The 72089-nt window shown below is 35.6% G+C and overlaps 1 long non-coding RNA gene across 1 annotated transcript; it reads left to right on the top strand.

The window, feature by feature from the left end:
* Window positions 1–3051: 3051 nt before the first annotated feature.
* On the top strand, window positions 3052–31157 carry LOC141564862 (uncharacterized). The gene is made up of 5 exons (XR_012488763.1): window positions 3052–3166; window positions 17573–17755; window positions 24005–24416; window positions 29193–29238; window positions 30862–31157. It is a non-coding gene; the product is annotated as an uncharacterized LOC141564862 (long non-coding RNA).
* Window positions 31158–72089: the final 40932 nt, after the last annotated feature.

Below are 72089 nucleotides of genomic sequence, written 5' to 3' on the forward strand. Positions count from 1 at the left end.
TAGAGTTACCATAATATAAGATGATGAAAAGTCAAGTGTCCTATTATTGAATTTGTTATATCATTAGGGAGGATTCAGACTTTCACTAAAAATTGGTAGGCATTACCTACTAGTTAATACATGAAATGAAAAAAATTACATAAAATATACATTCCTTGAGGACAGGAATATATTTCATTTTTGTTTTGATAGTCTCAGTCTAGACTCATGACCCTCATCATTGTCTCCGCAAATCATCTTCATGCAAAATTGAATAAATTCAGCCTCTTCTCAGCATGGATTGCCTCTGGAGACTCTCCCACCCTCTGATTTGAGGGGTGGAAAATAGACAGAGGAAATCTTCCTACATCCTCCACTTAAAAGAGTGCCCAGGACACAAGCCAGCTTATAAGACTCACAATGGAGTATGCTTCTCTTCCTCTACCCAACCTCAGGTTTTTTAACTTCCTTTATAGTATTGTCCTTCTTCTGTGAGCTCTTTGAGGATAAGAACTGTCTTTGCTTTTTATATCCAGGATATATTCAGCACAGTACCTAGTATATATAATCGATGTTTATTGACCAATTGACTACCCTGGGGACTTAGTTAAAGATAGCGAATTCATGCCTAGTGACTGTTACTTATTGTCCCAAAACATATTTTCTTCTTGCTAAAACAAACCTAGGAACTATATAAACAAAATTATCAAAAACATTTTATACAACTAAAATCAGATTTTAAAAATTGGAGAAATATAGGTAGACAGAGCCAATACAAAAAGAATCTCTTCCCTATGATATTCCCCAAATCACAAGTGTGCTTACAATCCAAATGATCATTTGAGCATTCTGAGATCTAACTCATATAAAAGAGAGAGTAAGAATATCTCCCTCCCAGAAGGGTCACTTTAGGAATCACTAAGTAGAAATCATTAGAGAATGTTGAAATTCTTTTTTTTTTTTTATTCATTTTTCCAAATTATCCCCTCCCTCCCTCCACTCCCTCCCCCCGATGGCAGGTAATCCCATACATTTTACATGTGTTACAATATAACCTAGATACAATATATGTGTGTAAAATACCATTTTCTTGTTGCACATTAATTATTAGCTTCCGAAGGTATAAGTAACCTGGGTAGATAGACAGTAGTTCTAACAATTTACATTCGCTTCCCAGTGTTCCTTCTCTGGGTATAGTTATTTCTGTCCATCATTGATCAACTGGAAGTGAGTTGGATCTTCTTTATGTTGAAGATTTCCACTTCCATCAGAATACATCCTCATACAGTATTGTTGTTGAAGTGTATAGTGATCTTCTGGTTCTGCTCATTTCACTCAGCAACAAGTTGATTTAAGTCTCTCCAAGCCTCTCTGTATTCCTCCTGCTGGTCATTTCTTACAGAGAAATAATATTCCATAACCTTCATATACCACAATTTACCCAACCATTCTCCAATTGATGGACATCCATTCAACTTCCAGTTTCCTAGCTACAAACAAAAAGAGATGCCACAAAACATTTTGGCACATACAGGTCCCTTTCCGCTCTTTAGTATTTCTTTGGGATATAATCCCAATAACAGCAATGCTGGGTCAAAGGGTATGCACAGTTTGATAACTTTTTGGGCATAGTTTCCAAATTGCTCTCTCAGAATGTCTGGATTCTTTCACAACTCCACCAACAATGTATCAGTGTCCCAGTTTTCCCACATCCCCTCCAACATTCATCATTATTTGTTCCTGTCATCTTAGCCAATCTGACAGGTGTGTAATGGTATCTCAGAGTTTGTCTTAATTTGCATTTCTCTGATCAGTAGTGATTTGGAACACTCTTTCATGTGAGTGGAAATAGTTTTCAATTTCATCATCTGAGAACTGTCTGTTCATATCCCTTGACCATTTATCAATTGGAGAATGGTTTGGTTTCCTATAAATCAGGGTCAGTTCTCTATATATTTTGGAAATGAGACCTTTGTCAGAACCTTTGATTTTAAAAATATTTTCCCAATTTGTTACTTCCCTTCTAATCTTGTTTTGCATTAGTATTGTTTGTACAGAAACTTTTTAGTTTGATGTAATCAAAATCTTCTATTTTTGTGATCAATAATGATCTCTAGTTCTCCTCTGGTCATAAATTCCTTCCTCCTCCACAGGTCTGAGAGGTAGACTACTCTCTGTTCCTCTAATCTATTTATGATCTCATTCTTTATGCCTAAATCATGGACCCATTTTGATCTTATCTTGGTATATGGTGTTAAGTGTGGGTCCATATCTAATTTCTGCCATATTAATTTCCAGTTTTTCCAACAGTTTTTTCCAAATAATGAATTTTTGTCCCTAATGTTGGTATCTTTGGGTTTGTCAAAAGATTAGATTGCTATAGATGTACCCTTTTTTGTCCTTTGTGTCTAATCTGTTCCACTGATCTACCGTTCTATTTCTTAGCCAGTACCAAATGGTTTTGGTGACTGCTGCTATATAATATAGCTTTAGATCAGGTACACTTAGACCACCTTCCTCTGACTTTTTTTTTCATTAGTTCCCTTGCAAATTCTCGACTTTTTATTCTTCCATAATGAATTTTGTTTGTTATTTTTTCTAGGTCATTAAAATAGTTTCTTGGGAGTCTGATTGGTATAGCACTAAATAAATAGATTAGTTTGGGGAGTATTGTCATCTTTATTATATTCGCTCGGCCTATCTAAGAGCACTGAATGTCTTTCCAATTATTTAAATCTGACTTTATTTTTGTGGCAAGTGTTTTGTAATTTTTCTCATATAATTCCTGACTATTCTTTGGTAGATGGATTCTCAAATACTTTATAGGAGAGTGTTGAAATTCTTTATAAAAATTTCAGAAAAACAGTCTTTGGGTAATGGATCTGCCATTTTCTTGCCAAAGGTTTACTCTCCCTAGTGATATAACTAGGTCAATGAGTCACCTTAAAATGATTTTTTAAAATGATGTAACAAAGTATGAACAAGGGCTACCCTTTTTGGGGTCATCAAAGTTTGGGTAGGGAGACAGGCAACCCTGCCTCTGATTTAGAGCTTTTAAAAGTGTTGATGCCATTCAGTCCCTTAAGGAAGGGCATCATCCATGTAACCAACTGTGGAAGTGAAGTACTAAAAACCACTAAAACTGATTGAGACTGGAGGATCTATCTTTCCATCTTGCCTGACTTGGGTGAGTCTTTCTTATGTATTTAATGATTCAGTTTTTTAGAATAAATCTCAGTGCATTCTTAGCACTTGCTTTTTATTGAGCCAGGACCTGCTAAATTTCTTTCTTCATAATACATTTGTGCCTTTAAATGTTTGACCTGACTTTTGGACTTTGCAGTTCAGATCCCATTATTCTATAAAACTAAATCATCCTGACCACATGTACTGAAGCATAATCTGTTTTCCACATTTCCTACCAATAAGTGTCCTAATTGGTTGCCCTAATCTCACTTGATTGAGTTGTAATCTAAGAGTGAAAAAATGCTCAGGCAGCAAACCTAATTTTAAAGGTGTTACCCTTTGAGCTTATGTTTATAAATGCATTCACTGGGAAAACAAACTGCACCCCTCTGTCAAGTAAGAGATTTGTGTTCCCCTGGCAACTGTGAGGTCATAGACCTTAACTAACCAAGATAGGCTATGTAACTATTTTCCTATGAGGTAACAGGCCCACAAGGGATAATAGCACATTCAGTGCCCCTCAGGCAGACCTGCCAGAACTCTACTAATTTTATGGGTTTCTTCAGTCTCTTACCTGAAAAGGACCCCTTGGGGGCGGGGGGGGGGGGGTTGCCATAAAAGAAGCAGTCCTCAGGACATGTGTAATACAATAATAGTGACAAGAGATCTCTTTCCTCCCTCCACTTCTTTCCTCCCTAGAGTGACTAGAATTTATAGGTTTCTTGCCATCCTGGCTTCCATAAGCTACATCTGTGTGCTTCTTTCTTTTCCACTGGTTCCTTAGCCTTCAGTTTCTAAGCAAAATGCTTTAGTGTTCAAACTCAAAATAAAGATGGCTCTTTTATGGAAAAGGACAAAAGGGAATGTGGAAGGTCCTGAAAAGTTTGCTTAAGCTCTCTACGTGAATTCTCAAAGAGCCTTACCTTTCAAGGGTCTACCTTGATTAAAAAAAAAAAATCACAGAATTACTTGGAAGGGTCCATCCATATAAGCAAGCCTCTGATCTCCAATTTTTTTTTGATGCCCAATTCTTGCTAGGTTTTTTTTCAATTTTAACTTTGTTGGAGTCCAGCTCCTGTAGTGAATTAAGAGTGTTACTTTACCAGGGCCAGGCGGAGAAAGTGTCAAATATGAACTCTTCCAAGTTTATTGATCCGACAGACAAATATATATCTCAAATGCTCATAGACTTGGTACAAAGTACAGTCTTTGAAGTTCCTATAGTTTTCTCTAATAAACAAGATCTACTGAGATATAAATGGTTAAGGCCTGGATCTTGATTACTTAGACAGAGATGCAAATAGTTGAGATACACATCAGGATAAAGTTTATCATACCATTATATATCAAATATCTTTCTCTCAAGTAAGTGCCTTCAATGTCTATTGTGGCCTGTTTTTCCTCTCCTAAATTCAAAGATTTTTTTTTTCCTGCCCTAAATTCAAAGATTTGCCTTTAATCCAAAAAGTAGTGTTTATATTTTGTTTCAGTCACTAGATTATTAATTTATTATACTGACAAGCAGTCCCTGCTATTTCAATAAGAAAAGAGTGTTTTAGTGAGTCAAGTTACTGTAAGATTCAAGACCTGGAATGGATTCTTATCCCCTGGCCCTCTACATAGCTTCTCTCCCTTTTTGGTCTCTAAGAGAAGCAAACAGTTTCAAGAGGCCAGCAGCATGTCCATTATCACCACCAGAAGTCAAAAGAGGCAGAATGTAGCTTAATCAAAAAGGAGACAAGGAGGATGCTTTATCAACAAGGGAGCCTAATCTAGCTATTAGGTGATAATATAATCCATTATCGAAGCATTTAACCTTTCCATGGCTCAGATTTCCTGTTGGTAAAATGGGAATGATTAACCAAGAAATCATCATTCTCTGTTAAATGGATAAATCATAAAAGGGAATCCCAGGGGCTATCCTGTTCAACTCTTTCATTTTACAAATAAGAAAATTAAGGCCCAGGGAGGTTTAAGGAATAACTTGGTGAAAGTCATACAGATAATACACATGGCATTTGAACTCAAGTTCTCAAATTCCAGAGTTGGTGCTCTTTTCATCAAACCATAATGTATGTCTTTATAGAATTTAAATGTATATCTTTGGGGAAATGTGAAGGTCAGCTACTGTGGAGTGATTTTAGTACTACTTATAGTATAGTGATTGAGTATTGGGATTATATTAAGGCTCTGGAAGGAACTTTCTGAAAGGAAAAAGGAAATCTAGATTTGGGTCACACTTCTAGCTTCAGCTTGTCAAAAGCCAAGTATACTTTAGAGAAAAAGGAGATTCTTGGATCACAGAATTAGGGTTAGAAGGGACTTCAGATATAGTTATCTACACCCTTATCATTTTGCAGATGAGGAAACTGAATCCCAGAAATAATAATTTACCCAAAGTCACACTTGTAGAAAGGGGCAAAGTCTAAATTTAAACCTAAGTCTTCTGGATTCAAATCCACTATTCTTAGCTCAGTACCAGTCAGTTACTTGGCTAGTCTAGATAAAGACTCAATGCTTCTTTAAAAAATAATAATAATATTTTAAAGCATTCATATATTCAATAACACTTGGTATATGGTTGTATTTTTACTCTTTTGCTTAAAACTAGTAAACATAATTTACTTGAGATTTTGGAGAAGGAAGATAAGTGGTACAGAAAAGACAGTTTTGTTAAGATGCCAGCATTGGGGAGTGCAGCAAGGTGGCCATTTTATTAATGCATTTGACACTCACCAACAGAGAAGACTGGCAAACCACATGAGCAAATAGGGGACAAGGGAAAAGATGGCAAGATTAAGTGCAACCTCAGTGGTCTCTCAGACTCTTCACTCTCTCTCTCACCTCACATGTTCACGCAGTTACCAAATCTTGCCATTTCTATTTTCACATCTCTTTAATTTGTTTATCCAACCACTACCTAAGTTTATTACATCTTCATTACTCATTACCTAGACAACTTATATAGTGTCCTAATTGGCCTCCCAGGCTACTTCATCTTCCACACCACACAACAGCCACTGAATTGATTTTCTGTAAGTGCAGGTCTGACCATGTCACTGCCCTACTCAATAAAATTCAGTGGCTTCTTCTTGCCTTTGGCAAGATGTTCTAAGATGTTCTAAGGCCTAGCTAAATTAGTCTTGCTCTTCTTCACACACAACAATATACCACTCCGTACCATTCCTCTGGCTTTGCAATGTGTCTATCCTCTGTCTAGGATATACTCCTTCCTCTCCTCTACCTCAAAGAATCCCTTATTTCCTTTAAGACTCAGTTCATTGACTACCTTCTACAAAAAGCCTTTCTGAGTCTATCCAAATGCTCTTCATAAACCACTTTGTATTTATGTTGTGTGTGTAAATGAATGTGAGTTATGAGTACATTGTCTCTTCCATCTTGACAAGAGATGTGCGTCTTTGTATTCCCAGCACTTGGAACATAGAAATATCTGTAGATTAATTTTATGGCATGGATTCATTGCCCTGAGAAGACAGAGATTCACAGTGAATCATAGGATCATAGAACTGGAAAGAATCTCAGATGCCATTTTATTCAACAACCTCATCCTCAGATTAAAAAAACAGACCCAAGAAGGTTCAGTTATTTGTTAAAAATCACACAGGTAGTAAGTATCTGGTGTGGGATTCAAAGCCAGATATTTTTCTTCTTCCAAGTCCATGCTCTTTCCAGGTCACCACACTGCCAAGACTGAGATTCAAATATTTTCTAAGATACATACTAGATTTGTGACTGTAGGCAAGACACAATTTCTCTCTGATTCTTTTTTTATAAAATGAGTAGATACCATGACCTCCAAGGTCTTGTCTAGAACTAGATCAATGGTCTCATGAATAGGAAAATATTTGGAAAGCAATTTGAGATATTTATAGCAGTTCTTTTTGTAGTGGCTAAGATTTGGAAATTAAGGGGAGGACCCACTGGGAAATGGTGGCTGAATAAGCTGTGATATATGAATATAAGGAATATTATTATACCATTAAAAATGATGAGCAGAATGATTTCAGAAAAACCTGGAAAAACTTATATGAATTGATGCAAAGTGAAATGAACAGAATGAGGAGAAAATTTGTATACATTAATAGCAACATTGTATCTGTGAATGACAGCTATTCTCATCTGTGATACGTCTGTGATCTCATGAATAGGAAAATATTTGGAAAGCAATTTGAGATATTTGTAGGAACTCTTTTTTAATGACTAAGAATTGGAAATTGAGGGTAAGATTATCAATTGGGGAATGGCTGAGCAAGCTTTGGTATATAATTGTAAGGAAATATTATTGTACCATTAAAATGATTAGTAGGATGGTTTCAGAAAAAACCTAGAAAGACTTATATGAATTGATGCAAAATGAAGTCAACAAAATGAGGAGATTCTACATAGTAACACTGTATGATATAATATTGTATCATCAACTATGAATGATTTAGCTATTCTCATCAATATACAGATCCAAGACAATCTCAAAGAACACATGATGGAAAATGCTATGCATCTCCAGAGGAAAAAAAATTGATGACATCTAAATACAGATCAAAGTATATTGTTTTTCACTTTCTTTTATTTTTTTTTGTTCAAGTTTTCCCCAACGAAATGATTGATATGGAAATGTTTTGCATGATTACACATATATAACCTATATCAGATTGCTTACTGTTTGAAGAAGTGGGGAGAGAGTTGGGTGGGATGGGGGAGGGAAAATGAGGGAGGCTCAGAATTTGAAACTCAAAATTTAATAAATATTTAAAATTGTTTTTATAAGGAATTGGGGGGAAATAAAATATAAAGAAAGGAAGGGAAAGAAGAAGAAGAAGAAGAAGAAGAAGAAGAAGAAGAAGAAGAAGAAGAAGAAGAAGAAGAAGAAGAAGAAGAAGAAGAAGAAGAAGAAGAAGAAGAAGAGGAGGAGGAGGAGGAGGAGGAGGAAGAGGAGGAGGAGGAGGAAGAGGAGGAGGAGGAGGAGGAGGAGGAGGAGGAGGAGGAGGAGGAGGAGGAGGAGGAGGAGGAAAGGAAGGAAGGAAGGAAGGAAGGAAGGAAGGAAGGAAGGAAGGAAGGAACGAAGGAACGAAGGAACGAAGGAACGAAGGAACGAAGGAACGAAGGAACAAAGGAAGAGAAAGGAAAGGAAGAGAAAAGGAAGGAAAGAAGAGAAAGGAAGAAAGGAAGGAAGGAAGGAAGGAAGGAAGGAAGGAAGGAAGGAAGGAAGGAAGGAAGGAAGGAAGGAAGGAAGGAAGGAAGGAAGGAAGGAAGGAAGGAAGGAGGGAAGGAGGGAAGGAGGGAAGGAGGGAAGGAGGGAAGGAAGGAAGGAGGGAAAGAGGGAAGGAGGGAAGGAAGGAAAGCTTCCAAAAGGTTGTCTCCTAAATAAGAAGAATGTATTGTCTGAAGCCTCAAATTCCTCTGATGAGACACTTGACAGTCAGGTCTTTTGTCTCTAAAAGCTTTTCATATCTTACTTGGGTTACAATGTTTACTCCCTCTACCGTTGCCTTTGAGAGTTTCTTTAATAATCAAAATGAAATACCATTGTGTGAAAAGGTTCCTTGATCTCATATAGATACAAATGTTCTATAGATAGATACAAATCTATAATTTTGTAAATACCTTTTTGGGAGATGCCTACTAGCTTAATGCTTTTAAATTAATCTTATTAGAGAAGGCTACTTTTAATTCTTGATGCTCTCTAACAAGAATCAGAGAGGGGAAAATGGAGAGAATAATCACTTAATATTTGTAAAACATTGTGCTAATAGATTTATGACTATGATTTCATTTGATTCAACATTCTAACATACCTCTTGCTTTCTCCTGTTAGTCACAGGACAGCTCCACCTACACCATCAACATTAGCTACCCTTTAACAACCGATTTCATATTTTCATGTGTGTGTGTGTGTGTGTGTGTATGTACTATCATATCATATTATGTTATAGATATTATAATTGTGTATTATATACACACATATGTACATAAATATGCAATGTACATTACATATGTAAAATTTGAACCTCACAATAATGCTGTGAGGGAGATGTTACTATTAGAAGTTAATTGACTTCCCTAAGGTCACACAACTATAGTAAGTTCCTGGGACAGGGAAACTAGAAACCAAACTGTCCCAATTCTAAGTCAGCACACCATCCACTATTACAAACTGCCTCCCTGCCTCTGGTTCTACTGTATGATTCTTAGGTAAAGTCCTTTACCGGTTTCAACTGCCATTTTTTAATTGGCTTTTTGGGGTTGTTGTTTTTTTCAAATTGGACCAAGAGATCTGTTGGGAGTTATAGCAGACAGAACAATCATTTTGCCCCTTCAGTTTGAGTTGTCTAAGTGTTCAGGGAAGATTACTAACTCTGGTGTGAGACTGCTCCTTCTACTTTTGGTATTCACCTGCTACCTAACTCTCACCTTTGGCTCCAAGAAGCTGAAGCTTGCACATTAGCCACACCCCATTAAGCCATTTTGGCAGGTGGCTAAAGTAGGTTGAGGGTAACAAAGTGGCCTCAAATGCAGAGATGAGTAAGGAAAGGTGAGGAAGCATGTGATGACTTCCCTAGTGGAATGGGTTGAATGAGAGCAATTTGTTCCATTGGCTAGGAAGGCAGCTGAAGAAAGTGGTATGAAGCACCTAAAGCTTAGCCAGACATTGAAGACCCCAAGTTCATGAACTACATCCCAGGCCACCACCAATGATCTCAACTTTTGTCTTGCCTCTAGTTTCCAATTACTTAGGAAGAGTGGAAGATTTGTCTTTGTGCAACTCTATCTCACTTAAATCCATTTTATGCACAAGTCAAAAGATACTATTTTACTCAATTTTTACCTAAATCAAAGTCCTGTGGCTACAAACAAATGATGAAGCAGTAGGTGCAGATACACTGGGAACTATAGTCCACAACCCCGCATACAAGCAGCCCAGGTTATAAAGTCTCTTCTCACCAGATAAAAAGCAGTAGCAGTGGGATTCAGCTGCAGCTAGAGTGTCTGAGAAGCCTTTTTAAAGGACTACAAAACTCATTAACTGGCATGAGAAAGGTGCCCTAAATCTTAACTGCTTTATCTAACTTAACTGGCCTGTTTGCCACAGCAGGTGGACATCTTATTTTGTGGTCAAAAAAAAAAAAAAAAAAAAAAAAAAAAAAGGTACAACATTTTTTCAAAGATGTTTCCACTTTTCATTGATACATGAAATGTCTGCCCACTTCTGGATGACATGAAATATAGCTAATAGGAAAAATGAACAGCTCAGGATCAGAAGGCCTGGAATACCATATTCTGGAAGACAAAGGACCTGGAATTATAACCAAAAATCAACTACCTAGCAAAACTGAGCATCATCTTTCAGGGGAGGAGATAGATCTTCAATGAAGTAATGGACTTTCAATCATTTCTATTGAAAAGACAAGAACTAAACAGAAAATTTGATTTACAAACACAGTATTCAAGAGAAGCATAGAGGTAAAAAGAAAAAAGCATTAAAAGTTAAACTGTTTGTATCCCTGGATTGGAAATGATATTTGTAACTTTTGAGAACTGTATCTTTTATCATAGCAATTTAGAAGGGCATATATAGACAGGAGGTGTGGGTATAAATTGACTGTTGTGATGATATTTTAAAAAGACATTAAAGGGTAGAAAAATGATTGTACTGGGAGAAGAGGAAAAGGAAGGTAAAATGAACCAAATTAGATTACATAAAGAGGCACAAAAGACTTATTACAATAGAGGAAGAAGGGAGGGGGATGAGCATTGTCTGAAGCTTAATCTCATCAATTTTGCTCAAAGAGGGAATAACTTGATCATTCAATTGGGTATAAAAATTTATCTTACCCTAAAAAGGACCTGTATGTGCCAAAATGTTTGTGGCAGCCCTTTTTGTAGTGGCTAGAAATTGGAAAATGAATGGATGCCCATCAATTGGAGAATGGTTGGGTAAATTATGGTATATGAATGTTATGGAATATTATTGTTCTGTAAGAAATGACCAACAGGAGAAATACAGAGAGGCTTGGAGAGACTTACATCAACTGATGCTAAGTGAAACGAGCAGAACCAGAAGATCATTATACACTTCAACAATGATACTGTACGAGGATGTATGCTGATGGAAGTGGATATCTTCAACATAGAGAAGAGCTAATCCAATTCCAATTGATTAATGATGGACAGAATCAGCTACATCCAGAAAAGGAACACTGGGAAATGAGTGTAAACTGTTATTTTTACCTTCTGAGTCCAATTCTTCTTGTGCAACAAGAAATTCGGTTCTACACACATATATTGTATCTAGAATATACTGTAATATATTTAACATGTATAAGACTGCCTGCCATCTGGGGGAGGGGGTTGGGGGAGGAAGGGAAAAAATATGAATAGAAGTAAGTGCAAGGGATAATGTTGTAAAAAATTACCCATGAATATGTACTGTCAAAAAAAGTTATAATTATAAAATAAAATAAAAATTAAATTATTAAAAAAAAGAAAAGAAAAAAGAAATGACCAGCAGGATGAATACAGAGAGGCTTGGAGAGACTTACATCACCTGATGCTGAGTGAAATGAGTAGAACCAGCAGATCATTATACACTTAAGCAATGATACTGAATGAGGATATATTCTGATAGAAGTGGATATCTTCAACAAAGAGAAGATCTAATTCAGTTCCAACTGATGGACAGAATCAGCTGCACCCAGAGAAGGAACACTGGGAAATGAGCCTAAACTGTTTGCATTTTTGTTTTTCTTCCCTGGTTATTTTTACCTTCTGAATCCAATTCTTCCTGTGCAACAAGAAATTCAGTTCTGCACACATATATTGTATCTAGAATATACTATAACACATTTAACATGTATGGAACTGCCTGCCATCTAGGGAAGAGGGGGTGGAGGAAAGGAAGGAAAATTCGGAATAGAAGTGAGTCCAAGGGATAATGATGTAAAAAATTACCCATGCATATGTACTGTCAAAAAAAAGTTATAATTATAAAATTAATAAAAAAATGTAAAAAATTATCTTACCCTATAAAGGAGTAGGAGGGGAAAATGAGGAAAGAAAATGGAGAGGCTGGATAGAAAGGAGGGCAGAAACACTAGATGGAAAGGGTAAAATAAAAGAGAAGAGGGATGATAGAAGGGAAGACAGGTTAGGGAGCAGGATTAGTCAGAAGCAAAACACTATTAAAGAGGGTCATGATGGAAAGAGAAAACAAAATTATATACAGGGGAGAAAATAGGATGGAGTGGAATACACCACTGGTCATCATAAATGTGAATGTGAATGGGATGAACTCTCCCATAAAATGAAAGTGGATAGTTGAGTAGATTAAAAACCAGAATTCTACAATATATTGTTCCCAAGAAACTCATTTGAAACAGAGAGGTGCATAACAGAGAAGAGTAAAAGAGTGGAGCAGAATTTATTTATTATACTTCAGCCAAAACAAAAAAAAGGAAGGGGTAGCAATTTTGATCCCAGAAAAAGCAAAATCAAAAATAGATCTAATCAAAAGAGAAAAGGAAGGAAACACTACATCTTGATAAAGGGTGTCATAGACAATGAAGTAGTATTGATATTAAATATATATGCACCAAGTGGTACAGCATCCACATTTTTAAAGAAGAAATTAAGCCAGTTACAGGAAAAAATTAACAGAAAAACTATACTAGTGGGGGACCTCAACTCTCTCAGAATTAGATAAATCTAACTATCAAATAAGCAAAAAACTAAGGGAAGTTAATAGAATATTAGAAAAAATTAAATATGATGGATCTCTGAGAATATGTCTTTTCCTCAGCAGTAAATGGCACCCACATAAAAAATTGACCATGTATTAGGGCATAAAAATTTCAGAATCAAATACAGAAAGGCAGAAATTGTAAATGCATCCTTTTCAGATTACAATGCAACAAAAATTGCATTCAATAAAGGGCCAAGGAAAGATGGACTAAAAACAACTGGAAATTAAAGAATCCAATTCTAAAGAATGAGTGGATCAAATAACAAATCATAGAAACAATATTTTCATCCAAGAGAATGACAATAATGTGATAACATACCAAAACTTGTGGGATGCATTCAAAGCAGTTCTTAGGGGAAATATTATATCTCTAAATAGTTACATGAATAAAATATAGAAAAAGGAGCTCAAATAATTGGATATGCAACTTAAAAAAGACAGAAAAAGAACAAATTAAACCCCCTAATTAAATACCAAATTAGAAATTCTGAAAATCAAAGGAGAGATTAATAAAATTGAAAGAAAACTATTGAACAAATTAATAAAACTAAGAGTTAGTTTTATGAAAAAAGGAACAAAAGAGATAAACTTTGCTTAATTTGATTAGATAAAAGAAAGAAAAGAACAAATTACCAACACCAAAAATGAAAAGGGTGAACTTATGTCCAATGAAGAAGAAATTCAAGCAATAATTAGGAGCTATTTTAATCAACTGTATGCAAACAAATCTAACAATCTAATTGAAATGAATGAATATTTACAAAAATATAAATTGCCCAGAATAACAGAAGAGGAAATAAATTACTTAAATAGCCCCATTTTAGAAAAAAAGAAAAGAAAGAAAGAAATTGAACAAGCCATTAATGAACTCCCTAAGAAAAAAATCTCCAGGATCAGATGGATTTATAAGTGAATTCTACTAACATTTAAAGAACAATTAATTCCAATATTATGTAAACTATTTGGAAAAACAGGGTCAATATATGACACAAATATGGTGCTAATACCTAAACCAGGAAGAGCCAAAACAGAGAAAGAAAATTATAGAACAATCTCCCTAATGAATATTGATATAAAAAGTTTAAATAAAATATTAGCAAAGAGATTACAACTTATCAGCAGGATAATACACTAAGATCAAGTAGGATTTATACTAGGAATACAGGGATGGTGTTCACTATGAGGAAAACTATTGGCACAATTACCCATATCAATAACAAAACTAACAGAAGTTATATAATCTCAATAAATGCAGAAAAAGCTTTTGACAAAATACAATACCCATTCCTATTTTTAAAAAACACTAGAGAACATAGGAATAAATGAAGTTTTCCTTAAATGATAAGCAGTATCTATCTAAAACCCACAGTAAGCATTATCTATAATGGAGAGAAGCTGAACACATTCCCAATAAGATCAGGAGTGAAGCAAGGATGCCCATTATCACCAATATCATTCAATATTGTATTAGAAATGTTGCTTTAGCAATTTAAAAAAAAAAAGAAAAAGAAATTAAAGGAATTTAAGTAGCAATGAGGAGATAAAATTATCACACTTTGCAGATGATATGATGGTATACTTAAAGAATCCTAGAGAATCAATCAAAAAATTACTTGAAATAATATCTTTAGCAAAGTTGCAGAATATTAAATAAAATTACACAAATCCTCAGCACTTCTAAATGTTACTAACAAAACTTAGCAGCAAAAGATAGAAAGAGAAATTCCATTTAAAATAATTGTAGACAAAGTAAAATATTTGGGTATCTACTTACCAAAAGAAAACCAAGAACACAAAACAATTTTCACACAAATAAAGTCAGATCTAAACAACTGAAAAAGTACCAATTGCTCATGGTTAAGCTGAGCTAATAAAATAAAAATGGCAATTCTACCTAAATACATCTATTTGTTCAGTGCTATACCAAAAATCATTTTACAGAGCTAGGAAAAAAATAATAAAATTCATCTGAAAAAAAGGGTAAAGAATATCAAGGAAACTAATGAAAAAAAAAATGCAAAGAACAATAGTCTGGAAGTACTAAACCTAAAACTCTTTTATATAGATGATAAGGTTGATGCATGTATTGCCAGAACTAGTTCAGTGTTTGGGAGTCTCTGAAGGAAAGTGTGGGAGAGAAAAAGTATTTAACTACCAAACTGAAGCTCCACAGAACTGTTGTGCTGACCTCACTGTTGTATACCTGTACAACCTGAATGGCCTACCAATATCATGGCAGGAAATTGATTTTCTTCCATTTGAATAGTCTTAGGAAGATTATGAAGATTATTTGGCAAGATAAGTTAAATACTGAGGCCTTTTCTTGAGATGAACTGGCAAATATTCAAACTACATCAAAGAAAACAACATTAATGTGCTGGTATTTGAATGCCAAATATATGTTTGTTTAAAAGACTACTTTACTGAGAACTCACACAAGTCAGGTGCTCACACAGAAGTCAGAAAAAGTGATACAAGGATCCTTCAAGGTCTCTTTAAAGAACTTTGAAATCTGTCATGAGACATGGGAGACATTAGCACAGAATCTCCCAACAAAGTGTGCCCACATCAAAGAAAATGTGGTGCTTTATGAACAAAACAAAATTGCAGCAGCTCAAAAGAAATGGGAAATGTGCAGATTTAGACACATTTCCACTCCAAATGTTCATATAAACTATTTGTACCTTACCTGAGAGAGTCTTTCAAGCTCATACTGGTTTGATAAACCACAGTCACACAATATCTTGACCCCAACACAATGATGTCATTTTGGTCCTCTCTGAGACAGCTAACTATCATGGAGTTCATTGTAAGTGTTTATTGCCAAAAATGAAATATGACAATAAGAAGGTAAATAGGGTAAGGATGTTGCTTCCAAAATATCCTCAGCCTTTTATAATCTTACCCATCAAACTCAGATGATGCCCTTTCCATGCAGCCATCCTCTTGGCACATCACAGAATCACATAAATCTCATATTTGAAAAAGAGCTCACTTTTTTTTCTTTTTTGATCTGATTTTTTGTGCAGTATGATACATGTGGAAATATATGTAGAAGAATTGCACTGTTTAACCTATATTGGATTACTTGCTGTCTAGGAGAGAGAAGTGGGGGAAAGGGAGGGAGAAAGGTTTTGCAAGGTGAATACTGAAAACTATATTTGCATATATTTATTTGCATATATTTTGAGGTAAAGGGGAACCTCACCACCTCTAGGGCAAGAGTTCTCAACCTGGACAGATTTTAAGGGAGTATGTAAACTTGGAAGGAAAAAAATGTATATATTTATTTTCACTATTTATGAACTAATATTTAGTATTTACTTTGATAATTTGATCAAAATGTATTTTCATGGAATGTTTTCCATGCTTGTAATTGTTCTCATCTCTTTTTGGCTTCCCTGGCTTTCTTCAAATCCCAGCTAAAGTCTCGCCTTCTACAAGATATCTTTCTTTGATCCCCGTTAACATGAGTGCTCCTCTACCTATTTTCTCTCATTTATTTTGCCTATATCTTGTTTTTGTATGTTGTCATGAGCTAGGGAGTTTTTGAGTGAATGTGAATTCAAAGATAATCTGGAACTTGGAGCACTTTTTCCAGATGCCCTACATGTGAGATTGGGTGTCCCAGGTACTAGTCTGCATGGGGATAATTAAAATGTAAGCTCCTTGAGGTCAGAGACTTTTGTTTTTATTTCCTTAGCACCTAATACAGTGCCTGACACATGGTACTTGTTTAATAATTTTTTTAATTGAACTGGTGTTGAACAAGGTATGATTGAGGCATTCGGTGTTAAGAAAGATACACTGGAGGATGGAGAAATGAACTAGCACATTTGTGCTATCAGTAGCAACTGCGTGATGCTCCATGCAAAGTGACAGGAGGTCGCTAAGGTGCTCCCAGCTCATTTCAGCAGTCAATTTCATCTGGCTACCTTGTCAAAAAACCAGATGCTTTTCTTTCTCTTTGAATAAAAAATAAAGGCCGAAGTCTGCACTGACACACAGCTCCCCTTTGGTGCCCAGGGGCCTCAGATCAAATGAGGTTCTGCTGAGGCTTCCTCTGAACTTGTCAGTTCTGATTGCCAGGGAGATGTGGACAGCGCTGGTGCTGATCCTAAGGATGCATAAGCCAGGAGCAAAGCAGCAGAAGGAAGGGCTGTGCAAGCCAAGCCCGCTTACTCTCCCCACCCTCCCATGAACTAGCTCTGCCTTTCCCTCTGCCATCTCTCCCAGAGGAGCGCAGGCTGATTAATTACTCCCACTCCTGTTCGTAAGGGATGCTTTGCATCAGTTTGGAAGAACAGAGCCCACTTCCTGAAAATGATGATGAAAGGCAGTGAGACTGCCCACAGGTCAGCCAGACTCAGACTCGGAAATGCTGCTGATCCCTTTAGCATGAAATGTAAAGCCAGATGTTTGCACCCACCCTGGGAATCTGTTCGACAGAGTCAACAATAAACAGGTATCAAATGCCTGCTGTGCTAAGCACCCAGAGGAGGAAAAGAACACCGTTTGTGGAAAGAATCCTGTTCTTAAAGTTGGAGAATAAATGGCTAAAGTCCCAGCCCTGCTATCTAGGAGCAGAAGAGCTGCGGATGAAAGAGACCTTAACAGTCGGTCATATAATGAAATCCTTTTCCTTTACAGATATGAACATGGGGAAGAAAGAGAAGAGATAAAGGCTAAGGGCAGATGCCTTTGGGATGCCTGAAATTAAAGAACCAAAGTAAGGAGACTAAAGGAGCTAAGGAGACAGCTAAAGAGACAAAGAATCTGTGGTCAGAGACAGAATTAGGAAAGTGCAATGTCCTTGGAAGCCTATTAAATGAGGTTTGTCATTGTTTTTTAGTCGTTTCAGTTGTGTCCAACTCTTCGGGACCCTATTTGGGGTTCTCCTGGTAAAGACTTTTCCTTCTCTAGTTCATTTTGCAGTTGAAGAAACTGAGGTAAACAAGTTTAAGTGACTGTCCAGGGTCCCATAGCTAGTAGGTGCCTGAAGACAGATTAGAACTCAGACAGATTAGCCTTCATGACTCTAGATCCAACCCTCTACACACTGGCCATCTAGCTTCCCCTTTTGAATGAGTAGCCTTCCATAAAAGATCATTCTAGGCATGAGCAGCCTATGTTGGTGAGATAGCTTTGAGATCAAATATATCTTCGGGCATTCAGATTTGTCTCATTATCTATATTTTATGCAATTTTATATTGACATACTGAGAATATGGGTCTTCTTGCCGGCTCTGTGATATGAGAGGAGCTTTGTTGCCATTCTTATGAAGTGATTTTGCTCCCCAGCTTCCAAGCCAAAAGAGAGGATTTCTAGATGCTGGTGCAACTGATAAGTGAGCCTTCTGCTGCTGATTTTTGAACTTTTAAAACTTTGAATGCTGTATTTGAGTGGTCTGACTCAAAAAGATAAAAACAATAATCTTGCTGGAAAACACTTGCACACAGTCTGCCACTGATAAATAGTTCCAGGCTGAAGATAAGACAAACTGATCTTGATCTTTCACCGTAAGCAATTAAAAATATGAAGTGGAAGAACCCTGATACATAAACATGCATTAGATGAAGTGGCTTTGCTTTAATACCCCTATCAGGGGTCTAGAACAGTCTGCTAGCCACTCTCCCATAGCTCAGTGGATAATCTCTCAGAGTATACAGCTAGGAATTTTTCACTCTTGCTGGCCCAAGTGTAGCAAAGGAAGGCAACAGGGAAAGAGAATGGCATTAATAAAAGTCTTCTAGACCCAGTGCCTTTATCCAAAGTAGTAGTGATCAGTATTCTCTTTGATCCAGCAATACTACTACTGGACCTATATCATAAAAAAGACCCATATGTCCAAAAATGTTTAGAGAGGTTCTTTTGTGAGGATAAAGAATTAGAAACTGAATGGATGCTCATCATATGAGGAACAACTGAACAAATTGTGGTAAATGAATGTAATGGAATACTATTGTGCTATAAAAAATGGGCAAATTTCAGAAAAACTTGGAAAGATTTACATGAACTCATGTTGAATCAAATGAGCAGAACCAGGAGAACATCATATATACAGCAACACCAACACAATGTGATAATCAACTTTGATAGACTTTGCTCTTCACAGAGATATAATGATATAATGATAATTACAATAGACTTGTAATAAAAAAGCCATTTATATCCAGAGAAAGAACAAAGCATATTATTTTCACTTTTTTTTTGGTTTATTTTGTTTCTCATGGTTTTTCCTTTTTTCTAATTCTTTTTTCACAACATGACTAATGTAAAAATATATTTAACATGACCATAGTATTACCTATATCAGAAATTCTTATCTTGAGGAAATTGGGAAGGGAAGGAAAGAGAAAAAATTGGAAAACCAATCTTATAAAAGTGAATATTGAAAATTATCTTTACATATATTTAGAAAGAAATAAAATGCTATTAAATGGGTAGAAAAAACAAAGTAGTGACTAGACAATAGGGAGTTTTAGGGACCTTGGCAAGTTAAATGGGAAAACTTTTTTCTTAGCAGAAAATAATCTTGATGTTTTGTAGATAGTTATGTTTTCCATGTACTGATAAACTAGGACTTAGTCATGATAATCAAACCAAAAGGAAGAAAAAAGACAGCTCATTTAGTCCAACTCTCTCATTACATACAGAAAGAAATGGAAAATGATACATCCAAGCTCATGCAGCTAGTAAATGCCCTTGAGACTTTTATTTTACTATAGATTTTTTTGGAAATGACAGTAAAACTCAGTGTAGTTCTTACTTGGTCACTATTGCTAATCAATTCAGTTATAAAGGGAATCTTTGCTCCTCAGGAGATAAAAGCAAGAGTTAAATCCTGGATGAATGCTGCTTTATTATTTAGAATTTGAAGAAATTTTTGCTATCTGATAAATTCCCTTCTCATGCTCACTTAAGCGCTTGGGTGGCACAGTAGGCAAAAAACAAAACACTAGACATGGAGCTCAGAAGATCTGAGTGAGAATGTCTACTTACTTTCCAACTCTGTGACCCTAAGCAAATCGCAGAATGTCTATCAGCCTTATCTCATCTATAAAATTGGTAAAAGATAAATAACTTTTGAGGGCAGCTAGGTAGAGCATGGATAGAGCATCAGCCCTGAAGACAGGAGTATCTGAGTTCAAATCTGGCCTCAGACACTTAATACTTCCTAGCTGTATGACCCTGAACAAGTCACTTAACCTCATTTGCTGCAGCAAAAATTAATTAAATAAATAAATAAATAAAATAATAACTCTCAGTAATTTGCATGGTTGCCTTTTCAATTTGTTCAGTCATTTTAAGATATGTCATGATTCCAATTGGGGTTTTCTTGGCAGAAATATTGGAATTGTTTGCTATTTCTTTCTGCAGCTCATTTTACAGATGAGGAAATTGAGGCAAGCAGGGATAAGACAAACAGGATCCTTGTTGTTTGTCCGTCATTCTCGATGAGTATGACATTAGGGAGGTAATGCCATGACACTCAAGTGAATTGAAAGTTGAGCTGTGCAAGGTCTCCTTTCTCCTCTGCAAGGGTCTCACTTTCCCCTCCAGAGCCATCTGGGTCCAGTGGCCATGTATGGCTCAGGACGACTGGAGATGGCCCTGGATACAATGAGAGACCTTGGTCTTTTTAAGCTAAGCCTTCAACAGTTCTCTGTTTGACTGAAACTGCATACTTGCCCAAAGTCACAAAGCTAGTAAGCATCTCAGGCCAGATTTAACCTCAGAAAGATGAGTCTTCTTGATGCTGGGGCTTGGCATTTTATCCTTGCTGCTCTCTTATGTCAGATTATCCATGTCATGCCCATGAACTGTGGATCTGTCCTGAACCTTCTCTTTATTATCTTCATTATTATTTGATAATCTCATCAATTCTCATAAGTTTAAATATTATTTCTTTGTAGGTGGCTACCATAATTAGGCAATTCTTGAATTGTCTTAACTTTCCAGCCCTGTATTACAAACTGTATTTTAGGTGTTTTGATCTGTATGCTTCATAGACTTCTCAAGATCAACATACTCCAAACTGAAATTATTATCCTCTTTCTCCCCCCCCCAAAAAAAAACACTTCTAGGTTATATCTTTTAATATTTACCTTATTAGGGGGCAACTAGGTGGTACAGTGGATAGAGCACCAGCCCTGAATTCAGGAGGACCCGAGTTCAAATCTGGTCTCAGACACTTAACACTTCCTAGCTGTGTGACCCTGGGCAAGTCACTTAACCCCGGCCTCAAAAAAAAAAAAAAAAAAAAAAAGAAATATTTACCTTATTAGAAATTAAAACTTTAAAATTATATGTAGGTGTTGTTAGTTTATTTTAAAATAATAGGGGCAGCTAGGTGGCACAGTGGATAGAGCACCAGCCCTGAATTCAGGAGGACCCAAGTTCAAATCTGGTCTCAGACACTTAATACTTCCTAGCTGTGTGACCCTGAGCAAGTAACTTAACCCCAGCCTCAGAAAAAGAAAAAACAAAACAAAAAAAAAACTATCGATTTTTAAAATTATAACAATAAACCCATTACGTGTCACAAATTACATATTTTATGAAAAATAACTATTTTATGAATCAAAAAAGTTAGGGAGATGAGTAGCATTATTTTATATATTTTTGCAAATCTCTTTAATATCTAACTAAAAAGAAGACAAAGGAATTCTCATATCTGCTTCTGCATTCACTGAATTGTGATGTCATTTTGGTTGAAGTACATTAAGAGAATTTGACTTCATACAGATATGTAGTTGGAAAAGGGAGTAGTATTTTAGTAAGCAAGTAACATTTTAGGATTGTAATGAAAAATAGCTTTAATTTCACAAAGCTCTTAACGGTTTTGGGGACCTCCAGAATTCCATGGACCACACTTTTGAGAACTATTGCCTCAGAGTACCGAAAATATCTCTTAGAAGTCCCTTTGTGATCCCATTTGCGGTTTTCTTGGCAAAGGAATGGTTTGCTATTTCCTTCTCCATCTCATTTTACAGATGAGGAAACTAAGGCAAACAGGGTTAAGTGACTTGCACAGGATCACACAGCTAGAAAGTGTCTGAGGACACATTTGAACTCTGGAAGATGAGTCTTCCTGACTCCAAAGCTGGAACTGTGTACTAGCTTTCTCAATGAGTCCCTTACTGGCAATGAATAGGTCTTTAAGGGATATAGGGAAGAGCTAAGAGGAATCCAGTGGAGATTCAGACTCTCTAGAATTGTTTCCTTATCTGCAAAAATGTTGATGTTTCTGAAGTCTCTTATAACTTTAAGATTCATTGCCTTTACAGTTACTTCCTCTATGCCATAAGCTACTCCTTTTCATCTGCTCTATATTATTTGCTTCACTTAGAGTAAGACTGAGTAGCAATATTTTGTGTATATAATTACATCTTTCAAGTGATTTCTTGTATTAGTGGAGGTGGGATATCATACTTTTTATTTCATTGGTATCTTTCCTAGAGCTCTTAGCTAATGCTCTGAACACACATGGAGCCCTCACATTATTACTGAATGAACATAAATAAATAGAAAGATAGATCAGTGGAACAGAGCAGTCATATAATTTATGGTAACAAATATAACAACCTTGTGTTTGACAAGTGTAAAGACTTAAGCTTTGGAGTAAGAATCCATTATTTGTTAAAAAAAAATTGTTGGGAAAACTGGAAAGCAATATAGCAGAAACCATGCATAGTCCTTATCAAATCAAGGTAAAAATGGATGCATGACCTAGAAATAAAAAGAGATAGTACAAGAAAATTTAAAGAACATGAAACATATACTCATGAATAGGTCGACGATTTGTGAATAAACAAAAGATTGAGAGCAGAATGAAGTATAAAATGGATAATTTTGATTAAATTAAATTAAAGATGTTTGTACAAATAAAACAAATGTAGCCAAAATTAGAAGGAAAGCAGAAAATTGGAAGGAAATTTTATAGACAGTTTTAAAAAAAGGTCTTATATTTCAAATAAATAATAACTTTGAAAAAAAGTTTTAATAAGAACTTTGTAAAATTTGTAAGAATACAAGTCATTATCCAATTGGTAAATAGTCAAAGGATATAAATAGATAGTTTTCCAAGGAAGAAATCAAAACAATTTGTAGTCTTGTGAAAAACTGATCTAAATCATTAACAATTAAATGTAAATTAAAACAATCTTGAGATATAATTTTATACCTACCAGACTTACTAAAATGATTGGAGGGGAAAACAACAAATGTAAGAAGGGATGTGGAAAATTTGGGACTCTAATTCATTGTTGGTGGAGTGATCCAAACATTTTAGAGAGTAAATTATACCCAAAGAGTTATTATAATATTATACCCTTTGACCCAGCAATACCACTACTAAGTCTACTTCCAAAGATTATCAGGGAAAAAGGAAAAGAATCTAAACATTCTAAAGCATAGCGGCTCTCTTTGTGGTGTCAAAAACTGGAAACTGCAGGGATGCCCATCAACTGAGGAGTAACTAAATAAATTGTGGTGTATGATTGTGATAGAATACTATTGTGCTATAACAAATGATGAGTTCAATGATCTTTGTAAAACATGGAGATATTTGCATGAAATAATGAAGAAAGAAATAAACAGAACCAAGAGAACATTATATACAATAATGGTAATGTTGTTTTAAGAACAACTTTGAGTGAATAAATCATTTTGACTATTATGAACAGACATTAACTTGTAAACATGTGAAGGAAGACATTATCTGCATGAAAAAAAAAGAATTGACAAAAAGAAGTATTTGTAGAATGATTTTTACATTTACATACACATTTGTATCTAATGGTAGCCATTCTAGGGAAGAGAGGAAAGAAAAAAAATGAGGGAGAAATAAACATTTATGTGATAATGTTATTATTTATTTAAAAGGAAGAGAAAAATTTCCAAAACAGATTTGCACTATTATTTACAATCATTTTTATTACACAATGTTATGAAAATGCTTGTTTATTTCATAAATTAAAAATAAAAGAAATAAAAATAAAAATAAATACATACACCTAAAGCCATATACTGCTTTCTGATCAATGATGAATGATACTTTGTTTTCCTCTCTTTTTCAGTTACTATGATGTGAGCTCTCCAGTGACTGAAGTTTTCTGTTTGTGTAGTAATTTGCCAACATGTCTGACAAGAAGTTCCTACCAATTAATGTACACCCTTCTTCTCATAAACTAACATTTAGTTCTCCAACTTCTTCAACGGAAAATTTTGCAGATAAAGAATATAAAAAGTTGCTTCCTGAAATCTCTGTGACAAAAGAAGAAAAAGAAAAATCCAGAACTGAAAAAATTCGGAAGCTAGAATTTCTAACCAATGATCAAGTCGTTCCATCTCAATCTTCTTCTTCCTCAGCCTCTTCATCTCCCAATGCCTTCACTTTGCCCTCTTTGTCTTTCCCTCCAATGAGAAGTACTAATCTACCACTTAAAACCTCATCAATGCCAGCATTCATTTCATTCAAGACAGAAGAAGGTAAGAAGAATCACTAATAAAAAATATCCCCAAGTCTTGTTGCAGCCACAAAGGGCTTCACGGGTAAAATAACCAATAATACAAACAGCCACATAATAATCAGGCAAATATTTGTCAACATCAATTAGCATTTCTTAGAAGACCTTTTATTTTCCAGGAAAAAGCAATTTATGCTCAAGATCTTTCACTCATTATAGGGCTGATATATTCTTGGGAAACAACAGTAGCAAATTTTATTATTATTTTATTGTTGCTAACATTATTAACAATAACATAATATAATGATATTATTATATTATTGTTAATATTATAATATTATTAAGCAAATAGTTTAAAACGATTGAAGGAAATGTTGCTAATTAGGAATACATATATATTTCTGTATCATATATTTATGATTATCTCTGTGTATTTGCATATATGTATATATATATATCTTTATTAATGAGTAACTCCCTTCATCAATACAAACTCATAATTTATCCATAAGTTATAATATTAGACAGTTGCCTGTGGAACTGACTGGTCAAATGACTTTGTGTACTCTGAAACTGTCAGAGCATAATTGATTTTTCTTGATTTTAAAACTAACCCATCCCCTCCATCCATAACACCTAATACCTCAAGAAATACAGCAGTTATATATTGGGAAAAATTGGATTTTAGATCCATTTCTTCCAAAACATATGTCTGCCTTCTTTATTGGAGGCTGAGAGAGTGAAATATCTAATGTATGCTCACTGCCACCATGAGCAATTGGAAAATCAGTGGTACTTATTTCTTCACAGGTTATTTTGATACTTCCTCAGCAGCAAAACATGGTTACTACATGGTCCATGATACACATGATACACTCAGAGCACAAGCTAAAAAATAGAATTCTCTTCTTGGCTTTATGCAATCTGGAAAATATTTGCAATCCACATTTATATGGTATTTTAGTTCATAAAGACTTTCCTTACAAAGACCCAAGGAAGAGATAAGTAGATAGGACAAATAGTAATATTATCATCACTATCACCTTTGTGGATATGTCCATTTCTAGGTGAGGAGGTTGGGATTCAGAGAAATTAAATGACTTAGCTGTCATGTTTGGAACTCTTTCTGCTGCACCATAATTTCTTCATTCAAGGGATATTACTATTATATAAATAGGTATGGCCTTAGGTCAGCCTGATCACTTCAGGGGGTTAGATAGAAGGTGAGAAAAGTACTATATTTTCTGTGCTAGTCTAGCCAGAAATTGCTCTTCAGAATACTAATATCCATCTTGCTTGCGTTCCAAGCCTAATTCAGAAACATAAAAGTAGCATTCAGAGGTTTTCTCCTATACAGAGTGGAATCAGGCATTCTTAACATATACCCCCGTGAGCCATATCTTTGTAAATAGATCCCCCTCTGGAGCAGGACAAATACAAGAGTTTCAACTGACCAGAATTGGATATAAAGCAGAAATCTCAAAAATAAATGTCTTGCTGGTAAGGGAAAGGAGGTTGATAAACTATAGGTAAGATTAAAATGCCTTTAAAACTACATTTAGCTATGCCTTGCTGGAGGAAAATTCAATATGTACTTTAAAAAATCCTTCAAAATTTATAAAACATATTAAGTTGGTAAGGAATTTATGATAGGATTCGTGACCTTGCAAAAGGATTTACCATAGCTTTCCTTTATATAGCAAGGCCTCCCAGGATATTTTGAATTGTAGAATCTCAGAATTGAAAGGGACTTTAGATGTCAGCTAGTCCAATCCATCTCTGAAGTAGGAATCCCTTCTACAATTTCCCTAAAAAGTAGAGCTCTAGCCTCCATTTGCAGACTAACTCACTATCTCCTAAGATTATCCATTCAACTTTGGGACACTTATAATTATTAGGATGTTTTTCTAATAAAGGAAAATTTTTTTCTACATAGCTCTGACTCTTATATATGTCACTTCCCTATACAGATCTAGGCTTTTCATAGACTCCTCTATACATATCTCACCCTTCTAGAGAGTTTTCTCTACAAATCTACCCTTTATATAGAGAAGTATCCTGTTTTAATTCTTTTAATTCTTCTTTTCTCCAGGCAAAACATCATGCCCAGTTCCTTCCCTCATTCTTTGTACAATATTTCTTTGGGTTCTGGTAATCTTTTATTACCTTGACATTCTTCAGCTTGTTCAGTGACTTTGCCAGGATTAAGAACTAAACATTATATTTTAGATGTGATATGACTAAAACAGAATACAATAGGACTTCTCTTATTATATATATTATGTTTAAGATTACATTAGGTTTTTTTGGCTGTCATGTCACTCTATCAACTTTTTTGAGGTTGCAGTTTAATAAAATCCTAAGATCTTTTAATAGGAATTGTTGTTCATTCCTATCACCTTCATCCTGGTCATTTATAGTTAATTTTTAATCCAATTGGAAATTGTTATATTAGTCCCTATTGAATATAATTTTAATGCCTAGGGATTTTCTATTTTTGTTGCTTGTTGAGATCTTTTTGAAGCCCAATTCTAACATATCCCAGGAATTATCTTTTCCTCCTGACTCTGAATCATCTACTGATTGGGTTATCTTGCCTTAAACCAAGTCATGGATTAAGATGTCAAATAGAAAGGAATAAGAGTAGAGCCACTGTAGCAATCTATCCAAGACTTCACTCTGGGTTGACATTAATTCTTAATCACCACTCTATGAATATGATCATCCAATGAGATCCATGATTACCTATTTATATTCTTGTTTAAACCTAAACTTCTTTTTTTTATCTGCTTAAATATCTTGAGAGTATTTGCTAGTGCTTTATGGCATTGGCCACTATGCCAATTGCCATTATCCCAGTTGGCATTATGTACATTATGTCGATATGGTAGAGACCCATGATTTCAGAAAACACAGGACAAAAACTCCCTTCATTGATGCAGATCTCAATCCTTCTCTTATATAGCTTAAAGAACTTCCTGGAGTTGATTAAAGTTAAGTGGTTTATCCATGTAATTGTCAGTGGTAATATTTAATCACAGGTCTCCTATCTCTTAATCTAATAGCAACAATAACAATTAATAATAATAATTATAATTATTATAATAACTAGCAAAGTATAATGGAAAGAAACAGGAGATTGAGGAACAGAGGGAACAATAACAGACATAAATTCTGAATTCTTTGAATATTAGACGTGAAAGGGAATTTAAAGATCACCTAATTCAATCCTTTCATTTTTTCAGTGAAGAAAGTAAGATTTGGAGAAGTTAAATAGCTGACCCAAGATCACACAGCATTCTGGGTCATATCTTTCCTTTCCTTTCACCCCACAATTCACATGCAAGTCAAGACATCAACTTGTGATGTCATTGGTCCTCTTCAAAAAAAAACACAAAAAAACACAAAAAACATGTGACGACATTGGTCCTCTTCAAAAAAAAAAAAAGCTCTTCAAAAAAAAAGTGTGCTTTTCCTAAGGTTCAGAACTACAAGGGTGCTTTTCCTGAGGAAAAAAGGTGTCTACAGAAATGGCAAAACAAGGTTAAGAAAATATGGTTAAAAGTTCTTTCCCAGAAATAGAACTTTAACAAAGCTCAGATTTCCTAACCTGTTTTGTGATTGTTCAGTTATTTTGATCATTCCAACTCTTCACAACCCCTTTTGAGGTTTTCTCAGCAAAGATACTGGAGTGGTTTTCCATTTCCTTCTCCAGCTCCTTTTTTTTTACAGATGAGGAAACTGAGGCAGACAGGGTTAAGGGACTCTTACAGGGTCACACATCTAGTAAGCATCTGAGGCTAGATTTGAACTCAGGAAGATTCATCTTCCTGACTCCAAGCCTGGAAATCTATGCAATATGGCATCACCTAACTACCCTAAACTATACCGACTAATTAATATTACCTCCTTGATATACAAAAGAGAGGCTTTATGGAGAGGCAGCTATGGAACAGTGGAGAGAGCACTGCTTTTATGGTCAGAGAACCTGGATTTAAATCTTATTTGTATTGCTATCCATATGACCTTAGACAAGCCATTTTTCTTGTCATAGCCTTTCAGGTAAAATGAAAGGATATTAGATGAATAAATGATTTATTTATTTACTTATTAAGTGCCTACTATATGCTTGTGATAAGCTCTGGATAAACAAATAGAAAAGTAAGACAGAGACAGTCTTTGCTCTTACCTTCTAATAGGGAGAAAACCCCTGTGGAGAGTTTCAGCTGCAAGTTAAGATGATTCTCTAAGGTTGTTTCCACTTCTAAAATTATACTTCTTTGATTTATGGCAATGGGACTATACATATCACATGTTATTTTATGTGTGCAAGAAATTCCTGGTGTATTCAGGGCAAAAACCCTGGTCACCAAAAAGGTGGGGGGGGGAAGCATACTGACTTTCAGAAAAGAATTTTCAACCCAACCCAAGCATTTCTCACAGCCCAGAGAGCACATTATCTGGTGATAGAAGGAGTCAGAGTCCCTGATGATAACCAAATGGGGAAGCAAAGTAGCTTTGTCTTTGAGATACCCATCATTTCTTGAAGAGCATCTTCTCAGACACTACTTACTTTTTTAAGTGAAATTTTCCAACTTAATCATTTTTAAAAGATCTTTAAATTGTGAAAATCTTACTACCATGGCATTGTCTATTCTAATGCTTGGCATTCTGACAGATAAAAATTATAATAAATTTATCTTTCCCACTCCCATTCCCACATATGTGACATGTTGGGATTTTTTTTAATAGAAAGAAAGATAATTTCTCAACATTCTCTCTTTTTTCTCCCCTACAGAGGACTACAAAGAAAAATTGAAAAGTGTCATGAAAGTAACATCAGGGTAATGTTTCTCCATTCTATTTAATCCAGTTGCCTTTAAAACTTAGTTTCAATGCTGCAGGGATAAAGTGCTAAAGACCTAAAGACCTACACCTGAACAGGGAAGATTAACAACCCAGAAATTATAAGCTTTACAAAAGTGATGATCTTTTGGGCATTCATCATCCCTGCTTCTGCCTAAAAGCCAAAGTCAAGTAACATCAGAACAGACAGAGTACAAAAAGTAAAAATATGTCAAGGGGCATAAGTTACCTTGACTACTAAAGTGAGCTAGTAGATAAGGGCTGGGGAAGGGGAATGAGAAAAAGGTCATACAGTGATGGGATGTCATTTTTCTGAAATAGGGATTAGTTTTCCCTAAAAGCCTCTGACTCTTTGGGTACAGCTTCCTAGTCATGTAAAGACATTTTAAAATTTCTACCTTAGTAGAATTGGGGCCTCTCCAACTTTATTTCTGAAAAACCATATAAGTCATCATATGCTGACTTTCTGATCCAATATTACCAAATGAAGACAAGGAGACACTGAGTCCAGAGGATCCAAATGCCATTATATTTTTGTAGCATATAACTGCTATATTAAGGCAAAGCAGCCTCCTTTTTTTGTAACCATTCTGTGGTTTGTAAGCATCTCATTTAATCCACTTCAAAGTTATAATTATTATTTATAAATTGTCTTTCATGTTTTTATTTTTTTCTCAGCTTCTTTTTTTACCTTGTCCCTATTACCTTATTTTCTCTCTCCATAATTCACAACCCCCTCCAAAAAATGCCCCCATCCTCCCAAATCCCAATCCACACACTCTTTCTAAAGGTACCTCCCCAACCCTGTCCCCCAGTTTTCTTACCTCTGTACATGAATTCCATTCTTAAACTTGCACTTACAGAATTATAGCCCTAGGTTTGCCCCTAATAGAAGACTAAAACAAAAAACTCTCCCTTCCCAATCCTAAAATCCTATTTGCCCTTGCATGTATTAGGGCATTTAACCATCCATCCACAGGTAAGCCCACCTGGGTCCCTCTCCTATCTGAAAAGAGTATCTTAAGTTAGCAGGCATATTCCCTATTTGCCCAATACAGATAATCACACTTTGTCTTCCACACTGCCCAGTCAGCATTACAGAAACACTTCCCTCCTACCAAGTAGTAAGAAGCTGCACAGGCCATAGAGACTTTATGATGACAACAAATCATATCAATCTGTCAGCCATACTTACAGAGGGTCTTCCAGAACATTTAATGGGGCAGATGAGGGACAAAGGAAATGGAAAACAAATGTCTGCTGACAAAAAACTTGCAATCTGACAATAGAGACAGAAGGGGGACATCAAGCAATGTTTCAAGGACCACATTCAATAGTCGATCAACAAGTGTTTATCAGGAATCTCTTATTGGCCAGTATTTGTATAGCCACTGTGATAAATGCAAAAGGCATGTAACCCCCATCCTTATTCTGCTCTAGGGTGTAGGGATACAGAAGAAGCTATTAGCCCCATGACTCCTATGCTTGTGCCCTACCCATAAAGTTTTAATATAATTCAATATACAATACAAAAATCCCCAAAAGCTGATGGGAATGGGGTCACCACAGCACAGCAAGTTAGAATGTGAATTTTTTTTTAGACAAGAAAAAAAGAGAGAGAGGAAGACAAGATGACAGATGAAGTCTGCTTCTGGCCCCATGACTACTTTGATTTCCTATGGCAAGACCATAATGGGGGGCCACTACTGAGGGGAGCCACGAATGGATTTGTCAGAAATAGGAGACCAGAACAAAGAAGACAGAGCAGTGGACATCAGGGAAATGTGATTGGTTGGAGCAATTCAAGTCCTGAGTCCCTTTAATTGCCTGGACATGAACTTTCTAAGAGGTTTCCAAGAGAAACCAAGAGGTTCCAAGATTGTGAATGGCACAGCTTGCTGCCTCCCTGTAATTTTTATAGTTTTGAATTAAAGCATCTGAACTGTTTCTTGAACTGTTGTGTTTGGGGGCTTGGATTCAGGCTTAAAAGAAATGGGTCTTCTCAGGTCTAGAAGAAGCTCTTAGACTATTCAATGATTATTTTGATGACTTTAGGGTATTTTTCTTTCTTTATTCTATGATTATGAGTAAAGAATTATGTACAGTTAAACACACACTGTTAAGATCATCTCCATTGAAATACAACAGTGAAAAAAATATTGTAGAATGATGTGTGTATATCATGAGCCATAAGAATCAAATTAGCTAAATTTATAAATACCAAATCCCTATGCTAAGAATACAAATGCCACTAGAGTCAGAGGGAGCCCGAGAGAGTTTGGCAATTTCCCATAGAAGATATTGACGTTGGTCAAAACACATAATGGCTAGAGTGAGTATGGGACTACCAGTCCGAGCCCTCCTGCTAGTTGTTAAATGTGGGGGGGGGATATATAGGATTTTTTAAAATGTGGGTTTTAAGTCTGCTTATAAATAACCTGCAGCTTTCTCTGGAAATTAAATTTGGAAGAAATTTTACAATTTTGAAAGAAAATTTTTTTTTCTTTTCTGTTTTATTTTGATTTTGGTTTTTCCTACTGGGAATTCCCTTCTGAACAGAACTGATGTGTTTCATTGTATTTTTAATCTACATGGTGTTCATATTGGATGTGGAAGGAAGTATGTATTTAGTATTATAATTGTTTGTGTGCTTGAATTTCACTTATGTATTACATTGCTGTGTGTATTGGGAGTACAATTTAAGCTAAAATGAACAATAAGGGGGTTAAATCTTTAACAGGATTGGTTGGCATAAAGAATTTGAACTAAATTCCCAAGAAAAGATTTTTGGAACTAGAAATACTTTCTGACACCTAGAACAAAGTTATAGAGGAATCCTTGGGTGACTTAGCAAAAGAACAGTAAGTAATTAAGGGGGATTATATGAAGTATTTACCAAGCAATTCATGGAGGCATTCAGAATTCTTTAAATTACCTGAATCAGGGTGACATACTGTACCATCCCTAGAGAAGTAAGAGTTGAGGAGAATAGCCAGAAACTAGTCACCAAACCCTTCAATGAAAAAGAAGTAAGAGAAATGAAACTCACTCAAGACTTTCTTGCCAAGAGAAGAATTGTCTGAAGATTCTAAGAAATGTATGTTTGAAAGAGAGTTAATACCTGGAAAAAGAGAGCAAGCTGGATATAGGCTAATGAAAGAACTCTATTAGAGCAAAAGGTTCAATTAGATTCTCCTTAGGAGAAGTGCCAAATCTAGCTAGTAAAGAACCATTTGAATTCTGAATAGGACATGCCATAAAGATATTACAATAGTGAGAAATAGATGGCTGATGTGGTGAAAAAAGAAAGATAAATGGAGAGTACATGGGATCAGGATTCAACCTGGTTTGCTGTTTGAAATCAGAACCTTGCTTTCATAACAATAGAATGTTTACAAAAATTGAGTGTGGGAAGGAAGGAAGGAAGGAAGGAAGGAAGGAAGGAAGGAAGGAAGGAAGGAAGGAAGGAAGGAAGGAAGGAAGGAAGGAAGGAAGGAAGGAAGGAAGGAAGGAAGGAAGGAAGGAAGGAAGGAAGGAAGGAAGGAAGGAAGGAAGGAAGGAAGGAAGGAAGGAAGGAAGGAAGGAAGGAAGGAAGGAGAGAAAGGTAGGGAAGGAGTAATGAAGGGAAGGAGGGAGTAGGGAAAGGGGGGAGGGAGGGAGGAGGGAGAGGAGAGGGATGTTAGGTGAGAGAAAAAGAGGGAGGGGAGGGAAGGAGGAAAAAAGAAGAAGGGAAGCAGAGTAGAAGGAACAGGACAGATGCCCACTCATATCTGAGTGCTCTTAAGTGTAGAACTGGGCCTTATTTTATCAGCAGCTGAATAAAATCAGGCCAATTTAGATAAATTAGGACAGGATCAAGGACAGAGATCAGTCTGGACCCTCAAAACACCTCAAGTTTGACCTCCTCACTAGTTTTCATGTATGATTTTCACCGGGACTCATAGGATCTTGTGCAGAGAAAGTTGTGAAGTTATTGTGGGTCCTGTTGTGCTGAACATTGGATCTCAGGTAGACATTGTATTCTAGTCATTCTTTCAGAAGCATTGCCAAAACATATCTTAGAAACCTATGCACAGAAAAAAGGACCTGTGAATTGAACATCTATCCATATTTGGACTACAGTATGTTAGAAATTCTCTGAAAAAGCTACAGATCTTAGCAAGAAGGGGGATACTGGTATATCCAGGAACAGTAAATATCTCTGGTTGGTTAACATCTATTGGAACCATCTCCAACTATTCAAGAATTAGCAGAATAGCACAGGGTAGTAAGCTAGACTTTGATACCAAATATCCTTATGAGCCAGGTCTTCTGTGATAAATTTTATAAGAAATCAGAGGCAAGCAGTGACATAAAGCATCACATGAACACTGAATCATTCAACTCAAAAGTGGATTCAGAAAGATATTACTTTGGTGATCTTCCAATCCCTGAATAATAGAGGGAACTCTTGAGAAAGAAACAAATACCACCATGTTCTCATGACATGAGTACAATGTAGGCTAAACTCAAAGAGCACCACACATAATTCAAATCGATAATTTCTGACCTTCTTTAAAAATGACCTGGAAAGATTGCATTATCAGAGATGTAAGATCCACTTAAAGGAATTGTTAATAAAATAGCATCATAGAGAACCAAATTCCACATGCATTGACTATAACAGTAGGATAGAAAAAGTCTGGAAAGATGTAATTTGTAGACTTTCAAATTTTGAACATGGGAATTCAAGTGTAACACTGACTGAATACATGAACTACTTAATGCTGTTGGTCTAATTGGAAGATGTTGGAAGAACATGAGAAAAGACTGATCAAAGTCTAGAAGAAGCTAAACTGAAGCTATTGATTTGAAAGTTTCAGTTCTATAGAGACTTTGCCAAATATGTGAGTCACATAGCATTTCATAGGGGAATGAGAAATGATTTAGAGAAGAGAGACATACTCATCAGCTAGCTAGTCACTGTCAAAGAATATAAAATACAGATTTTGCTAAGATTCAGTTTATATATATACATCAGTCTAGAAGGCTTAGCAACAACCTTGTGCTGAGAATGGTGAAAAGCAGATACCTATTGAATGCCATAAGAAGACTTATTGACAATGAGATTCATTATCCTTTATGTGAATTGGAGTTCCTGGCTTTGAATTGCACTGCCACTGAAACGTTTGTAGATGATGTGAATGGAGCTCATTTTCAAATATGGACTGATGATATTTCAATGATTTTTTTTCTTTCTTGGACCAAATTGGGTGCTGCCCATCAGAAATGGGTAACCACATTTGTTAGCTATATGTCAGTATGCATTTTCTAAGCCAAGAAAGACTATTGTGGATGAAACTAACCTATGGAAGGAATGAAGAGATTCTATGATATTTGAGAAAACAAAATCATTCAAATGCAACTAAGGATCTGGGACTTAGAGGACAACTTACTGCAGACACAATGATTGAGATTTAAATTGGGAATGCTGTCCTAGACTTTTCCTCTTCACACAAATAAAACAAAGAAGCCATTGGTGCTGCTCATGGAATTTGGATTTTTTGCCACAAAAGCATCACATGACAACTTTGGACCTTTTGGCTGAGAGGACACAGATTGTATTCCATCCAAATAGCAGCAGAGCTCCAGAAGAAATATAATACTTGTGGCCTTAAGTGTTCAAGAGTAAAGTTCCAACAATTCATGCTGCATATTTGGAGACTAAAGGCCAGTGAGCCTTTGGAGTTTGTGGGTTTAGAATATTAGCCATATTCTTATGATGACATAATCTTTGCTCTGGAATGCAAAACTATGCCCAACCAAAAGTCAGGAAAAATCTATAGCTGCTAAACTACTATGGAAGAAGTATTTTGCTCAGTCACATATGACTTCCTTGAACAGGATCCATTCTGATCAAGGTAAAGATTTTGAAGAACTACTTAAGGAGGTGTGGGCTTTGGCAGGAATCAGTGCACATAGTAAGCACTTAATAAATGTTTGACTTGGTTGTTTAACTGAATGAATCAAGTTCAGTTGCCGAGTAAGGCAGAAAGGTCCCTAAAGCAGATGGGGGCAGTGATTGGGAGTATGGGAAATTGATTAGCTTCAGTCAGTCAATAAACATTTATTACACATAATATGTATGAATAAACTAATTTGAAGCTCATAACACCCCTGTGACAGGGAAGGTGTTATTATTATCCCTATTTTGCAGATGAATAAATTAAGGCAGTTCAACTCAAGGTCTCTCAGCTAGAGAATATCTGAGGGATTTGCATGTGAGTCCTCCTGACTTCAAGCCCCACACTCTGGGATGCAATATCTAGTTGTCTTTACCTCTCCATCCCTTCCCCACAGAAGGATCAACTTCTCATCTCACTTTTGTAAGAGCACTAGTTCCAATACTAGAGAGCCATTAAGAACTTCTGCAGCTCTTTCTACCTAGCAGTACTAAGATTCCTGTATCTGGTTCCCCTTCTCTACAGGTTGTTTCCCCTTCCCTCCACTTCTTTATTTACTGGAAATTCGTCCAGCTCTTTGTTATCTATCCCAGTTCCTTCTGTCTCTTCTTCACAACTTGGATCCACAAGATTAGAGGAGAGACTGTCAACTTCTGTTAGCTGTTCAACCCAAACTGAATGGTTGTCAGATGAATCTGGTAAGTAGAGTTGTGGGGCTTCATTAGCCATCCAAAGGATGGGATTTATTTCTGTTGTGGCCTAGGGAAGTAAAAAGTTGTAGGTGATGCTAGAAAAATCGATAGTATTTTAAGCCTGTATCTGTATCAAAATACTGTGATAAATGTGGTTGAGGAAAGATGGGTTGTGGTAAGAGATAGAGGACCTATATTGGGGTAAGAAAAACTGACTAGTCTCAGTGCCTCAAACATCAGTCTAAAGACTGTAAATTATTGAGTACTCCAATTTGCATTGGTGAAAAGAGTTTCTACAGCACACAGCACACACACACACACACACACACACACACACACACACACACAATGTACTTCTCTAATGAAATCACTGGTTGATTAACAAAAATAATCAGAACCCATGATGCACACTAACATTGCTTTAGGAGGAATTCTTTCGTTAGAGAGCCAGAGTTTCTAAGTAGCTATTTATAGCAGACTGTAAGCTCCTTGAGAGGAGGGCTATAAAATTTTTTGTCATTGTATCCCCAGTGCTTGTGACACATAATAGATGTTGAGTTGATTGTGTAATAATAATAATAACTAGCTTTTATATAGATTTTAAAATGCTATACACATGTTAACCTCACTTGATTCTCACAATAACCTGCTGAAGTAGGTTCTATAAGTGTTCCCATTTTACAAATGAGGAAACTGAGGCTGAAAGAGATTAAATGACTTGCTCATGGTTGTATATTATCAAGTGCCCTGGGAATCTTGGAGCTATAGGAGTAACACAATTAATTAATAAGAAAGTATATAGTGAAAACCCCTCTCTTACCTTCAACTGAGCATAGAACTCAAAACAGGGGAGGTGTCACCTAGCCCAATTCCCTCATTTTACAATTAAATAAACTGAGGAACAGAAAGGCGAAGCCACTTAGCCAAAGTCTCACCTTCTCCTCCCTCTATCTCCTGCAAAGACCTTGTTCAGAATTGGTGGCCAGAGCTGGGACTGGACTTGAACATTCATCACTCCCACCCCTGGGCTTCCTCCACTATATCTCTTAAAGCAGCCAACAAGATTTGCATGGTACACTTTCCTTCGGGTACACAAAGCTGAGATATGCTTGGAAAAAGCACTCCAGCAAAATTGTTTTAAATATCTTAATCCTCCACGCAATTACAGTCCAAAGACCCAGAACTTTAGGAGTGTGGTGATTCACAGAGTGCTAAGGCACATTTCTCACTGTTATTAATAATTTAAATCCAACCTTAGTGTTATCGATCCATCATGAAATCAGAGCTTTATTTCATAACTGTAGTCACAGCAGCAGTAAATTAGATTTTCTTCCACACATCCCCCTCCTCCACCTGTTAAATTTTGCCAATATGATGAAATTAAGAAGGGCTCCAGAAAGAGAAAAAGGAAATAAAGAAACAGGACTCACCAACCCATGAATCTAGAAGAGCAAGGAAAATGGTATGGGATGGATGGGAGAGAAGAAGGGGGCATGTGTAAGGTCAACTAGCTCATTTGTGATTTTTGCCAGTCTTTGTGGGTTAGATTATGCCCCATAATCTAGGGCCATATCAAAGTCAGTAGACACCAAAGCTTTAACCCCAGGAAAAATCAAAGCAATTCATCTAAATATTCATAAGCAGGGATTTTGAAAGCCATCTCTCTTGGGCAATAACCTGGAAAATTCCAGGGCTGAGGTTGAAAGGACCTGGAAGAGAGAAAATAGGAATAAGCAGTGGGGTATGGAAAAGGGGGGGCGGGGGAGGAGATCTTTAGAATGAAACTTAATTCTGCTCCTGTGTGTTCTAAAATCATGAATTTTTGCCCCGCTCATCCACATCAATTTAAAATTGGATAGTTAGGGTTTGTTTCTGAGGATTCTTCATGTTTTTATTTTTTAAAGATCTATCTTGTAGAAATGCTTTATTCCATTAAGTTTAAAAATATATAATTTTAAAAATAGATCCTCAGTTTAAAATATCTATTTTAGTTACAATATCTTTGCAAAAGATCTTTATTACAGTACAGGAGTGCTTTTATATGTCAGAGTAGAGATGCTTCCAATGCTGACTTTTGTGAGATCAACAATTTTTGTCACATCTGTCTCCTTTTCTCTTTCCCTGCTACCACCACTCTTACAGGAGTCTTTAGCTCCTGTTACTACTAATTTTTGAGCAGAGATATGACAATTAGATTTATTTTCAAGAAAATAGACTATTTGGTCAATGAAGGAAGGATCTGTGATTGAGTTGGGGGAATGAAAGACAGACTGTCCAGCACTGGAAAGCAAAGCCTCCTTTTAGAACCAACCATTTACTCAGGCACCTCTTAGAATGTTGGCAAGATTGATTCTACAGTCTGGGCTTGCCCAGTAGAAATCCTTCCATCTTGGTTGTTGTGTGTTCAGAGTACTAATAATGAATCCCATTTATATAATATTTTAAGGTCTTTAAAATACTTTCCTCAAGATGGGTGAATAATACAAATTTTTGTATCCCCATTTTACAGATGAAGAATTCAGAGTGAATAATATTTCCCAAGATCATTTGATTATTAAGTATCTAAGCCAAGGAGTAAAAATCAGGACTCCTAATTTCAAATTTCAATATTTCATTTCTAATATGCTGTCTCTCCAGATGCTCTTGCTAATTGAGTTGCTTCTGGACTCTAAAACATAATGACTCCTTGGGATGAAAGGAATTTTCATTCCTGATCCCACCATCCTTCCCCTCCCTGGTCACCCAGTAAATCATTTTCACCCTATATCTTATCTTCTCATTTCTTTTTTCAGAAAAGGATCCCACTGAGTTAATTCCTGGCACTCGAAGAAAAAAAAGCAAGAAGAAAAGTATGATATGACAGATTGGGACATTAGTGCTAAACTGCTGGGACACTTGGGAAGGCACAGATGGATAACAGTTTGTGTATCACTTTCCTGCCTTGAAAAGAGACAGTAGGGCACAGAGGGGAAGTGCTGGATTTGGAGGCAGAAGACTTGAATCCAAGTCCATTTCTGTCATTTTCTATCTTGGATAAATCACTTCTTGTAAACTTAGGGAGTTAGATTAGATGTTCTCTGAGGTCTATATCTAGGATCATATAATTTCTAAAATCCCTTCCAGCTCCCAAATTAAACCTATCATCATATGAACAAACTAGTGTAGAAAATGGCCTGGGGTGTCCTGTTTTGGATAAGTCAACATCCATCATCAGCCCAGCACCAGATAGACTATAGGCACCTCTGACCCAGAACTTGATTCATAGAATTCTTTCAAGACAAGAGGTATAGATTTTGATCAGCCTTAGAGGGAAGTACAAGACAAAGGGCCTCTCCATGTTCCAGAAATTCAACTACAATGTTTTTTATTCTGAAATGAATTAATTCTGACCAAGGAGAAAAAAACCATTGCTTTTTCAGATATTAAAAGAAATTCTGTGAATACAGAGAAAAAGCACTTGAGGTAACAAAAGGAGAGGAGAGGAGAAGAGAGGAAAGGAGAGGAGAGGGGAAGAGAAGGGAGGGGAAGAAAGGTGAAGTGAAGAGAAGGGAGAGAAAGAGAGAGGGAAAAGGCAAGGTTGTTGAACTAGGAATAAAAACTAAGGAAAATACATGGAAGTTGTAAAAGAATCAATTTAGGCTTGATTAAAAAAAATCCAGATAATTAGGACTATGACAAAATGGAAAGGATTGAAGGTACTAGGTCCCTTCCCCTTGAAGTCTGTTAATCAAAAGAGTTAGATGTCATTTGGTGGACATGCTATAGAAGGATTTCTTGCTCAAATATAAGTTAGAAAGCATTCAGTCCCCTGTCCAGTTCTGAGCTTCAATGATTCTAAGAAGAGCTCCTAGCTCAGCCAATAGGAAAACATCCAAATGAAAGAGCCAGATTGAGAAGAGTAGGAATTCTACTTTCTGTTTTAATAAAGTTGGTTTATAAGCCTCCACAATTCAGGTCACTTCAGTTCATGGACAATGACTTTTTAACAGTCTTTGTGTCTATAAGCTTATTATCTCATTGAATTAGAGGCAAAAGTTGGACAGAAATCCAAAACAGGAAGGTTAATTATAGTCAAACTTTCAATCCTGGATTCTATACCAATTCAAAGTGCATTATGACTTATTTATTTTACCTGTTTTTGGCATTTAGACAGTTCCCATTGATGTTAATAAGTTAATTGTGAAGTTGAATTCTATGGTTCTGAAAACTGCTATTCAGTATTTAGAACTGCCAACTTCATTTTCTTCTTCACCAAACTCCTACTTCTTTTTGAATAAATGAGTATTATTCAATACAATCCTATTCAATTAAAGTAATCACAGGTGTTAGAAATTTGCTGAGATAATTAGTGCTACAGCCAGAATCCACTGCCAATCTAACAGGAGGAAAAGGGAAAACAGTACTACCCTCTACATATCTCTGAAAAAACTCTGGTTTTGGAATAATATCTATTCCTGGGACTTCCCCCCCAAAAAAAAACCACAGATATACCCCCACAATTTCTCTCTTACTTTGTGGCATTCTCAAATGAGAAGTTGCCAATTTTTTTTATTATATTCTCATGGTATCTTCTAAGCCCATTGAGGTTTGCTGTGGATTTGTAGAAGAGGGGATGTTTTGTTTTTTCCTTTATAAAGCTGCTGACTGCAATTTTTGTGTAAAATCTTTTGTGAGCACAGAACATTTAAAGGAAAAAAAAACACTTCCAAATACCAATTGTCTTGTTGTTGTGGTGTACCTACTGGGAAGATATGCATGTCCAGGTGGATGTCTTCATGAACAGAGCCATAGACACAATATGCAACTCCCTGAACGAATTTGGCTTAGCCCCTTATGTGCAGTTGATGAAAAAAGAGAAATGAAAGATTGAAAGACCCTTTTGCTTATCTTTGATAAGCAAGAAGAACACCAAATGTCCACCTGTCTGCAAAAAAAGATCCTCTTCTAAGATATCAAGCCAAGACACTCACTAAGAATTTTCTTTAACGGCAAAAATGAGAGGGAAAAGAACTAATGTCGATTGATATTCTGAAGAGCTGAAGTTGCCTCTAGGACAGTGTAGGGATATAGTTGGAGTACATGCTGGCAGCAAGCAGGACTGCCTTTGGGAGGTCTCCTGAGGTTCTCAGGGATCATTGTGATAAAGGAGGAAAGAATTAGAACTGGAACCTCCTGATTTCCCTGGAACCACAAATTTCTCTAATAGCCACTTCTCCCAACGATATTCTTCTCACCATCTTCATTCTCCCCAGAGCATGAAAAACCAGTGCAAAGTCAGAATCAGAGTAGATAGGATTAATTTGCACCCAGTGATGGCAGAATGGTTTCATATCTCTCTTTAAATACATAGTGCAAAATAAATTATAGCTGACCTTCTAGCCCTGGAAGTGTCTGGATTTGCTTCATGCTGGCTCTCCTTCTGTCATCTACTTTGGGGTTCAAATGGGCTGTCAGAATCCAGTGCCCTGTTCATCCTTTTTTGAGCTATCATTAGGAGCCATGAACAATGAGAAGTTAGAAGACAGGAGACCTTTAAAGTTGAGAAATGAAAGCCATCAGTAAGATTTCTCAGAGGACAGATTTCCAGAAGAAGAATTCCCACTTGGATTTAAGGTAACCCACTTGCCCACAAATGTGCAACAAAATGGAATTGTGGAAAGAGTGCTAGATCATTTTTTTTCTCAAGTTAGTTTATTAAGTGCAAAAGAGCCCCTGAGACACGGAGCCTAGAGTGGAATGTCCCAGGAAAAGATATTCTGCTGCAGTTGCTCAAGTGTCCTAGGCAGAGATATCACCATCTTTCTGAGTTCGAATCTGGCCTCAAACACTTACTAAGTCATTGGTCAAGTCACTTAATCCTGTTTGCCTCAGTTTCCTCATTTATAAAAATGAGATGGAGAAGGAATTGGCAAACCATTCCCAGTATCTTTGCCAAGAAAACTCCAAATGGAGTCATGAAGAGTAAAATATGATTGAAAAATGACCACCATATAGTAATTGAAAAATGACCACCATATATATGAATATTATGGAATATTACTGTTCTATAAGAAAAGATCAGCAGGATGATTTCAGAAAGGCCTGGAGAGACTTACATGAACTGATGCTGAGTGAAATGAGCAGGACCAGGAGATCATTATATACTTCAACAATAATACTGTATGATGATCAAGTCTGATGGACGTGGCCCTCTTCCACAATGAGATGAACCAAATCAGTTCCAATAGAGCAGTAATGAACTGAACCAGCTACACCCAGCGAAAGAGCTCTGGGAGATGACTATGAACCACTACATAGAATTCTCAATCCCTCTATTTTTGTTCGCCTGCATTTTTGATTTCTTTCACAGGCTAATTGTACACTATTTCAAAGTCCAATTCTTTTTGTATAGCAAAATAACTGTATGGATATGTATACATATATTGTATTTAACTTGTATTGGTCAACCTGCCGTCTCAGGGAAGGGGTGGGGGGAAGGAGGGGAAAAGTTGGAACAAAAGGTTTTGCAGCTATCAATGCTGAAAAATTACCCACCATAAATATACTTTATAGGCAAAGATAAATACAGACACACATGAAGTCCACCTCTCTTGCCTTGGGATTAACATTTCTATTTGCCAATTGTCAGTTTTAGGAATAGACACCATTCCTTGAGATAATGTTTTGACCTCCAAAAAAATTCTGATTTTTAAGATTTCAATCTTGGACAGTATCACCAAAAAAAAAAACAAAAAAAAAACCCTGGTATTTAAATTTTCAATCTTGGTTAATGTAGTCAAAAAATTCTGAATATTTAAGATTTCAATCTTAGTGTAATGCAAGGGAAAGATTATTTGAGCTTCAAGTTACAGGAACTAAATTTAAATGCCATCTCTGCTCCTGAACTACCTGTGTGAATTTGGGAAGTCTCTAGGTCTTGGAGTTTTACTTATTTATAAAATGAGAAAGTTGAAGTAGAATGATCTCTAATATCCCTTCCAGTTCTAGATATATGATCTTTTTGGATTGTTCACATAATAATAGAATTTCAACCTGGAAAAGACTTTAGATCTCCTCTAACCCTTTACTTTAAAAAAAAAAAAAAAACTGAGACCCAGAGAGAGCTAAGTGACCTATCCCAAAGTAGTAGAGGGGCGACCAAAACCCAAATGTTAGCAGAGAAGATAAAGCATCATAGCTTATAAGATGGGAGCAGATGGGACCATCTATGATGCTTCTGGGTACTAGGGATATGCTCCTCATTTGATTCCTCAGGTTGCAAAGGCTTTTAAAACTGTTCATTGTTCATGGCTCTTAGTGATAACTCCAGAAAGGATGATTCAGGTCCTAAGAATCCATGTGAAACTCAAGGCCAATAACCAATGGCAATTGATCATGAGATATGTGTTATCTGGGCTCTGTCATGGTACCCCCACACTCTTCCTCTGCCATGTTATGCTACTGCTATATATCTCATTAACCAACCAACTGCCATCAACCTGAAGGAGACTATGATGACCTTCAGATTCAGCAAACACTGTATTACTTAAGTCCTATCTTGGATAACTCACAGGAGCACAGATTAAACACTAAATCATACCATAGAGACCATCAAGTCCAACTCTCTCATTTTACACATAAGAAAACTGAAGTAAAGAACATTTATCTGACTTATTTGGGAGTCTTGCTATGCTAGTAAGTCTCTGAGGTGTGATTTGAATCCAGTACAAGTGCTTAAAGTGACTGATGGCAGCTAAGTCTGAGAGAAATACACAGGCATAATAGAAGAGGGCCATTTTTCCTCACCACTCATCTAAAAAAACATTAAGATGGGCTGAGTTAAAAGGTATCTATGGAGTTTCAAAAGCTAAAATGTGAGGATGATCATTCAGGAGAAGCTGATCCCAAGTCAGTGTGATAACTTCACTCCTTCCACCTGTTTCAACAATATCATTCCTTCCAAAGTCTCCTGTAATCTCAGAACCTATCTTCTTAAGTAGACAATGACATTCATGGTCCAGTAAAAGTTAGCCTCTGAGATATCTAGTATTATTCTCAAAAGAAATGAGAATTGCAAAAAATTTAGTAAGCTATAAGTATCCTTAGATCTAAGGCATGTATCCTGAAGAGCACAAAAATAGAATGAATGTTTCCCGAAATAGTCACAGCAACAATTTTTGTAGTAGCAAAGAACTGAAAGGAACATGGAGTACCCATCCAATAGGGAATGGCTAAACAACTTGTAGTAAATTAATATAAGGGAATATTATTGTGCTATAAGAAAATATGACTAGGAAAAAGTAAGAAAAACTTGGAAAGCCTTATAGTAACTGATGCAGAAAAAATAAGCAGAACCAGAAAAACAACTTCTATGGCAACCACAATAAAGTAATGGAAAACAACTATGGAAAGAAGTCTGCGATATTTGGATTAATACAATGACCAAATGCAGCTTCTAAAGATGAAAGAAAGGAAGGAAGAAAGAAAAAGGAAGGAAGGAAGGAAGGAAGGAAGGAAGGAAGGAAGGAAGGAAGGAAGGAAGGAAGGAAGGAAGGAAGGAAGGAAGGAAGGAAGGAAGGAAGAGAAAGAAAGAAAGAAAAAAGAGAAAGAAAGAAAGAAAGAAGGAAAGAAAGAAAGAAAGAAAGAAAGGAAAGAAAGAAAGAAAGAAAGAAAGAAAGAAAGAAAGAAAGAAAGAAAGAAAGAAAGAAAGAAAGAAAGAAAGAAAGAAAGAAAGAAAGAAAGAAGAAAGAAAGAAAGAAAGAAAGAAAGAAAGAAAGAAAGAAAGAAAGAAAGAAAGAAAGAAAGAAAGAAAGAAAAAAAGAAGAAAGAAAGAAAGAAAGAAAGAAAAAAAGAAGAAAGAAAGAAAGAAAGAAAGAAAGAAAGAAAGAAAGAAAGAAAGAAAGAAAGAAAGAAAGAGAGAGAGAGAGAGAGGGAGGGAAGAAGTGAAAGAAGGGAAGGAGGAAGGGAGGAAGTGAAAGGAGGGAAAGAAGTAAAAGGAAGGAAGTGAAAGAAAGTGAAAGGAAGGAAGGAGGTGAAAGAAAGTGAAAGGAAGGAAGGAAGGAAGGCAGGCAGGCTTCCAAAAGGTTGTCTCCTAAATAAGAAAAGTGTATTCTATGAAGCCTCAAATTCCTCTGATGAGACACTTGACACTCAGGTCTTTTGTCTCTAAAAGCTTTTCATATCTTACTTGGGTTACAATGTTTACTCCCTCTACCAATGCCTTTGAGAGTTTCTTTAATGATCAAAATGAAATACCATTGTGTGAAAAGGTTCCTTGATCTCATGTAGATACAAATGTTCTATAAATAGATACAAATCTATAATTTTGTAAATATCTTTTGGGAGATGCCTACTAGCTTAATGCTTTTAAATTAATCTTATTAAAGAAGGCCACCTTTAATTCTTGATGCTCTCTGACAAGAATCAGAGAGGGAAAAACGGATAGAATAATCACTTAATATTTGCAAAACATTGTGCTAATAGATTTATGACTATGATTTCATTTGATTCAACATTCTAACATACCTCTTGCTTTCTCCTGTTAGTCACAGGATAGCTCCACCTACACCATCAGCATTAGCTACCCTTTAAGTTAACAACCCATTTCATATTTTCATATATGTGTGTGTGTGTGTGTACTATCATATCATATTATGTTATAGATATTATAATTGTGTATTATATACACACATATGTACATAAATATGCAATGTACATTACATATGTAAAATTTGAACCTCACAATAATGCTGTGAGGGAGATGTTACTATTAGAAATTAATTGACTTCCCTAAGGTCACACAACTATAGTAAGTTCCTGGGAAAGGAAACTAGAAACCAAACCGTCCCAATTCTAAGTCAGCACACCATCCACGATTACAAACTGCCTCCCTGCCTCTGGTTCTACTGTATGATTCTTAGGTAAGGTCCTTTACCGGTTTCAACTGCCATTTTTTAATTGGCTTTTTGGGGTTGTTGTTTTTTTAATTGGACCAAGAGATCTGTTGGGAGTTATAGCAGACAAAACTATCATTTTGCCCCTTCAGTTTGTACTTCCTGGAAATTGCTAGCAAACTGTAGTAATTGGAAGTATTCTCTCCAATTACCTCTTAAACAAGTGGACTATGTCTAGGGGTCAAGACTACAGATAGTTCCCAGTAATGCCTAGGAAGATGCATTAAATTGAAACCCCCATGATGAGATTATCCTGCCACTGTAATGGTAACACAAATACTATCCCCACGATTACCATGGCAACTATACCCCAAACTATCTGCTTTGTATGACCCCCTAACTTTTGAATTAGTGCACTGATAATCTCTTGAAACAATGAATTGCACTACTCATATACCATGGAACAGCTATTCATGGTTATTATTTTAGACAAGCCCTCAGATGGATAGAGCCTATTATATCAAGAGAGTCTTCTGGCAGAAATTGGAAGAAGGGATTATTAGCATGCAACCACAGAAAGTGGATGCAACTACCACTGAGAAATAGTAGAAGAGGAGACAGTTGTTGATTGATTACATCAATCAATTGAAGCAAGTAAAAAAGTCATATTGGTCTAATACCAATATATAAAGAATAAATAAGCTTAGTATTCTAACAGTTCAAAGGCTTTAGTAAACTACATCCTAGGCTTACAATAAATGGTAGAAAATAAACAACTAACAAGGCCTTTCCAAAACTTCGTCTATAGAAGGCTAACTCCTAAGAGGAGGAAAATCGTTGTTTCAAGAGATTATCAGTGCACTAATTCAAAAGTTAGGGGGTCATACAAAGCAGATAGTTTGGGGAATAGTTGCCATGGCAATAGTGGGGATAGTATTTGTGTTGCCTTTACAATGGTAGGATAACCCCATCATGGGGCTTTCAATTTAATGCATCTTCCTAGGCATTACTGGGAACTATTTTTAGTCTTGACCCCAGACATAGTCCACTTGTTTAAGAGGTAATTGGAGAGAATATTTCCAATTACCACAGTTTGCTAGCAATTTCCAAGAAGAATGAGATCAATCAGTTGCTTTCATATAATATAACAGACCAACTTATTGAAGGCCCAATACTTTACTACTCTACAAAAGGATTTAAGTATTTAATGAGCTGGAGAAATAAGCCTTGCAGAGTTAATCCAAAGAGAGACAAAAAACCCTGTTATTGTTTCAAGGAAAGGGTAGGTAAAAAAAAAAAAAAAAAAAAAAAAAAAAAAAAAAAAAAAAAGTGATGAGTCAGATTAAAATATAATTGGGAAATATTTAACAAAATGAATAAAAATAGAACATAAATAATGTTAATTTGTGGCTCTAATATGCTGCCCAGTTTAACAACATTGTATATTGGGTAGACTGAATTAAATAAAATCCTTTCTAATTAGCTCTGTGACTCTGGGTAACCAGTATGCCATGGATAACTAGATTTAATTGACTTTTAGAAAAATTATTCACTAAAGTCAAATAGTAAGACTTCTTCACTACCTCGGTTTCTCAGAGTATTAGATTCAGTGGCTTAGCTCTAAATCTATCATTTTGTAAATAAAAAAGTAAAAGCCCACTCTTTTGGATTCTGGGGGCCAGACCTTTTTAATTCATACCAATATGAGATGGTTACCTGAATGATGTTCATATAACCATTTTTTATACCCATTTAACATGTTCCTTGGTCTAGGGTCCCCAGTGACCTGTCCCTCTCAACACATGTCAGTGTGCTTTTGTGGTGGGTCAAACCTTAGTTAAAGGCAACCAGGGAAGCAAGTAATTGCTGTATTGTTTCACCTCCAAATCTCAAGTGTATGTCTGTGGGCAAGTTGGCAAAGTCAAAACACAAGTGATACTATTTGGAAGAAGTGCATAATGCAGTAGATTTTGAGTACCCATTAAGCTCTGAGATGATTCCCATTGCTAGAGTGTGCCTAGTACAATATCACTTAATTACAATGATAATTAGACACAATTGTATAGAAAATATGTGTGGCAACAGGCTGTCTCACTATTGCACTAGAAGTTCTTTTCTTCCTTATGGAACCTAGAAGAAATAATCCTTAGGAGTAACTGTCTAGTGGTTGGACCACTCAGCTAGGCTTTAAGGCTTTATGCCTTCCTAGAATCCACAGCTACATACTTTTCCCCAACGTGAGGAGTCAATCACTGAAGCTGCTGTCATCCTCGGGCAATCGATTGCCTTTCTACGTTCCTCTTTTGCTGTCAGCTATTACCATCTCTAGTGGACATTGCATTCTTCTCTGACCTACAATGGGATGTCTAGATTTAAACTCACAAGGTTGCTGGAACATTTTCATCTCAGAATATTTATTTGCCAAAGATTGGAAAGACCAAACACAGAGACACAGAAATGGCCAGGTGTTCACATTTGCTATAGATGGTTGGGAGAGAGGGCCACTAGCTTTCCTTCTCTCTGTTCTCAGGAAGTTCCAAGTATTACTACTACCTCCTTGAAACTACAAAAGAAAGAGTGTAACTTCAAACAAAGTATATATTTATGTCTATGGAGTTCCAGTTCAGCAATACCCAAATCATAAGTTTTCCAACTCCATCAGCAATCACAAGACTTTTCATCATCAAACACAGATGGCTAGAAACTGGTTTCCCAGAAGGTAGACTGAAGGCAAACAGAGAATACTGTGCATGCTTTGTATAGCCTACCAGGAAGAACTCATCTAGACATTCTCTTTTAATCACCAATAATATTTATTAAGCATCTAGTATGTGCCAGGTACTACACTAAATGTCGTAAATACAAAAAGAAGCAAAAGACAACCCTTGTCCTCAAGGAGTTTACAATCTAATGAAGACAATGTGCAAATAAATATATCCAAAACAAGTTATAGGATAGTAAGGATAAGTAAAAAAAATAATTAACAGAAGGGAGGAATTAATTTAAGAAGAGTTGAAAAGATTTCTGATAAATATGAGATTTTAGTTGAGACGTAAGGAAAGTGATAAATGAAATTAGTAGAACCAGGAGAACATTGTATACAGCAACATTATACAATGATCAATTCTGATGTTTGTAGCTCTTTCCAACAGTGAGGTGATTTAGGCCAGTCCCAATAGACTTGTGATGAAGAAAGCCATCTGCACCCAGAGAGAGGATTGTGTATGGATCACAACATAGTATTTTCACCTTTTTATTGTTGTTTGCTTGCATTTTGTTTTTTTTTCTCATACTTTTTACTTTTCTTGTGCAGCATAATAATTGTGGAAATATGTATAGAAGAATTGCACATGTTTAAGATATTGGATTACTTGCCATCTAGGAGAAGGGGTGGAGGGAAGGGAAGGAAAAAAATTTGGAACCCAAGATTTTACAAAGGTGAATATTAAAAATTATCTATGCATATGTTTTGAAAAATAAAAAGTTTTAATAAAAAAAAAAAGAAAGAAAGAGAGAGAGAGGGACTTAAAGAAAGCCAGGGAAGTCAGTTTCAAAGGATCTGTTGATCTCTCCCTGAGATGACACACATTTCTTCTCTCCCCCATTGTAACTATAACTAGTAAAGGATAAAAACATAGACCTGAGTCTCTTGACCCCATCTTGAACTTTTGCTAGAGCAAAAGTCTCTGGGTCTCAAACTCTGAAAATGAATTGGCTTTGTCTGACTTTCCCTAAGTTATCTCTCCTCCTTCCAAAGTACATATTTAGTCATTCTCAATAGAAAAAAGTACAGATTTCTCCTAACCTTTCTCACGCTTTCTTCCAGGATTTATTTTGAATTATATCAATTGATGTGGTATAGTTGGTTGTGTGGCCAACCTAGCACAGAACCTGACTGTAAATTCTGTGCCATGGTCTGTCCAAAGATGTATAGTCAGTCAATAGAATTATCTGATGGACAGACAAGAGCCCCTGAGTCAAAAATGCCAGATATCAATTGATATACCAAAGTATAAGGCTGAAAATTTTCAATATATGCCAGCAGGAAATCAGATCACCCAACAATAAATTTCTGAAAAAGTTTACTCTAAATTAGAATCTGGGTACAAAATAACAGTTCCAATGACAAAGAAATAATCAAAATAGGATAAAAAGGCAAGAGTTAATGAGTTTAGCTGCCCCAGGCTTTATGCTTCCCTCAGCCAATGACTGCCATTGGTGACTCATTATCCACCATCCCACTTCCATTCATTCAATCTGAAGTAGATAGCTTCATTCAGCATTGTCCTCTAACACAGCAAGGTCAAATCTCTGGATCTCTACAATGTTTGCAGGTAACATTTCACTTATCAGTCAGTTTTTTATCTGCCTCTGCCTTAATAAGAAGCAATTGTTCAATTCAGTAAAAATGTATTGATTAAAACTACAAAGAAGCTGGGTATAGAAAGACAAAAAAGAAAGCCCCTGGCTTCAACTATCTTATATCAGCTAAAAGAATAGTTTGCATAAAGAAAATACAGAATTATTGTAAATTCTAGAGTGAGGGAGTACTTGGAGATGGGGGGGTAGTGTGAAAGGGATTGGGAGGGCAGGAATTAGATTGACCTTAAGTAGAATGTAGTATATGAGCTGTTTTCTGAAGAAAGCAAAGAACTCTTAAGAGATAAAGAGGAAATATATTCCAGCATAGCCAAAGCCTCTTGCCTGTGCAGAATTGATGAGCCAAGTGGTCAGAGCTAGAAAAAATGTGTTCTTTCCTATCAGGAAACTGGCTTATTTGTCTTGCAACCCAGTTTGTTCTTCATAAGCTTAATTTTGCTCTTTGTATCTTTCAGACTGTTGGGTCTCTAGGCTAAAGCAGAAAACACGAGTGATTGAAAAATTCCACATGCTTCCTTTTCCTTGAGCAAATTAAAAGTTTACGTTTATTGTGTAACTATAATCACCCTCATCACAAACAAGAGCATAGGAATCCATATTACTCTTTCTAAAGAAACCCATTAAAAATCAACCCTTTTCACCTCCTTAGCATACATACAACCAAATTAGTCATTTCTTTTTAAATTGATTCAATTAATTTATTTTGAATTATACCAACTGATGTGGTATAGGAGTGCAGAAGTGCTGAACTCCTAAAAATACATCAGGGTTCCAGGTCTCCCCATGTGGGCCACCAAATGATAGAGTGCAAGAATTAAACTCCAAAATATATTGGGGTTTGGGGATGGTGTCACAAGGTGTCCCAAAAGAATTTGTAGGCTTAGATCATCTCCAAATCAAGAGGCAATGATTTTATTATGCTTTTAGCAGCAGACTAAGTTCCAAAAGAGAAAGCCATTAACAAGGGGAAAGGTGACAGGCAAGGTTCCCTAGTGGAATTCATCATTAACAAGGGGAAGACACCATAACAAGGGGAAAGGTGCCATAAAGTGGGATAAGTTCCTTTCTAAGAAGTTAAGAAGTAAGGCACCAAGAGGTTCTTTTATAGGACAAAAATGACCTGGAGAATTGACATCTATAGCTACTGTGGGGTCAAGATAATCTTGTCAATGCAAGAATTACACAAGATACCACTGCAACAAAGACCCTTTAGGCAACAAAGGGGCCCACTTAAGGACTAATTCTGTTAATATCTCTCCCAGCTGGTCTCAGAAGAGAGTAGCTATGGAAATTCAACTTGACCCACAGAAACAAAGGCCCTCTTAAATTCTACTTAAATTCTGCAAAAAGCCTTCTCCTGTCAATGACTCTTCTAGCTAATAAGGCACTGGGGTCTTTTTGCTGGGGTCTTATTTACCCCATCACTGATGATACAAGAATGTTGATTTTTAAAGGGTTATTTCTTATTTTTTTCTATTTCTTAATGCTTTGTGAAATGCTATCTGAAAACAGAAGACACTTCGACACAAATTCATCCAGAGTTGTTCAAAGACATTGTATCGAGTTCACCTTTTCCGGTAAGGCCATAAAACCCTCAGGTACTTTATAGTCTTGGGGGAGGGAAGGAGATAATAACAATAATAATAGCATTTACTTAGCACTTTGGGTCTGGTTTGCAAAGTACTTATATCAAATAATCTGATGCTCATATCATCCTTGCAAGGTACATGTTATTATTATCCCCATTTTACAGAAATGGAAGTTGAAGCGGACAGGGGCTAAAGTGGTTTCTCCAGGGTCATACAGCTAAATTTGTATCTGAGGAAGGATTTTAATTCAGGTCTTCCTGACGCCAAATTCATAACACTATTCCTTTCACCACCCAGCTACTAATAACCAAAGGTTGGGACTCATAGGTAAGTGCAATGCACCTGGAGAGAGGAAAACCTGAGCTCAAATCTCTTCTCGGAATTTACTAGTTGGTATGTCCAAAGAACCATCAAACTGCATACCCTGTGATCTAGTAGTGTTACTACTGGACCTAGATCCAAAAAGATCTTAAAGAAGGGAAAAGGGCCCACATGTGCAAAAATGTTTGTGGCAGCCCTCTTTGTGGTGGCCAGAAACTGGAAACTATGTGGATGCCCACCTATTGAAGAATGGCTGAATAAATTGTGGTACATGAATGTTATAGAATATTATTGTTCTGTAAGAAATGACCAGCAGGATGACTTCAGAAAGGCCTGGAGAGACTTACATGAACTGATGCTGAGAGAAATGAGCAGAACCAGGAGATCATTGTGTACTTCAACAACAATACTATATGATGATCAATTCTGATGGATGAGGCCCTCTTCAACAATGAGATGAACCAAATCAGTTCCAATAGAGCAGTAATGAACTGAACCAGCTACACCCATCGAAAGAACTCTAGGAGATGATCATGAGCTATTTATTACATAGAATTCCCAATCCCTCTAATTTTTTCTGCCTGCATTTTGGATTTCCTTCACAGGTTAATTGTACACTATTTCAAAGTCCAACTCTTTTTGTACAGCAAAATAACTGTTTGGATACGTATACATATATTGTATTTAACTTATACTTTAACATAGTTAACATGTATTGGTCAACCTGTCATGGGGTGGGGGGGAACAGAAGAGGGGAAGGAGGGGAAAAATTGGAACAAAAAGTTTGACAATTGTCAATGTTGTAAAATTACCCATGCATATATCTGGTAAATAAAAACCATAATTTTAAAAAATTATTAGCTTAAAACTCAGTCCTGCGAAACCTCCCCTCCCTCTTTATCAGAATATTTGATAAGGATAAAAGATCTTATGTTTTAGAATCTCAGAATGCCTCTTCTTATCCCAAGCTATCAGAATGACAGATACCATCTTATCAAGATGCCTTCTTTCCCCATGTCCAGGGTGCCTTCCCCTGATTATGTCATCCCCTCTCCAGAGGGTCACCACACCTGTCAGAATCTCTTTCTGGCTCTCAGCAACCTGACTCCACCCCTGCCTCAGTCTACCCCCTGAGTCTGAGCCATGTGTATATATATGTCATTGAGAACTTACATTGTTTGCTGGATTAATCTCATTCAGCTCTGGGACCAAACTATGGATTCATTTGGTCCCAGTAAATCTCTCCCTTTAAATAAAATATTAAATACTCTCTAATCTCTATCTTGCCTCAGTTTCTCCAGCATTATAAAATGAGCAGCAGGATGATTTTAGAGAGGCCTGGAGAGACTTAAATGAACTGATACAAAGTGAAATGAGCAGAACCAGGAGATCATTGTAAGCAGCAACAAGATTATATGATGATCAATTCTGATGGCTGTGGCTCTCTTCAACAATGAGGTGATTCAGGCTAGTTCCAATGATCTTGTGAAGGAAAGAGCCATCTGCACCCAGAGAGACTGTGGAGACTGAGTGTGGATCACAATATAGTATTTTCACCTTTTTTTTGTTGTTCTTTGCTTACTTTTTGTTTTCTTTCTCATATATTTTTCCTTTTTGATTTCTTATATAGCATGATAAATGTGGAAATATGTATAGAAGCATTTCACAAGTTAAAAATATATTAAATTACTTGCTATTTAGGGGAGGAGGAAGAGGAAGGGAGAGAGAAAAATTTGGAACACAAGGTTTTGCAAGGGTGAATGTTGAAAACTATCTTTGCATATATTTTGAAAATAAAAAGCTATTATTAAAAAAAGGAGGAATTTACTAGTTGAACAAAGCTTGGTTTCTTCTTCTGTAAAAGAGGAATAATAAATGGCACCTATTTTGCAGGCTTTTTGTGAGATAATATATGCAAATTGTTTTTCAAACCTTAAAATACTATATAAATGTTATTATTTTGTTATTATTACTATTTTATAAAGGATCTAAATTAATTTTTCATAAACACAGGTATAAAAACATTCATCTGATATATTTTTAGCCAAAGTGGTTAGGAAGAGAAAGGTTGAATTGCAAAATCTGTATATTTCTCTCTCTGGTCTGGCCATAGGTTGGCTTGTTCTCCACTAGTAATTTGGACATGGGAGACCATGTGACCAAGTTTTCATACTGAGGAGTTCTGGAGAACAAAAATAGTAGCATTTCTAAGAGCCAGGGCAAAATACTTTTTATAGCAGTCCAAGGGAAATTGATTCAGACTCACTCTAAATCGGCAGAATTTCCCCCCAGGCTGGGTCTATATTCACCTGCATAACAATAAATGTCCATCCTTAAGTATCTGAATTTGTTTTATGATTAATTCAGACTGAGTTCATTATTTTCCCCCAACTGTGCCCATCTTTCTAACCTCTGTCAGTGGTCCCAATATTCATGCAGTCTTCCTAATTCAAAATCTGGGGTACAAGTCACTCTTTCCTCTTCTCCAAAATCACATCCAGTAATTTACAAGTCCTTTCAATTCTATCTTTGCAATGAAAAATATAATGAAAATAGAGCTCCCAGGTCTTGGCCCGAGGGCACTTACTTTTACTGACCACATAGAAACAATTGAGCTTAGCATCTAGTTAGAATAATTAGACAACTAAGAAGCTACCTAGTAGCTTGGTTTCTTCAGGTTTCTTTCAGTACATCCTTTTCAGGTGACCATACCCCTGTTTAGTTGCCTGATCTCATCCTCCACTGATCGCCAACCCAGCAGTTCCCTTCTCCACTTTTGTGGCCATGAAGTTATAGGATCATATATTTAGAACTAGAGGTAACTCAAGTACTGTCTATTCTAACTCTTTTTTTTTTAAAAAAAATTCCTATTTTCTTAAACTAGGAACTAAGACCAATTGAGGAAATTACCTTGTCTAAGGACCCCTAGGTAATAAGTGGCAGAGCCAGAATTTTAATCCAGGCCCTCTAATTCCAAATTCAGTGCTCTTTTTTCTTTCCCCTTCATTAGATGGTGTCCTAGAGTTATCTCCCCTATGCCTTTCAACTGAATTTGCTTCAAATGGATTAATTTCTACTACTTGCCTCTGGTATCAAAATATGGATTATAGAATCCATCCTCCCCTCCCTATTTCCATCTCTACTATTCTAATAGAGGTTCTTCTTAATATCTATTTGAACAGTTACAATGGCCTCCAAATAGGTTTTTCTGTCTCCACATTTTCACCTTTCTAATTCATCCTTTAAAAAACAACCAGAGTAGTCTTCTTGGATCCAATCAACCATGCCTTGGTTCAAAATCCTCAAAAGCTATCTGCACCCAGAGAGAGGACAGAGGAAATTGAATGTGGACCACAACATAATATTTTCACTCTTTTTGTTGTTTGCTTGTATCTTATTTTCTTTTTCATTTATTTTCCTTTTTGATCTGATTTTTCTTGTGTAGCATGATATTTGTAGAAATATGTATAGCAGAATTGCACATGATTAACATATATTGGATCACTTGCCAACTGGGGAAGGGGGGTGGGGGGATAGGAGGGAAAAAATTAGAATACAGAGTTTTGTAGGGGTAAATGTCAAAAATTATCCATGTATAAATTTTGAAAATAAAAAGCTTTAATTTAAAAAAAATCTTCAGTAGCTCCCATCTTCCTATTAGATTTATTTGCCTCCCATTCCTGGTCCTATGTCTTCCTCTTTTCCCGTTTATTTCTTATAATTTTCTTCTATCTGCTCCATGCTTCAGCCAAGCATGTACTCTCCTCCTTCCCCTCTCATCTTCCTTCTCTTTTCCTCTTCCTTCTCTTTTTTCTTTCCTCTTCCTCCTTTTTCTCCTTCTTTGCCTCTCCTTTTCCTCCTCCCCTTTCTCTTCCCTCTCCTGTCCTCTTTCTCTTCCTCCTCCTTTTCCTCTCCTCTTCCTTTTCCTCTTTTTCTCCTTCTTTGCCTTTGGCAAAGGAAGAGGAGAGGAAAAGAAGGCACTTTTTAATTTAATATAATCAAAATTATATACATTGTATTTTTCAGTGCTCTCTATAATTCCTCCTTTCCCCATATATCTGACAGACTATTTCTTGCTCCTCTAAGTTGATTATGGTGTCACCTTTCAAGAATTTGGAAGCAATAGCACTTGATGCATATTTACTATTGTTATTACTTCATTGTCTATGGTACTTTTTAGCAAAATGTAGTTTCCTTTCTTATCTCTTTTGATTAGGTCTATTTTTGTTTTTACTTTATCTGAGATCAGGATTGCTACTTCTGTCTTTTTTTTTTTTTTTTTTTTTTTACTTCAGCTGAACCATAACAGATTATACTCAAGCCCTTTATCTTTACTCTGTATGTGCTTCTCTGTTTCAGGTGTGTTTCTTGTCAACAACATATTGTAGGATCCTGGTTTTTAATGAAGAGTTCATACCAGTTATGATTACTACTTGGATATTTCCTTCCATCTTATTCTTCCTTCATTTGTGTTCTCTCTTTTCACCTTTTCCCTCCAGTGCTTTGTTTTTGTTTACCACTTCCTCTGATTTTCTCTCCCTTCTGTCAATTCTCCTGCTTTTCTTTGCCCATCTCCCCTCCTACTTCCTTGTCAGGTAAATTAGATTTATACATTGAAATAATTGTATACATTACTCCCTCTTTGAGCCAATACTTATGAGAGTAAGGTTCAAGCAATGCTCACTATATAACTTCCCATCCACTCCACTGTAATAGATTTTTCATGCTTCTTTACATGAAATAATTTACATCATTTAGCTTCTCCCTTCCTTCTATACACAAAATATTCCTCTTTCTCATCCCTTATTTTTTTATGTTATTGCCCAAAATTCTATACCTTCTATGTATATTCTTTCTAGATATACTATTAGTAATACAATTTTTAAGAACCACAAGTATCAGGGCAGCTAGGTAGTGCAGTGGATAGAGCACCAGCCCTGAAGTCAAGAGGACCTGAGTTCAAATCTGATCTCTCAGATACTTAACACTTCCTGGCTGTGTGACCCTGGGCAAGTCACTTAACCCCAATTGCCTCAAGAAAAAAAAGAAAAAAATAATCACAAGTATCATCTTCCTATGTAGGGATCTAAACAATTTAGTTCTATTGAAACCTTTATGTTTTCTTTTCCACTTTTATCTGTTTATGTTTCTCTTGGGTTTTGATATGGGAGGTCAAATGTTTGGTTTAGTTCTGGTCTTCACCTTATGAAAGCTTGAAATCCTTCCATTTCATTGAATGATCATTTCCTCTACTAATGTATTATGCTTAATTTTGCTGGTGATTCTTGCTTGTAGTCCTAGTTCCTTTGCCTTCTGGAATATCATGTTCCATGACCTTTGATCCTTTAATATTGCAGCTGCCAAATCCTATGTAATCCTGATTGTGACTCCTTGATATTTAAATTGTTTTTCTGGCCACTTGTAGCACTTTTTTTCATTGACCTAATTTAATTCTGAAATCTAGCTATAATGTTTCTTTGGAGTTTTTATTTTGGGATCCCTCTCCTGACATGATCACTAAATTCTTTTATTGTCTATTTTGCCCTTTGGTTCCAGGACATCAGGGCAATTTTCCATGATTATTTTTTGAAAGATAATGTCTAAATTTTCCTTTTGATTAAAGCTTTCAGATATTTCAATTCTGATATTGTCTCTCTTAGATCTATTTTCCAAGACACTTGTTTTTTCCATGAGCTATTTTGCATTTTCTTCCATTTTTAAAAGTTTGATTGATTCTCGATGTCTCAAAGAGTCATTAGCTTCCATTTCCCCAATTTTGACTTTTAAGTTGTTTTCCTCTACTAGTTTTTGATTCTTTTCCATGCTTTTTAGGGAACTGTTTTCTTTAGCAGATTTTTGTTTGACCATTTCTACTTTTTAAGCAGTTTTTTAAGCTGTTAACTTTTTTCATAATTCTAGTGCATTATTCTTATTATTTTTCCTAATTTTTCTTCTACTTCTCATATCATTTTTAAGCTTCTTTTTGTGCTTTCCGTGGATTTTATGGGGCTTAAGATTGCTTTGAATATGAAAGAGTACAGTGATTCACTGTTTATTCCACCATCTTGACTCTCAGAAGCCAATTTATCCTTATTGATCTTTCAATCTAGTTTAGATAGTTTAAAATTTTTAATCATCATGTCAAGGATTAAGAGATTAGTATAAAACCAATGAATTCTTCATCACTGTCATTAAATATCTAATAGGAGTTTTTATTGAAAACAGAAGCATTTCCTATTTCATATTTAGATACCACGAATTCAGTAACATACTTACTCACACTTGGAATTCTTCACATAGTATACTTTATTTACTACTGCATTAACAAATTGAGGGAGGGAGGAGTGGGAGAGAGCGACAGAGAGACAGAGAAAAAAGAGGTAACCAAACTAAGAGAAGTCCCCACCATCATTGACAAGTTGTTTAATGGGCCTCTAGGGGACTTCTCAGAAAGACCTCTCATAAGAAGGACTAGTCAAGACAGAGGGCCTATATGTCAGAATTCAGTAGTTAGTATATTCTGTTTTATCAGAAGGAATATTCATTTTTTATGTCAACCAACTATGAGCAAGCATTATTTAATCCATTATATGATGGATTACAAAGGATACAAAAGCAGAAAATGAAATAATGCCTACTCTTAAGGAGCTTATAATTCAATAAGCATGCATATATAGGTGTACAAATACATACATATATGTATATATATATATGTATATTTGTGTGTGTGGATGGATTACAGAATAAACACAAACAAGATAATTATACTTGGTAGTCAAGATAATTATACTTGGTATACTTAATACTTGGAAGAGCACAAGATGTTGGAGGGATTGTGAAAAACTGAAGTCTAAATATATCCAGAGTCCTTGGATTCTTTGGGGGGATAGGGAAGAGACCGTAGTGTTATTTTTGAACTTGAATGGGTTTTTTAAAAAATATATTTTCTTTCACTAATTTCTCACTGAAATTTAGCATTTCCTTCAATTATTTGAAAACATTCCTCTGGGGGGGGGGGGGGTCTATAATCTTCACCAGATTGACAAAGCAGTTCCTAACACTAAAAAGGTAAGAACCTTGGTGTAGAAGGTGACATATGAGCTGATTCTTGAAGAAGAAAAAGACATTCTATGAGGTAAAGGTGAGAAGGAATGCTTCAGATGGGAGATGAATAGTGCAAAGCAACAGAGATAGAAAATGAAGTACTACATCTGAAGATTAGAGAGAAAACCAGTTTATCTGGATCATCCCTGAAAAACCTATTTCTCACTTGTTGACTATATGTCAGGAGCTCCTAATGTATGAACAGAAGATGTGATTATTCCCGACAGCCCTACTCTGTTTGGTCAGGGAGAAATCCTGCTGTAAATACTCTGACTCCTGAGAAGAAAGCTGGTTGCTTTTGAAAATCATCAACAGCACCACAAAGCTCAGAATTATATATAGATGACTTAGGAAAGTGTCCGTTTTCCTTCATAAAGGATTTTGGCCTCTGGCATTCCCAAAAGCTGCTTTTCTAATCCATTTGGAAAATTCCCTTCAGAAAAGATGGGATTGCTGAGGAGGGAGGGAAATTCTTCATATCAAATGAGGTACTGTTTGTAAAACACTTCGTAAATCTTAGCACATTGTACAAATACGGTATCGTTATAATTGAGAAGAATCGGGCCCAAATTTATGCAATAAGTTGGACTCTTCCTGTGCAATAACAAAACACAACATAGGTGTGACTTAGTCAGTGTGATGACACTGGAAGTCCCAGAACTGACCTTCCATTTCTGCCTCCATTCCAATCACCTAAGAACATATCCAAATCTCCACAATCCATATTAAAAAATACCCTTTTATTCCATCTACTTTCCATTGCACCTTTTTTTCTTCTCTTTATGACCACTTTCTCAATGATCACTTGTTCCTGTACAGGCTGGCTTTATTTCTAAAACTCTATTAAAATTTCTCTCAATCATCACCAAAAATGTCTTCATTAACATATTCAATATTTCTTATTAAGTCTTCATCCTCTTTGATCCTTTAGTGCCATTCAAATTGTTAAATTATCGGATATGTTAAATTGTCTTTATGGACATTCTCTTTTCCCTGGGCTGAAAATATGGCCATACTCTCCTGTTTCTCATCCTTATTTTCTTATTATTCCTTTTCTTTCCTTTACTACTTGTACCAATCTTCTGAGTCCCATTTTTGACCCTCCTCTTTATCCTCTCTGTATTCCCCCCTTAGTAATCTTATTTACTCTCATGACTTCAACTATCATTTCTATATAGATGGACCCCAATTTTCTTTGGTTAATCTTCTTTTTTTTTAACCTTTAAAAAAGTTATTATTTATCATTTAAAAAGTAATTATTATTTATTATTATTTTATTAAATTTTAGTTCAAAATTCTCTCTTCCCTCCTCCTCTTTACCATCCACTGAAAAAAATAATAGTATGATATTGATTATATATGTGAAGTCATGCAAACACATTTCCATATTAGTGACGTGCCCAAAACAAGCATGAAAAACAAAGTGAGAAGATCATACTTCAATTTGCACTGAGAGGTCTTCAGTTCTCTATCTGGAGGTAGATAGAATGTTTCATCATGAGTCCTTTGGAATTGTCTTGGATAATTGTATTGATCAGAGTAGCTAAGTCTTTCACAGTTGATAATCATTACAATATTGTTGTTACTGTGTACAATGATCTCTTCGTTCTGCTCACTTTAATTTTCATCATTTTATGTAGGTCTTCCATGTTTTTCTGAAACCATGTCCTTATCATTTCTAACAGCACAATAATATTCCATCACAATCATATGTCACAACTTGTTCAGCCATTCCCCAACATTCCCCAATTGATTTCCAATTCTTTGCCACTACAAAAAATGCTGCTAGAAATATTTTTGTACATGTAGGTCCTTTTTCTTTTATATATTTGGGATACAGACCTAGTAATAATAATGCTTAATCAAAATGTATATAATTTTATGGCTTTTTAGCATAGCTCCACATGGTTCTCCAGAATAGTCACAAATCCACTAATAGTTCATTAATATACCTTTATATCTATTTTCCCTCAACCCTTCTAGCATTTGTCACTTTTGATAGGTATGAAATAGTACCTCAGAGTTGTTTTATTTTGCACTTCTTTGATCATTAGTGAATTAGAGCATGTTTAATATAATTTTTTCTTCTTCTGAAAAATGCCTGTTTATATACTTTAACCATTTATCTATTGAGAAATTACCCTTATTTTTATAAATTTGACTCAGTTCCCTATATATAGGAGAAATTAGGTCTTTATTATAGAAATTTGCTGTATATTTTCATGTTCCTTCATTGACATTTATTTTAGCAAAACAAAGTTTACCCTATTATCTCTTTTAATTAAATTTATTTTGCTTTTTAATTAGGTCTGTTTTTGTCTGAGATCATGAGTGTTGCCCATGCCTTTTTTTACTTCAACTGAAACATTAAAGATTCTGCTCCATCCCCTTATTTTAACTGTGTCTTTCTATTTCACGTGTGACTTATAAACAACATATTATTGGATTCAAGTTCCTAATCCATCCTGTTATCCACTTCCATTTGATGAGTGAATTCATCTTATTCACATTCACAGTTATGATACATGATATATGGGATACATTTTCTTCTTTATGTCCTCCCTCTCTTTTTATCTTTTCTATCCTCAAAAATCTCCTTTGCTTCTGACCACTACTCTTAATCCACTCATTATCATTTCCCTACATTTTCTTTTATACCCCTCCCCTCCTATATTCCTGTAGGGAAATATAGATCTCTATACCTAACTGAGTATATCTATATATTCTTTTCTCTTTTAATCAATTCTGATGAGAGTGAGGTTCAAACATTGCCCACTGTTCTCCACTTATTTCTCTTCCATTGCAAAAGCTGTTCCTTGTGTATGTGTCATTTATGTGAGAAATTTTTCCTTATTCTACCCCTCCTTGGTCCCTTCTGCTAGTGCATCCCTCTTTCTTACCCCTTCATTTTTTTTCTTGGTGATCATTCAAACATAACCAACTCATACCCATGCCTTCTGTCAATGTAAATTCCTTTTAACTGTCTTAATAATGATAAAGTTTTTAGGAGTTAGATTATTGTTTTCTCGTTTAGGAATGTAAACAGTTTAGCTTTATTGAGTCCTTTATGATTACTCTTTCATGTTTACTTTTTATGCTTCACTTGAGCCTTCTGTTTGAATATCAGATTTTCTATTCAACTCTGGTCTTTTTATCAGGAATGAATGAAAGTCCTGTACTTCATTAACTAGTCCTTTTTTTCTTTGAAGGATTACACCCAATTTTCCTAGGTAGGTTATTCTTGGTTGTAATCTGTGCTCCTTTGCTTCTGGGTATGTCTCAGGCTGTCCTCCGCTCAATATCACAGACCTCTCTTGCCAATCTCTTGAATTGTTTTAGGATGAAAAAATGTTTCCCCTCACCTTTCATTGCTTCTGATGCTCCAAAATTATATTTGAAGTGTGTGGATACTAGTAGGTACTAGGTCATCTTTATCTTTAGAAAAGAATTGACTGTTACTTTCACTTTATAACTATGATGAATAAGTCATCAGAAGGTACAGTAGGTCTAGAAAAGATGCTCCCAAGGAGTGTGTTGTTGCCATGTCATTCCAGAAAGAATGCATTTGATATGGAGCAGCTAGGTGGCGCAATGGATAGAGCACCTGAAGTCAGGAGGATCCGAGTTCAAATCTAGTCTCAGACACTTAACACTTCCTGGCTGTGTGACCCTGGGCAAATCACTTAACCTCAATTGCCTCAGGAAAAAAAAATGCAGTTGATAAATATGGTAATGCCACAATGTTCTAAATCTCATCTTGTGCCTTTATAACATTTCATAATTTCAAATGCAGAGGTAGTCCAATCTTAGTCCATTTTAGTTCAATTTGATAATCATAATCAAGCATTTCTGGTGCAAATTCACAAGAAGTAAGATCAAATGTAATACATTCTTGTACCTATAAGATTAATAAGCCTTTGAACAACAGTTCACATTTCTGCACTTAATATTCACAAATATTGTACACAAGTATTTCTTTTGTTGACAAAAATCCTTTATGTATACGTATATATATCATGCAATTTTGTATAATATATATTACATTATATAGATACACATATATATATATATACGTACATATATATATATATATATTCCCTATTTGTGTATATGTATATATAATAAACACTGATGTGAAAAGCCGCACCTTTCTTTTATTAGCCGGAAATTATAAATATCAAATTTTGAACAGTAAAAAGTTGAACAGCTTTATGGTGAAAAAATATCATGTTTAAGGCAAACCTGCAACTTTTCATTTGGAAAAAAATCACAAAATTATACATTGAAAAATGACAAAGTTATCGAATATAAACAGCAATGTCCTTGCTAAGCTATTGATTATATTTGTGAAATTTAAGTCTCTGAACAATGTGTTCTAGAATTTCACCAGATTTAGGGGCAGCTAGTTAGTGTAATGGATAGAGCACCAGCCCTGAAGTCAGGAGGACCTGAGTTCAAATCTGTCCTCAGACATTTAACAGTTCCTGGCTGTGTGACCTTGAGCAAGTCACTTAACCCCAATTGCCTCAGGGGGTAAAAAGAATTTCACCAGATTTAAAAGCTTATTAAGCTCATTCATTTTTCTGTGATTTGCAGACTTCTCTCTCTTTCCTTTAAAAACAAAACTGAAACATTTGCCCTTCTCTGGATTTCTGATACTTTTCTATTTTTCAAGATCTTTCACTGATTACTAACAAAGAAAAAAGTCAGTCCTTGCCCTTAAAATGTTCCCAATCTGATGATCCTCCACTTTCATCTCTTGGAAAGTTATTTTTCAGGTATCAGTAAACAAATGAGAGTTGAGCAAGCCTTCACATGACTGGAGATTTTTAATTTTGTTTCTTTTTTTCTTCAAAAATTAACCCAATCATACTCTCTTTAAATTCACTGCCACAGACAACTTCAGTAACTGAAAAGGGAATTAAAAAAAAAAAAAAGAATTCATTAGAAATAATCAAAACTTATATTTCATTAACACTTTTCATCACAAAAACCTTTTGCGGTAGATAATACAGATTCAGTTACTCCATTTTGAGAATCATTCCATTTTGTTCACACATTTGTGTTCTCCCATTAGTGCTAGCAGTGCAAGTACCTCCAACAACAAGGACCGATCAATTTTTACCTCATTCCCTACCATGTTTCTCACTCCTGGAAACCTAGACAAACTTTATAATACTGTTCATTTAGGGAGTTTTTGCCTCTTCAGATAAGACTGCCCTATTGGTGAACTCAATAAACCCTAGTTGGTCCAAATTATGTTTTTTTGGGTTGATCTGTTGTTGCTCCATTTCCAACATCAATAATACTAAGAGTTATCTCCTTTATAACTTTTTAAACTAAACCTATGATTTCATCAGAGTAGGAGACTCCTCAGAAGATGAATCTCCCTATAGCAATGCAGCACCAACACTAGTTCTGAAATTGAAGAGTCTCAGTTCATTGGGTAATTTACCCAGGGTCACATAACCAGTGTGCCTGAGATTGGGCTAAAATTTGGGTCTCTCTGACTTTAAAGTCAACTCTCCATCTACCATGTCATCCATCTTCTCCCTACATCCCTATTTTATGGATGAGAATAAAAGTCATAAGTGACTAGTATCATGAATTGCCTTATATCAAATAAAAGAATTAACACTATCTTACTAGCCTCCCTAGACAGATATGCCTAAAAGCTACACTGGGAGCTGGCACATGAAAACCCAGGAATATTCTCAAAGCAGGAAAGTTGTTTTCTTCCTACTCTGCCCTGTTGATAATGCCATTTGCCCAGATCCTAAGACTGCAATTCAACAAGCATTTATTATTATTTGTTGAGCTAGATGCTAGGAACACAAACAGTCTCTGAACTCAAGGAATTACACCTCAAGGAGAGGGAAGAAGATATATAATCCATCCAGAAGTAATATAATTATGAGGTAATTCAAGGATGACAAGAGCACCAATAACTAGGAAAATCAAAGGAGGCTTTTAATAGGTTGCGCTTCCACTGAGCCTTGAAGGAAGATATGGGCAAAGAATAGATGAGAAAACATATGCTGGTCATTAAAGATGGCTTGTATAAAGGGTAAAGGCTGGTGGAGAGGAATAATAAAATATTCAGTTCAGTGAAGAACAGGTAGAATTTTAAATGCCGGGATTTCAGGTGACATCTTATGTAGGACAAAGCATTTGAGCAGAATTTTGAAGGAAAGAAAGAATTTTGAAAAATGGAAGTGAGAAGGAAGTATATTGCAGGTATGGTGAAAAGAAAGCTTGTGCAAAGATATGGCAATAAAACAGAAAGAAGGTCAATTTGACTAGGAATGAAAAATTAAAAAGAGTCTCAGGCATTTCAATCAATAACATGTACTTTATTAAGGCAGGAAAGTAAATTCATGAATTTTAGATAGTTTGATTTTTTTTAAAAGTCAAAATATTTTTAAGCCATCATTTGGAACTGGGATTGGACTTATTTCATTTCACTTCAAACAGCAAAACAAAAAGAAATGATAAAATCTTAGAAGGACAAATTTAGACATGTTGTCTAGAAAAACTTCCAAACAATTAAAACTATCTAAAAATGGAAAATGTTGCCTTGGAAGGAAGTCAATTCCCCATCACTGAGGGATATTCAAGCAAAGATTGGATGATGACATCAATCTTAGAGAAAGGATTCCTGTATAAGTAAGGTTGGAATTGATGGCCTCTTATGTCCCTTCTTCCTTGGAAGTTCTGTGATCTTATGATCGAAAGGAATCTTATGCACACAGTTCTAACTCTGAACTGGAGGGGAAATAAAAGTTGTAGCAGATATGGATTCTCTTTAAAAGGACCTAACTTGACAGGATGATTTCAGAAAGGCCTAGAGAGACTTACATGAACTGATGCTGAGTGAAATGAGCAGGAGATCATTATACACGGCAACAACAATACTATACAACATCCTCTCCTTGCACCCCCCCCCCATAGTAGTCTCTACTATTCTTTTTATCATATAGTAAAAAGAGAATAAAAGAATCCACTCTCTAGAGGAAGAAGTCCTCAGAGAGGACTGGGTGTAGCTGGTCCGGTTCATTACTGCTCTATTGGAACTGATTTGATTCATCTCATTGTTGAAGAGAGCCACATCCATCAGAATTGATTGTTGTCCTCAGAGAGGCCTAACACAAATCAAGAATATTAAGCAATGTGTTATTTTTGTTTTTTTCTAAAAGAAGAATATTAGATTCACAAAACTTAAAGTGTTGTGTATATATATGTATGTGTGTGTATTTTTTTTTAGATGAATCTCCTTAGCCTAAAAATGCAAGGCAGAAGTCCAACAGTTATCGATTCAGAGTCAAAACTGTTAGAAAATGTAAGTATTCACAGTCACAAGCAAGGTTTTGCTAAATTCATTCCAGAATGTTTCAAGGGCAAAGTCAAAATACTAATGGCAATTAAGCAGAAATGAAGGGAGAGAACAGGGAAGGGACATCTGTTGTTCTTAAATTTGAAATGGCCACAAAACCAATCTGATTTCCAAAACATATGGAAATTTTTAGTTAATCATACTTAGCTTCATTGTTCTATATTTTGTTGGTTTTTTTTCAAATTATAATTGACTACATTTAATCCCACAAATATTTAAATGCTGTCATGTACAATATACTGTACTTGAAAGATAGAATCTTCTAAGAGTCATTTGATATATAACTCCTGTAATTATTAGAAAAATAATTCAAAGGGTCCATTGGCATCTGATCATAGATTTAGAGATTGAAGGTACTTGAAATATCAACCACAATCCAATTTTTTCACTTTACAAATTAAATAACTAAGTGAAATGGTTTCCCCAAAGTCACATAACCAGAAAACAGAAAAGGTGGGATTTAAATTCAGGCCCTTAGACTATAAATTTAATGCTCTTTCCGCCATACCATAATACCTTTTGCTACTAAGTTAGAACTACATTTTCATACATGAAAAATAGATTATTATTATTATTCCACTGAGCTCCTACTCTGATACTCACAGATACATGAGAATAACTCTAGTTTCTTAAAAACTATGCCAGTGAAATCCTTCTTTTGGGTCCTATGAGATTAGAAAACCTTTAAGTATAAACCTGGTGATTGTGTGTATGTTTATCATTTGAGGATCAGCCTAACTAAATCCATAAAAGCTCAGCAGCCCAAACATTGCTCAATCTTCACATTTGCTCAAGCTTCATTGGGAATTTTATCAATGTACACAACACTCACACATAGAGCTTTAAAGTATTAAGGGAGTGAGACTATACCTACCATACTCACTACCAAAGAAGAAACCCTCTAGTTTAATGGGAAAAAATTGCACAGAATGGTGCATCTAGTTGCTGATCCTTTAGGTTCAGATGTTTTGTGCCTGAGGAATCAGAATATAAAGGAATTTAGAGAAGTGTATAAATGAACACCCAGCAGCTGCACAAAAAACAAATGCTTGACAAAAGGTCTTCATCTCCACTCCCCAAGAGATTTAGGAGTAACAGAGAAGGGATGGCAAAAGATCATGAAATAAATGGCAGCATGGTACTATGAAAAGGAAGAGTGTTGGGTCTGGAAACAATGGGTCCTCATCTATAAAAGGTATTATTACTTATTGATCTTATCTATTAAAAGAGAGAGTTGATCTGGGTATTCTCTGAGGTCCTTTCTGACTCTAAATCTATGACTCTTCTAGCCTAAGAAAGTCACTTTTAACAACAAGATTATGGGGTGATCAACAATAATAGACTTGACTCTTTTCCACAGTGTGGTGATTCAAGGCAGCTCCAATAGACTTGAGTTAGAAAATGCCATCCACATCCAGAGAGAGAATTATGGAGGCTGAATATGGATCAAAGCATAATATTTTTACCTTTTTTGTTGTTGGTTTGTTTTTTTTTTCCTCATGTTTTTTTTTTCCTTTTTAATCTGATTTTTCTTGCACAACATGACAAATAATGGAATATATTTTTTAAAAATGCACATATTTGACCTAAAGCAGATTGCTTGCTATCTTGGGGAGAGGGGGAAGCCGGGGGAAAATTTGGAACATAAAGTTTTACAAAAATGAATGTTGAAAACTATCTTTCCATATATTTGAAAAAATAAAATACTATTTTTAAAAGGTCACTTTCAAAAAAAAAGTCATCTTCCCACATCCTCAAAGCCAGTAATCCCAGCAACAGAGAACTGAGTCCAGAACTGAGACCAACCTTGTCACTAGATAATTCCATAACAAACACAATAGTTTGTCATCAATACTAAACCCATAAGCAAACGATTTTTATAAAATAGAGACAATACCCTGAGCAAGATAAATACTTCATGAATTGTTGTTTCAGTTGATTGCATCTGAGACCAAGTATACATTTTTAGAAATCCTTTCTTCTGACTTCCCCTATTGCTGAACAGTAGTAGATAAACCTCCACAATTTTTGGCAGCTTCACATTTCTAATCAATTGCAAAGGATAAATTTGCCAGATTTTATTAACCCTTTTTATTTCACTACCAAACTGTTTCTATGAAACACTCCACAGCATTCATTATTTCAATATCACTAAAATCTAGAGGAATTGGCTTTCATACGCTTTATGCTAGATGTTCCTAACTTTTTCAGTATCATGGATTCCTCTGGCTATCTGGTAAAGCCCATGGATTCCTTCTCAGAATAATGTTTTTGGAAAGTATAAAATAAAATACATAAGGATTACCAAGGAAATCAATTCTGTTATAAAAAAATTAAGTTTACAAACCCCAGGTTAAAAATCCTTGCATTATACAAATGGAATGAAACTGAGGGGACAAAGAAAATGCTAGCTACAAAGTCATACCCCTGTGTATCCATTCCAGGAAAGACCAGAATTAAATTAATTCATACATTAAGCTAATTTGGCTTACTTTAGAAGACTGATATCAGAAATTACAGCATGATGTAGAAGGAAAAAAGCTCTGGATTATGTAGTAAGGGAATTTGGTTCAAGTCCTACCATCACTAGTTACTAATTATGTCACCACAGCAAGTTGCAATTTTCCTGCTTCTCAAGTGCCTTTTTTGTAAAAAGCAGAAAAATCTTTTGCATACTACCTAAAAATAGAATTTTAAAGCTAAGAGGGGATTCAGAGGTCATCTATTTCAATGTCTACCCAAATTGACAACATCCCCTAGAAGCTCTTCATATGAAGAGCTTACTACCTCTCCCCCAAGGTAACCCATTCTATTTGTGGACAACTCTATATGAAATCCTATATTAATCCAAAATCTATATCCCTATACCTTTTATCCTTTTTGTCCTAGCATGGTCCTCCAAAGCTAAGATGGAAAAGTTTCACAGGGGTGTAAGGAAAGTAAACTGTGACTCCCAAAGTATTATGCAAATATTCACTATTATAATGTGGAGGACCTTGACAGTGGATTAAGGTCATTTATTATCAAAATGATGAATATAGACTGGTCTGAGACATTTACCTTAATCCACTGGAGAAGGAAATTGTAAAACATTTCAGTGTCTTTGCTAAGAAAACCCAACTCAGAAAACATTGGCGTATTGTGGACTCATGAAGAGTTGGATATGGGTGGATAACAGCATACCCTAATTACTGATATCTTATCCTTTCCTTCAAACTCATTACCTAAGAAAACCTTCTTTTACCTAGAAGAAATCACTAAATGCCATAAGTCATAAATTCAATCCAGTATAAATCATAAATCAACATTCCAGAGAGCTTTGATGCTTTTCTTAAGTCATTTCCATTTATGAGTTTATTTGGAATCTTTTTTGACAAAGACATTGGAATGGTTTGCCATTTCCTTCACAGCTAATTTTAGAGATGAGAAAACTGAGGTAAAACAAATGATTTATCCAAATCACATAGATAGTAAGAGTCTGAGTCTGGATCTGAAGTCTTCCTGACTATATGTCCAGCCTTCCATCTACTATACCACCTAGTTGACTTTGTCAAGCACCTTGTTCAATATATTACAAAGGCTCCCTATTATTTCTAGAATCAAATATTATTTCATCAATATGTCATCTTTTTCAAATTTTTATTTGGAAGCTTTATTATATACATAATTAATACAGTAGTTTTTGTATCTAATTCACTCAATCCAAAAAGATTGGAGATCTTTGTTTTAGGTGATCATTGTATATGAAAAGAACTCCTCATACAATTAATAGGCCTTTAACTCTGATCTTAATTCCTTTATTTAATAGATGGAGATAAATAATTCCTTTTTTTCCTCTTTACTAAATAGTATTTTATTTTTTCCAATTACACATAAAGATAATTTTAAACATTCACTTTTGTAAGATTTTAGTTCCAAATTTTTTCTACCTTCCCTCCCCACATCCCCAGGAGAGCAAGAAACCCAATATAGATTATACATGTACAAACATTTTCAACTTATTTCCATATTAGCCATGTTGTGAAGAAAAATCGAACTAAAGGGAAAAAACACAAGAGAGAAAAAAACAACAAAAGTGAAAATGGTATGCTTTGATCTGCATTCACTCTCCCAAATCTACTGGAATTATCATGAATTATTGTATTGCAAAGAAGAGCTGAATCTAGTTGATCACTGTATATAATGTGAGAAGGAATCTTAGGAAGACCAAATAACTTTACCTAAAGTCAAGCAGCAAATCAGTGGCAAAGCAAAGACCAGAATGGTCTTGAATCTCAGTTCTGTAGTCATATCACTAAATCATGGTATGTGTACCACATTGGAGAATAGAGACAATTAGATCATTCTCAAAAGGATTTCTGGGGACGACATGAGGGAAAATTCTCTCTAAAGAACATATCTTTTTTAAAAGGACAGAGCTGGGCCTTTAATGTTAAGAAGAAAAATTCTTCCATAGATAATTTTTTTTCTTAATCATATTTTATTTTTCCAAATACATGCAAAGATAGTTTTCAATATTCAGTTTGGTGAGATTTTGAGGTCCAAACTTTTTCTTCTTTCCTCTTCTTTCTCCCCAAAACAGCAAGCAATCGGATATAAGTTAAACATGTGCAATCCTTTTGAATATATTTCCATATTTGTTCCATATTGTGCAAGAAAAATAAAACCAAAAGGGAAAAAAACTATGAGAAAGAAAAAAAAGCAAACAAAATGAAAAAAGGTGAAAATACTATAAAACCAATTTCTTGAATAACAAAGTGTAGCATAATTTGTTCCCTTTGAGAAATTTAAAAAACAAAACAAAACTGTACAATAGGTGACATAGGAAAGTGTCCCTCAGGACTCTGATTTTTTATTTTTTCGCTTTCCTTATAGAAGCCTTCCAGCTCATATCAAAGTATATTTAAGCACGTAGTACAAGAATTGTTATATCGAGAACAGAAGACACCTTTTGATATAGATATGTCCACTTCAGCTCAGTTAAAAGAAGATACCCGGAGAAAGCTGGCCTTCATGTAAGTGAATAAAGACAATTTGCATTATCAGTCAAGGTGTCAGTCCAGATCACAAGCTAAAGGTAAAATGTGAATGGTCAGGGAGAGCTTACTAAAATCTAGAAGACCAGCTCATGTCAAGCCTTGGGAGGTCAGTCTGAGCTCATCTGTAACTAGTGAAACCTGGAAAAGTCACGTGTCAGAAACAGGTAGGTTGGGAAGGAACAGACAAGCATACTATCCAGGATCAAGGAATGAGCAGTCAGACAGAAAATGAGGTTCTTGAAGGAAAAGAATAGAAATAAATAAGAGTCAGGTTCAAAAACAGGAATCAACACCTCCCCTCCTCCCCCAAAAGTGCAGGATCAAATCACAAGCTAGGTGTCCAGAAAAGGAATCAACAAGGGTGAGAAATCCAGACAAAGAGTGAACAGCAAAGGATAAGAAACTCAAGAAAGTAACTGGCTATGGGAAAGGCCTGGAGGGAGTTAGGGATAAATCAGGAAGTATCAGGAATTCAACTACCACAAACATTTCTTTAA

This window comes from Sminthopsis crassicaudata, chromosome 3, assembly GCF_048593235.1.
Source record: "Sminthopsis crassicaudata isolate SCR6 chromosome 3, ASM4859323v1, whole genome shotgun sequence".
NCBI lineage: Eukaryota > Metazoa > Chordata > Mammalia > Dasyuromorphia > Dasyuridae > Sminthopsis > Sminthopsis crassicaudata.